The following is a 72,089-nucleotide window of genomic DNA, read 5'->3' as shown; positions in this document are numbered from 1 at the left end:
ATGGAAATTTTCTATCACGGTTTGAATCCTGCTTTGCAGGCCACTGCCAATGCGGCAGCAGCCGGTGGTTTGCTTGACAAAACTTATGATGAGACGAAAAATATCCTGGACCGCATCTCCAAGAATCATGAAAACTGAAGGGAGAGTGATCAGAGATTAAGACTCAAAGATTCTGATGCAAATAACGGTGTTATTGTTTCATTACAAAACCAAATGACCGCAATGATTAATTTGATTCCAGGAATGGCAATCAGCAGCCCAACACCGCAAGGTGAGAAAATCAACGCAATAAGTCAAAACACCGCAAGGTGTATGACTTGCGGTGATGGGCATGCGATGGAGGATTGCCCGCAAAATCCACAGTCTGTATATTTTGTAAAGAATAACCTCTTTTCAAACACCTATAACCCTGGGTGGAAAAAGCACCCCAATTTTGCTTGGAAGAATCAACAACAAAGTTTTCAATCTATGGCGCAAAAAGAAGGGCCACCAGGATTCTTTCAACGCAGCAACGATCAATAGAGCAACCAAGCAAGCAGCTCACAATAACCACCGCAATCTTCTTCTCTAGAAAGCCTATTAAAGCAATATATAGAGAAAAACGAGATAGTGCTTCAAAGTTAGGCTACGTCCATCCGCAATCTTGAATTGCAAATGGGCCAGATTGCGAATGAGCTCAAAAGTAGACCGCAAGGGGCACTGCCAAGTTCAACCGAGCTTCCACGAAACCCAGGGGGATCAAGAAAGGAGCAATGTCAGGTTGCGACATTGCGCAGTGGAAGGATTGTGGAAGAAGTAAAGAAGGAGCAGAACAAATCAGCTTCCATCGCAACTGAGCCTGAGATTACGGCAACGCAAGAAGAAGAAAAAGAAAATGAAGCAGTGGAACCTGAGGTTGCGTCAACCTCAAAGTCAAATGAAACAAGAACTGTGAAAGTCCAGTTACCACCTTTCCTAAGAGGTTAAGAAAGAAGAAAAACGAAGAGGTACAGTACCAACGCTTCCTGTTTATGTTAAAACAATTACATGTTAGTATTCCTTTCAGTGAAACGATTGAGGAAATGCCTGCCTATGCCAAGTTTCTGAAGGACGTGGTAACTAAGAAAAGAGGCACTGGAAATTTTGCCACGGTGGCATTAACGCAAAGTTACAAATCTATTATTCCACCGAAGATGAGCGATCCTGGGAGCTTTACTATTCCTTGCTCCATAGGAAGACTCTATATTGGGCAACCCTGTGTGACTTAGGGGCCAACATAAATTTGATGTCGCTGTCAATTTTTAGACAATTAAATATGGGGCAACTTGTGCCCACATTCGTGACTCTCTAATTGGCTGACAGATCTCTGGTTCATCTGGAAGGTAAGGTGAAGAACGTACTGATCACGATTGATAAATTCATTTTGCCAGCTGACTTCATCATCCTAGATTATGAGGCCGACAAGGATGTACCCATCATTTTGGGGCGACCTTTCCTATCAATGGATCATGCTCAAATTGATATACACAAGGGAGAAATCACTTTGGGCATAAACGGACAGAAGCTCAAATTTAACATAATTTGTGCCATGAAATTCTCGGATGAGGAAGTCCTGTAAGATTCTGAAGATGACCTAAATTTGATTGAAGAAGAAAATTCTGATGAAGAGTGTGAGGAAGAGGATGCCAATGCATCCGTAGCTGCCTGCAATACGATCGTAGCAAAAACAAACAAAGAAGAAGGATCGATCGCAACGCAAGAAGATGAGCCGAAGGAAGAAAGAAAAATAACGCAACCTTCTCTCATGGAACCACCAATACTTGAATTTAAAACACTACCAACACATTTGAAGTACGCATTTCTGGGGCAGAATGAGAAGCTGCCAGTGATAATTTCCTCTACGCTCAACGAAGATCAAGAGAATGTGTTGATGAGCATTCTCAAGAAACATGTGCGAGCAATCGGCTGGACACTCGCTGACATCAGAGGAATTAGCCCCACATTCTTCTTGAGGACGCCCACAAAGCAACTTTTGAAAATCAACGAAGACTTAACCCTGCGATGAAGGAGGTCATCAAAAAGGAGATTATCAAATGGCTGGATGCGGGCATTATCTATTCCATTGCGGATAGCACGTGGGTCAGCCCCGTGCAATGTGTGCCGAAGAAGGGTGGAATGACGGTAGTCCCAAATGAGAACAATGAATTAATACCACAAAGAACCATCACTGGCTGGTGCATCTGCATGGACTACCGCAAACTGAATGCGGCCACAAAGAAAGATCACTTCTCTTTGCCATTCATCGATCAAATGCTGGACAAATTAGTAGAGAACGAGTTTTATTGCTTCTTGGATGGATATACCGGGTATAATCAAATCATGATAGCTCTTGAAGACCAAGACAAAACCACATTCACCTACCCATATGGGACATTTGCTTTTCGCCACATGTCGTTTGGCCTCTGCAATGCGCCAAGCACGTTCCAAATGTGCATGATGGCGATCTTTTCAGATTATCTCGAGGACTCAGTGGAAATATTTATGGATGACTTCTCCATTTATAGGAACACTTATGAAGTTTGCCTGGCCAATTTGGAGAAAATTCTGAAAAGATGTGAAGAGACGAACCTGGTACTCAACTGAGAAAAATGTCACTTCATGGTGAAAGAGGGAATAGTGTTGGGACACAAGATCTCCCGCAAAGGGTTGGAGGTGGACAAAGCAAAAATTGAAGCAATTGAAAATCTCCCACTTCCAACCAGCGTGAAGGCTATGCAAAGCTTCTTGGGGCACGCTAGATTCTATAGACGATTCGTCAAGGACTTTTCTAAAATAGCACGACCACTGAGTGCGTTGTTAGAGGCGGACAGAAAGTTTGAATTTGACAACAATTGCCTCAACGCATTCCGAATTTTAAAAGATGCGCTGATTACCGCGCCCATCTTGATTGCGTGAGATTGGACACGTCGTTCGAAATCAAGTGCAATGTAAGCGGGTATGTTATGGGAGCCACGTTAGCGCAAAAAAAGAATACTATTTTGCACCCCATCGCATATACGAGTAAAAATTTGAACCCTGCCCAAATTAATTATACCACCACTGAAAAAGAATTCCTGGCTGTGACTTTTACATTGGAAAAATTCCGGGCATATCTATTGGAAACTAAGGTACTCATTCACACTGATCACTCGGTAATCAAATATTTGATGACAAAGAAGGACGCAAATCCAAGGTTGATTAGATGGGTTCTCCTCCTTCAAGAATTTGATATCGAGATAATTGATCGGAAGGGGACAAAGAATCAAGTTGCGGATTACTTGTCCAGACTGGAAAATCTTGAGGTTGACCGCAATGAATCTGAAGTGAGTGCTGTGTTTCTGGATGAGTAGCTGTTTCACATAGAATAATTACCCTAGTATGCGGTTATCGTTAATTATTTGGTTTGTGAACAATTCCTTGAAGATTACACCTATCATCAACGGAAGAAGCTCAAGAATGAATGCAGACACTATTATTGGGATAAGTCGAATCTGTATAAAAGAGGTGCAGACCAAATCATTCGATTATGAATACCAGATGCTGCTCAACAACGCGTATTGTCACAGTGCCACGATTCGCCATATGGAGGACACTTTGGAGGACAACGTACTGCAGCTAAAGTTTTACAAAGTGGATTCTTCTAGCCTTCATTATTTAAGGATGTTGTTGACTACGCAATGAAATGTGATCGGTGTCAACGCACCGGCAACATTTCATGGAAGAACGCAATGCCAATGAATACTATCTTGGAGCTGGAACTATTTGACGTATGGGGGATTGATTTCATGGGACCATTCCCTCCTTCAAACGATAAGAACTATATTTTATTAGCCGTCGACTATGTCTCTAAGTGGGTAGAGGCAATTACATGTGCCGCAAGTGATGCGGCAGTAGTCTCCCAATTCCTGAAGCAAAATATTTTCACTCGTTTTGGCACTCCCGTGCCATCATAAGTGATGAAGGATCACACTTTGTCAATCACAATATCAAGGAGCTGATACGCAAGTACAATATTCTCCACAAAGTGGCCACCGCATACCATCCGCAAACGAATGGCCAAGCTGAAGTGTCCAATCATGAAATTAAATTGATACTTGAAAAGGTAGTCAAACGTTCACGGAAGGATTGGGCAATGAAGCATGATGATGCGTTATGAGCATACCAGACCGCATTTAAAACACCTATAGGTATGTCCCCCTGTGCGTTGGTATTCGGCAAGGCATGTCACTTGCCTTTGAGCTGGAATATAAAGCATTGTGGGCGATCAAGAAACTGAATTTCAATTTGAAGAAAGCAGGGGAAGCTCGGAAAATGTAACTGATCAAGCTAGAAGAATGGAGGAACAATGCATATGAAAATGCGAAGATTTATAAAGAGCGCGCTAAGCGCTGGCATGACTAACGCATATGTGGTAAGAACCTCCAAGTTGGGTAGAAAGTCTTGCTTTTCAATTCACATCTGCGACTCTTCCTGAGAAAGCTAAAGTCACGTTGGTCCGAACCGTCCATAATTCGACAAGTACTTTCGCATGGCGTGGTGGAATTATCAAATGAAAAACGAACCAACATATTCAAAGTCAATTGGCAGCGAGTAAAGGCATACCAGGAGAAGACTAGCATCACCAAGTCGACTCCATGTGTGAAACCCAGAATTCATTTCCCCTTTTTGCATAAATTAAAAGGAATTAACTAAGGGTTAAATCCTAGGATAAGAGTAGGAAGGTCCTTAAGTGATAAAAATAATTTAAGTACTTTGGAAATGAACCCTAATTAGTGAAGATATGGCTAAGTATAACCCTATTGTGAAATTGACTAAGTGTTGGACTAGGCATTGCCATGCATTGGCCATAAAATTGTGAGAGATTACTTGGACAAAGGGAGAAGTTGAAGTAAGGTCAAGAGTGACGCATGCGCTGTTCTTGGAGGTTCGACCAATGCATAGGCTCGACGGGTGTGTTGCATACGTTGGACGCGGTGGAATGCGTCCATACGGCTCAAGGAAGACAGCTGAAAGTGATGCGTTGGAAGGCTAGAGTGGCACGAGGCCAGGCAGTACAAAAAGTATGCAAGGGTGCAAAGGGTATGCGAGGGCGCGAGGGTATGCGAGGGCGTGGGGCAAGGCATGTGTTGGAGGGTGGCATGTGCAGATGCAAAGGTCATGTTGGCAGCGATGGATACGTTGGACCAGGCGAGCGCCCCATGCGTCAATTCCATGCAAGCGACCCATGCATCGATGCCGAGCGACCTATGCGTCGATGCCATGCGAGCGACCCATGCATCGATGCCGAGCGACCTATGCGGCGATGCCATTCGAGTGACCCATGCATCGATGCTGAGCGACCTATGCATCGATGCTAAGCCATCGTCCCATGCGTTGGTGCCGTGCGACCATGCTATGCATTGGACGTAGACGATGGCATGCATGGGGGATACGTTGGATGTGACAACTTTGCTAAGGTATAGGCCTGTCTCTTATACACATCTAGATGTGTATAAGAGACAGATGCTATGCATTGGACGTAGACGATGGCATGCATGGGGGATACGTTGGATGTGACAACTTTGCTAAGGTATAGGCCATACGATACGAAGAGTTAGGTTGAACGCATGGTGATTGGCTTTTGCGATGGTTAAGGCTTACGGTGACTAAGTGAGTTAAAAACAAGGTGGAGCCAAGGGTTGCTATGCGTTGATTGTATACTATGCGTTGATGACCTACTATGCATTGATGGAACACTATGCATTGATATCTGAGGCTAGCAGTATGCATTGAAAAAGGGGTGTTGTTCATCACCCTAGTTGAACGCATATTGAGTAGGATGGACAAATATGAAGGATGAGCGCATATGGAGGATGCCATCAGACATGTGGCTTTCTATGAAGGAGTCTTAAACCTTAAGGAATTGAGGTGGGTGCACGAGGAGACGTGCAAAATTAAGCCCCATGCATTGGCTATGTAGGAGAAGGACACCTAAAGTTGCATTGATGGTGTGAGGTGAAGACACCTCAAGCAGGAGGTGGAGAAGGCTGGAAGTTGGCAAACGCTAAGAAAAACACTTGGATGAGGAGGTGTCGGACAAAGAGGAGTGTTAAACGCCTATAAAAGGAGAAAACGCCCCATTTCGACCTGCACATCAATTTAATACTTAAAGATCACAAAGAGATGGAAAAATAAGAGGAGGGAAAGCAAGTTTTGGGTCGGAGGTACAAGCAAAGATGCAAAGGAGGCAGAACTGTGCGGACAAACGCAAAAGCTAAATTCAAACAGGAAGTTCTTCCAAACTACTCGTGAAAATCAAGTGATTCTTGAACCAAAAGCTTCTAAATTAAGGTCTGCCTCAACGAAATTCTAAATCTAAGATGGTCAAAATTAAGGAAAATCGAGGGGTGCCCACCAGTGAGGAGACAGTCGAGCCAGGAGGAATAAATTTGGGACTTGAAATTTTTGCCAGGGAATTTGAAGGCGAAACTTTAAGGTATTATAGTTAAGACATTTTCACACATTTTTTAAGAAGGAAATATCTTGAGATAAGGCCCGAAAGCACTAGTAATCTAATCTTAAAAATGAAATAGGGTGCAACAATAGAACAAGGGAAACCGGGTGAACTGCGAAGAAAGTTCTCAACAACTCTCTGTGAGTTGTTTCTTCCTTTGTTCTTTTTAGCATATTGTGAATTAATATGCTGTAGGTTATGCTATGAGATATGTATGATGTTGGGATAGTCAGGGGGTCTAAGGACCTAGAACCTGAGCCCAGAGTGAATCCTTACAGGATGGTCAGGGGACCGAAGAGTCTAGTGCCTGAGCCTGTGAGATAGAGAATCCTTGAAATGGGATGGTCAGAGGGCCGACGGGCCAAGTTTCTGAGCCTATGATAGGAAGAGCTATGTGCACATGGGCTGATATTGTAGTATGATATGTTAAACATCTACCGTGTGTGTAGGTGGATTTTGTGAAAGCTTCATGTTACGATGGAGGTTCGCTTGAGAACCTCATGATTGTATTTGTGGAAGATTTGTATTTGTGTTACCACTCACTGAGCTTTGTAAAAGCTCATGGTTTGTCTCTATGTTTATTTTGCAGATAGTTGACAAGTCCAGGTTGTGGTGTTGGTTAAGGTCTACCACAAGTTTAGAAATAGTTGTAAATGAGATTGGTTGTCGAGATAGGGACGTAAGTTTTGGAAAATCTCAAGCCTTCAACTCTTTTCTCCACTACTCGGTGTTTTCACTATCTTTTCAATTTTGAATTATCCTTACTTTACAATCCTTTCAACTTTCACTATTATTTCTAAAAAAAAAAAATTGCGATAACGATTTTTATTTTGTTTAAAATAATTTGACACTCTCTTTGTTTTTCTTAAAACGATCGAGGCACTAGATTGCGGAAATGTTACGCGAAGCAACACTTATCTTATTCCATCACCGCAACCCAATGAAGAATGATCGCCGCAAAAATGGATGCGTCAATACAATGCGGGTGACAGCGCTAAATTTGGGGGTGCACTCTTCCTTAACTTTACTTCAAATTTTGCACTATCACATGGCATATTACTTTTCAAAGTTTTATCACCGCATCCTCCTTGATTACCACAATCATATCACAAGTAGATACCTTTAGTAGTTTACCGCATGTTGTTCTTTGCCAAATATGATTTCAATGATGATAAATATATCTCTATTTCTTTCATATACACTAGAGTCAACTTAAATCATAAGATAGTCACCTCATGAAATATTTCTAGAAGTTAGGGGTTTGCTAGCTTTCTTTCAAACTTCTTTTACAACACGTTCTATGACCATCACATGACTTATTCTAATTCTTTTGGCAATGAGGACATTTTCGTATTTTAAATTTGGGGGTGAGGTATTTATTTTCGACCTTGCTACAAAAAAAATTGAGAATAACAACTCCACTGTCAATGCAATGGGAAACCCATGTTGATAGAAGTTAAGTTGTGAAAGGCACTTACCCATAGTTGGATGTCCGCATGACGCATGTGGGGGCAAGCCAAAACGAAAGTAAGTCACCAGGATCAATGCATAAATCAATGACCACAACTCCACTACCGAATCGGTATGAGTTTAGTCGGAGAAAAAGTGCATTGCCCATAGTTGGATGTCCGCATGACACATGTAGGGGCAAGCCAAAACGAAGGCAAGGCACTCGAATCAGTGCAAGGTCACAAAAAAAAAACAATGAAGAAATTTTTTGTGCAAGGTTAAAATCATTTGACACTCCGGAAGAAAATTTTCTTTTAAAATAAATCATGCGATGTTCCGGAATTCAGTAAAGTTCTTTTGAAACTTAAGCTTGCAATCCCTAAGTCTTAGAAGTATTTTAAGAAGAGACTTGAATAAGACTTAAGAAAATTTTGGCATATAGGATTTGAACGAAGTGTCCTTGAGAAATCCAGGGAAAGAACTTTGCGGTTAACTTGCTAAAAGAATCTTTAGCTTATGCTTGAGGACAAGCATTGTTTAAATTTGGGGGTGTGATAACGGGCAAAAATGCACGTTATCATAGTGCTAAATTCTTAAACAATGTTGGATTGTGTTGATGAGATATGTTAAATTGCGTCCATCAAGCATAAATTCTATAATATTGCAGTCGCATGCGTCCAATGCATTAGAGCAGTTGATCTTTATATTTTTGTGCAGAATATGCATTAACGCAATGCAAAGATTGCGATCATAGGAATACATTGGTCGAGCACAACTTCACCACAAGACTTTGCATTGATCGTGCTCGCAAACATTCGCCCGAGAAGAATCACCGCAACTTAGTCAGTGCAACATGGTGGGCGTAGCCAGGTGAAAGGACAATTAAGATCGATGGGATAGAAAGCTAACGGCAGTCAGATCCAAATTAAGTTGACAGCCGATAACGGTCACAAAGTACATCCAGCTTTATCGGTGACAATTATCTAGCGCATCAGTTAGGAATTAAAGTTGTCCCATCTGTACAACCGGGAGAGAGAAGCCGACTTTCACCTTTGATGCCCTATAAATACCAACTGCATTCTTCAGAGAAGGGGTTAAGCAGTTGATTACTTCATCACTATTACAAGTTCATGCCTCTATTCGTAGTTTTTCTTTTCCATTTTACAGTAGAGCAAGAGAAGAGTGGTGACGCCAGAGATCATCCAAGGCAGTTTGAGAGAGAACCTTGGGGCGTAAGAGTAGAGAACGGGCCGACTCTCGTGAGAACGAGAATATTTTTAGAGCACGAGTAGAAACAGTATAAACGCCTGGCAGCAAGAAATTGCTTCAGGCCCTTTACTATAATTTCATTGTTATTTTGTACTCATCTCATATCTATTCAATAGAAATTCTATTTCTACATCTGCTCACTCTCTTAATATGCATGAATAGCTAAACTAGTTGAATGTGTTGAGAAGAACTAAGTTAACATGACCTAGGAAGTTCATTGCTTGCGATTGTCTTGTTTTATGTTATGCAAAATACCCTTTAGAGTTACTTGAGAGAAAATCTGAAGAAAGAACCTAATGTCTCGAGAGAGCTAGGTTAGAATATGAACTCGAAAGAGCAAGATTAGGCTTGCATAAACAAGAGATAGGGACTTAGAGATAAGCTCTGTTTGTAAACTTGCATCGCATGCATCCTAGGAATGGGAATGATATTATGTGGTCACATATTTGTGTGAACATCATGTTGTCATCGCATAAATAGAGATACAGGTTTATGTGTAAACTCTGTAAACTTATCACATATTTATCGCATGCGTTCTAGTCTTAGAAGCCGTAACAATCACGCCGAGAGGTGGTTTACTATTGTATGCATGTTGCATGATTGCAAAACATGGACGCATTCTAGGGAGTGTTAGTCGAAACTTTTCTCAACCCGTTCGCCGCATATTCATCGTATTTCCCGTCTACCAACTCTTTTCAAACTCTGCCGCATTCGTTATTTTTTTTCATCAACGCAAACAACAAATCCAACGATTTATTTGACTGGTTACCGCAGGTTTTCATAAAAATCACCAATGCAACTATTTTCACAAGCCCATGTGTTCGACCCTGGACTAACCAGGAAACTCAGGGGAATTTACACTTGAATTTCGCTGGGGAAACTTGAGTGCATAACGCAACCCATCAACGCATATCATCCATAATTCCATTCAATAAAAATAACGCATCAAGATGCGATCCAAGATATTCTTAGCCTCGTCATATGTTTTGTCAAGCAGACCACCAACGCCTGCCGTATTGGCAGCGGTCTGTGAAGCGGGATTTAAACCATGATAAAATATTTCCATCTGAAGGCAGTCTGGCAAACCATTGTGTGGACAATCCCGAACCAACCTCTTAAACCCTACTCGCCCAGGCATCGCTGAACGATTCGTCCATGTCTTGTTCAAAATTTTTTATGAGTTTCCTTCGTCTAGCTTCTCAGTAGGTGGGAAAATATTTCTTCATAAATTTCTCTACGACCTTGTCACACCCCACCCCAGATCACCCTCTTAGCCTAAAGAAAGGCGTGACTGTAGCAGTTATCAACCCTTAGGCTGACACTTACTACCAAAAAACTCTTACAGAATAACTCTGATACCAAATAAAATTATATGCAATGAGATGGCTGTAGGCCCACAATTTATTAACTTAGAAACTTAATATGTTTAAAGTATTTTCAACATTAGATTTACAAGTCCAAAACCCACAAACCCTAGTCCCTATATGAACAATGAGTAACATGTGTACAATATTAACAGTAACCATCTAGCAAACGGTTACAAGTCTTTTGGTCCTTTAGTGGCAGAGCAGATACTGAGCTGTATTCAGAGGATTTGACCGCTACCTGTGGGGGGGAAAAACAAAAACATTTGAAAACGGGGTGAGCTTACGCCCAGTGAGTGACCGAGAAAACATAGTAAATTCTCATGCATAATTTCAGAAAATAGTTTTATCTGAAATATAAACTTTTGCAGCATAAATATTTTCCAAGCGTAATGTATATAAAACTGTTTTAAACATAAAACAGTAAAATCATTTCTCAAATCAAAGTATTGTATATCTGGTAAAATAATCCCAACACCAACTACTAGTCCAGAGAGAACCCTTTTGCTCAATCTCTGATTTTATTCACCTATGGCCACACTAAGTACCTTCACACATTAGGTACTACTGCTCAGATACCTTCTCCTTGTACTTCAGTATTGAGCTACTAGGATACCTTCTCCAACGTACTTCAGTATCCCGTTGGCTTGGTACCTTCTCAAACGTACTTCAGTACCAATAGATACCTTCTCCTTGTACTCCAGTATCTAGTTGTTTGGATGCCTTCTCCTTGTACTTCGGCATCTCATTTTACCAAAACTATTTATAAACAACTTTTCTCTTTAAAGCATGACAGTAAACACATATACAACATAGCTTTAAAGATGGTAACGCATGTTGGATAAAATCAATACATATACATATGTAAATAGTTTTTCGACAATATGCATGCGTTCAAATCACAATTCAAACTTGCTTGGAAACCACTTTATAAAACTAGTAGGCATGAGAATTATTTTCGCAAACATGCTTTCTGTAAAACATTTGCAATCAAAACAGTTTAAAAACCTTTTAGTTCGAAAACATTTTAGCCACTCACCTCGAACTCTTAGGAACTTTTCACTCTAGTAGCTCTTCGGGTCCCTTTTTCACCCCTAGAATCCAGATTCAAATTACAATTTAGATTACTTATAGTTCTGAAACTTATTTGGAAATACTTCCTTCTACAAACTGATTTTAAAATGTCTTAGGAATCTTACCATAAACTTTCAGCTCATAATTCCTTGTGGTTTGGCCGAAATCTCAAAATCTTCAAGACTGACCCAGACTGATCCGATAGTCTGACCCTTCTGCCTTCTTCTCAACCTCCAGCCCAGTTCCTTTGAGCCTTTTCCTCTGGCAGCCCTACTCTGAAAACTAGATTCTAGAGCTTTCAGATGGCTTTGAAATCACTCCAAACGCACGAGTATATTGGAAGATCTCCTCGTCCAAAGTTGACACAACTTCATATTTATAGGCGTTCAAATTGCTCGTGGGATTGACAACACCTACTTGGCTGCATGGCCAAATGTTTAATCCTTCCTTTATCAACGTAAGCTGACTTCATCTTGGTTCCATGTGTTCTTCCCAAACGCATCCAACACAATTTCTTAGGGTTTAATAATTTCTCTTAATCGGACACTTAGATTTTAATTGACGTTTGAGAAGCTTGCTCGGCCGTTCAATGCATAAGTGAGGCGTGGGCGTGACGGTCGAATCGGACAAAGCAAGGCTTACACATAGGCGTTCTTGCTCTTTCCGCTCTCGGCAGTGTCGCTCATTCCACTCTCGGCAGTGTCGCTCTCTCCCATTTTCTCACTGGTCTCGCTCTCTCAAGCAATCTTGTTGGTCAGCTCTCTCCAATCTCGCTCTCTCCCTCTCGCTTTCTCCAGCTTTAACTTTTTTCTCCACTCTCGCTCTCTTCAGCTTTCTCGCTGATCTCGCTCTCTCCAGCTTTCTCGCTGGTCTCGATCTCAATGATCTCGCTCTCTCCATCTTTCTCTCCAAGTTTTCTCTCCAATATTTAGCTACTGTGAAAAATGTTCCCCGTATATATTTTTTTTACCTGTTTACTCACCACTTAATGATATTTTTACACGGATCTTCTAGGATAATTCCAAAATAATATTTTCTATATTTTTCCTTAATTCCTTACTCCGTACTTCACCTAATTTTTCTTACTTAGCCGTATTCTTCCCCGAATTTTCCAAACTTAATCTTCATATTATTCCACATTAATTCCATGTACTTAATTTCTATATTATTCTCACTTAATAATTTTCTCCAACTTTTCCAATATTATTTTCTCCTTTCAAATCTCCATTCCTTCTTTCACCAATCACACTAACTATTTTCAACAACCTATTTATTATACAAATTTCATTGCAATTTTACCAATTAAAGCTCAACTTAAATTATTCAAGGAAAATCTACTTAACACTTAGAAACTTCCTTTCCCTTAACTTAGGATTTAACTTTCACTTAGTTAATTCCTTTTATCACTTGCTTAAGTAAGGAAAATAGAAATCCGGGTTTCACAGACCTGTTCCCAAGAAGTGATCTCTCCCGGCTCGAGGGAATACGCCCATTTTCTTGCTTGATCACAAAGAGAAAATGGAAACAAAGTTAGTCGAACTTCTTCGGCAGAGATGTTCGGGAACAAAAAAGTATTGCAGATTTATATAAAGCAACGGAGGTGGGCGTGCGGGTCCTCGCTACGCCGGCCTCCGAATTGTCCTACAGTCTGGATCATCTACAGCATCACCGATTTCATTTCGAATCTGCTTCCATCGAGGGCAGGCCTCATGATTCCTGGAGAGAAATCATAGACGTTTTGCGATGCATAGTCCCTAATGGGTCTATAGCGATCATTTGCCAGCAGGATTGGATTCGCCATGACGTTATTTTCGTTTGGTGCTCCATTTCCAGGCTGCTCCGCCATCTCTTCTTTATCTGACTGTTGTTGTTGGCGGTCTCTCAATCTCCATCTAAACGTCCTCTCAATCTCTGGGTCATAATTCGCCAGAGATTGAGAGTCTGCAAAGAAATCAGAAAAATTACCGTTAGCACACTATTTTGCCGAAGTCCCCGGCAACGACGCCAAAAACTTGATGCGTTATCCTATGATGTGGAATTATGGATGAAATGCGGTAATGGAATTGTGTTGAACAATTAAGTTTTCTCAGTGGAATCCAAGTATAAACCCCACTGAGTTTCCTGGTAAGTCCAGGGTCGAACTCAAGAACTTGGAAAACAATATGCGGTGGTAATTTTTAGGAAAACTTTGTGGTAACCGGTGTCTCAAATAGTTGTTTGGTTTTGTTGATTGTGGTAATGGAAAATAAACAATTGCGGCAGATTCGAGAAAAGTTTGATTGTGTGATAGACGCACTGAGTACGCGGATGAATGGGTTGAGAAGGTCTTTAGCTATCATTACTTAGGAATGCGTCAGACTATGCGATCATGCTACACTCATGCACAGCAAGTCATTTTCCAATGCAAATGCGATGCTCCTAAGTCTAGGACACATGTGTTGAATGAAAAAGTGTCCATAGAGCTTATTCCTAAGTCTCTACTCTTTTCCTATGCAATGATGCAAGATGCACAAAGGCAAGGTGATCGCACACAATCATATCCTATCTCTAAGATGTATGCGATGCGTTAATAACAAATAGTGCTTATTCCTAAGCTCTTATCTCTTGATTATGTGTTCTAATCTGACTCTCTCGAGCCTAGATTCTAACCTGACTTTCCCAAGCCTAGATCCTGTCCTTAGACTACCCTCCCGAGTATCTCTAATGGACGAATGAAGCATACATAACACAAGATAATAGTATGGAGTGAAGATCCAGTTATGCTAGCTAAGTGCTTCTTAACCCATTCAACAGATTTAGCTACTCATGCGTAAATAATAGCGAGTGAACAGATATAGAGAAGTTAGTTCCATTTTTATAAATGAGTTTGAATACAAAATAAAAATGGAAGATAAAGGTAGAGAGCCTGGTAGCAATCCCTTGCTGACCGAGGCTTTTACACTGGCAATCTATTTGGTTCAAAAGATATTCTTGCTTCCGCAGGAGCTGACCCTCTCTCTAATCTTGAAGCTTCTGGTGCTCTCCCAAGCTTACCAGAACGATCTGTCGACACAACTTCATTCTCTCAAGTCCGCCTTAAAATAAAATAAAATCTAAGAACAAGGCTAAACTATCTAAGGAAAAATTCTCTAACTCTCAGAACTGCTGAACTGGTGAACCCCTTTTTTGAAGGATACCTTCGGTATTTATAGAACTTCCAAGGTGAAAGGCGGCTTCTCTCTCATAATTGCACAGATGGGACGACTTTAATTTCCGACTAATTCGCCAAATATTTGTCACCGAAAAGCTGAATGTACTTGTTATCGTTAGCGGCTGTCAACTTAATTCGGATTCGACTGTCATCAGCTTTCTGTCCCATCGTGATTACTTATGCCTTTCACCCTGATGCGCCCACCATGTTGCACCGACCAAGTTGCGGCAATCCTTCTTGAGCAAATATTTGCGAATACAATCACCGCAAAGCCTTGCGGTAATGCTGCGCTCGACCAACAGTTTCCTGTGATCGTTCTTTCCACCTTGCGTCAACGCATATTCTACATAAAAATAAAAAAATCAACTGTTTCTATACGATGAACGCATGTGACCGCAATATTATAAATTTGATGCTTTTTGGACGCAATCTAACATATTTTTATCAACGTAAGCCAGCATTGTTTAAGAACTTAGCACTATGATAACGTGCATTTCTGCCCGTTATCAATCATATAGTTCAAATTTAACTTGTCTTTGAAAAATAATTGTCTAACTCCTCATACGCAGGTTTTTATTGAACCTTATTATGACATTTTTCTGTGCATAGAATTATATAGAAATCCCTATTCAACCCTCTTCAATGTCTTCATCTCCACAACTCATAAATTCTCAAGGTATGCTTATAAAATTCCAATTATCCCTTTACAAATCTAGAAAAAGATCTGTATGCAAATTTTCTTTTCTATCTGTTAGAGTTATTCCTCAAATAATTATAGAGTTGAAGGCATCATTTCTACTTATATCTTCATTTTTCCCCTTCTAATTTAAAGTGGATTCCAAATTTTAAAATAGAAACCCAAAACTCTTCTCTGATAGAGGTTTCATCCCCGATCTTACTCTTTGCACTTTGTCTGCTCAGATGTACAAAGAAGCAAAGACATCACACCTTTAAATATGAATATAAAGATGCATATGTGAATAGATTCCTAATTTTTTTTTTTCTTTTACAAATTATTTAACCAAACAAGCATTTAGAAGTGGAAGACGTACATTGACTGAGGTTTGAGAATATAGGCCTCCAAGGACAATATATAACATAATGGACCTTTAGAGGTATACAACCTTTTCTTTAGGAATTCTTTTAGTGGTGATTCATAAAGATAGATTGTCATATACTAGTTATAGCTTTTGATAAGCCATAACTATTTGAGCATGTAAATCAAAAATAGAAGAGAAAGGTACAGCAATGTTGTTGCAAAATGCGTCAAATCGTAGTGGATCAATTCAATAAAATAAAATAAAAATATATATTAAGAAGAGGAAACACATGAATTATAGTGGTTCAACATCAAGCTTACATCCACTTTTGAAGGCTCCAGGGGAAAATCATTTTCATTCATAATGGAGATTACAAGATAAGCTTTCTAAAACTCTTTATCTCTCTCTGTCAAAACAAATTAATAATACAATTTCCTTCTTCTTTTATATGTATTACAAGAATTTTAGAGAGTAAAATATTAGTTGAAGCTTAATTGAATAATCAATTTAGGTTCTTCTTTTATATGTATTACAAGAATTTTATTGGGGTTTCTATATATTTTTTAAGGTGCTTTGCTTATGTTAAGGTCTCTTTCTCAACTTCATTGTCATTCTGACTTTTTTCTTTGCTTATGTTGACATTTGAGTAGTAATTTAGTTGAAGTAGGAGTTTGTAAATGTTGTGAACTCTCGATCATTAATTGTCTAATGGAATATTTCGTTTGATTTGTTTAGGATAGTAATAATATAAGGACTCATCATGATGAGAGGGACAATAACGAGGGGATTTCTCATGATGATATAACGATGGTAACAATATAGAGGTTCATCAAACCAGTACAGAAGATCCCCTTCATACCCACAAAGAAACCCACCATGGAGAAGATCTCCTTCAGACCATTGCAAATGAACATTCAAAGAATAGCCAGTTGGGATGATTAGTGAGCAGTACAAAACTCAAGAACCGACTCCAATATCTGAATTGGTGGACACCATCGTTAATGATCCAACTGTCAATGAATAGCCAGTTCATCAGACCGCTAATGAAATACATGAACTCCCCACTCAAGCATTCAATCTTAAGGGCATTTTGATTCGGATTCAACCAAGGTTGTGGGGACTTCAACTCAAAAGAGTGTCCTTGAAGTCAAGGTAAGACTATTGCATGAATTAGTTGTCTTAACATTGTAATGTCACTGATTTATAATTTAAATGTAGGATAAAAACAATCGTGAGCATCGGTAAAGGAAAAAAACCAACCAAGTTCACACTTGAGGATGTGAAAAAAAGGAAAAGGGGAGATTCTCTTTCAGGTAATCCTCAACCCCCTCATTTAAGTGATCCTCAACCACCTGATTCACCTTTAAAATCTTCTTAGCCCCAATCTCAAGAAGCTCAACCACCTTGGTCCACTGGTATTATCAATCCCCCTTGGTCCCTATACCTAACTTCCCCATAAGGACCGTTAGTTCTTATGACCCATGTTTCTGAGTCCCAGATGTTCTGTGAAATGCATTAAAAAAAATGAAAAAGCCATCCTAAAACCAAAAATGAGGAGCGGACGGTAGTATATACCTTTTGGACCAAGGATTTCTTCAAAACACTTGAGTAGAACACATGGGTGCTTGGAGAGGTGAGTACTTCTATTAATTCATTAACCATAATCGATCGTTTAGAAAATTCTAATCAATCGTTTAGAAAATTCTAATCGATTGTTTAGAAGTTTCTAAACGATTGTTTAAATTTTTGTAAACTATTGCATAGAAGGTCCAAACAATCATGTAGACATTACCAAACGATCAGATAGAAAAGTCTTGGCGATCACGTAGAAAGCTCCCAGCAATCACTAAGATAATTCTACACGATCGTTTAAGAAATTATACACGATCTCTAAGATAATTCTACACTATCATTAAGAATTTACAATATTTATAATTATATTTTTCTTTGTTGGACAAGACTATGGATTTCCTATTGAAGCACATGCATCAGAAGTTGCACTCAAAACTTTACATGTACAAGTATCGATTCACGGTGATTGATTCAGGTTTCACGATACAGAAATTTCATATATTTGTTTAATCTACTCTTCACTCAACCATGTATTTACATCTTGCCTTTCCCAAGATGTTTTGATGGAGCCAAAGGTAATTGCTTCTAAGATCCGGTCAGAAGGTCTTGAAATGGAGGATGGAAAAGTGGCAAGCTAGTTGGATCATGAAGTACACATGAGGTTTTGGGCGGACTCTCACATCTTTACTGACTACGTGCTTGGAGAATATAAAAATACAAGCTAGCATGGATGGATGTTGACTTCGTATTTGGGCCAATCAAAATCAAACAACACTGTCTTATGCTTGCCATCGATCTGGAAAGGTGCATAATCTTTGAATTTGACTCCATGTTGAACTACATCGGTAGTGACATAGTTGATGGTTATCTTTAGCTCGTGGCCAAAGCAATACCTTCGATGTTTATTTCTATTTGATTTGACATTCAATATAAGAGGTTCAAGTACGGGCAATGGGAAGTGAAGAGATTGAAGGTGACCCTCCAAAAGTGCAGTCTCTAGACTGTGACATTTTTTGTGCTAAATTTATAGAATACTGTGTAACTGGTGTTGATAGAGCTGGCTTAACACAAGTTAATATGGCATTGTATAGGAAATAATAAGTTGCCCAGTTGTGGGAAAATAAATATTTAAGGTAATAGAATTCAAATTGCATTGTACATTTAACTAAGCAAACAAATAACTAAGCAATCGTCCAAAACTAACTAAACGATCGCATATATCTAATGGTTATTTCTACAATCACACATAATAACTACAAATATACAAAAAGACAAAGTAATCACATATAAATAATAAAATGATCACGTAGAAATAACTAAGTTATCGCATAGATCGAAGTAAACGATCGCACATAATAACTAAGTGATTGCTCTTCATTTATAACAAATCGATCGCATACAAATTACATATCATTGAGCCTAGATGGGTCAGTGTCAGGTGTTATTAATGCTTGTCTGTACGTTTTCTTGTTATGTCCTCTCTGACCACATCCTGTACACCTATGTATTTAACATGACTCATTTACAGTAGAAGGTATCCTAATGGTTTGACATCGATCGACACTTGCTACCTTTTGTGGTGGTAGAATTTCAAGGTCTTCAAAATCTGATCTTCAACTTCATTCTTGTCTATGTCTAACTGGGAAGATTGGTTCTACGTAAGCAGGAAGCACACACTCAACTGTAAACCATTTTTCACATAATGTTTGAACATAAATATTTCTAAAGGTCGCTGCAGACATTGCATGGGAGCACGGATGCAATTAAACTCTATACAAATACATGTCCGTGAATGTAGATCAACCAACCCCCTCAAATATCCATCGTCCATATTAATTGTATGCATGTCCACCGAGGAAACATGATATATTCTAGACATCAATTTCGATTCCTTAAGACTACTCGTTGCATAACCAGTTACAATGTTTGTGCATGCCATTGCATGTGTACGTCAAATATAGAACCAACCTTGTAGCCACTCGTGGATATGCTCTAATAAATGCAACCTAAAATGCACATAGTTACAATGCTCGAATAGATACAACCTAAAATGCACATAGTTTTTTTCTTCCTCGGTCACATTTGATTGGAAGACCCATAAATACATTGGATTTTATTTATCTTTTTTTCTATATTAAAGTTCACTCTTTTTTTATTCTTTATTTTTTGTCTCTATTATAAATATTATGATAATAGATGTTCATTAGATGCTCAACATTACACATTATTAGTATCCATGTAATCCACCTCTTATTTGTCAAATTGCCTATAAATAGTGGCATTTGGTAGGTTATAGAAGATACACATTGGACAAAGTTCGTGAAAAATAGAGAAATGAGAGAATTTAGAGAAATTTTTTATTTTTTATTTTGTTAATTTATTTTATTTTGTTTATTTATATTTTTTGTTTAATTTATTTTAATATTTTTTATATTATATTTATTTTAATATTATAATTTATTGATATTCTGTTCTCATTAACTCTTCAAGCTATGTTTTTATCTTCTTATATTGGACTTTCTCTAGATAACTCCTTCTCAGTCAATAATTGAAGGATTAATTAGTTCAATTTGTTTAAATTAATTAATTTGAACAATTTTTATAAATTTGATTTGAAGATTGAAGATATTTTAGATAATTTGATTCATTCGCTTTCAATAAAACTTTCGGTCAATTTCGAATTATTCAAACAGTAAAGTTATTTTTTCTTTTTTAATCTAAAGAGAAACAATTTTTGAGAGAAAATATATTGAATAAATAAAAGACTATTGGAGAATTTACCGAACATAATGGTTTATGAAATTTACTTTTAAACATTATGTTATTCTACATAAAAGAAAATAGACCATAAATTTATGGTGGCATTAACAACAAAGAAAGTAGAATTTAAACTTGGAAAAGAAATTTTATTCCATGAGACTGAAACTAAAGGGCTAACACAGTAAAATATTAGGGTAGAAGAAAAAAAAAAAGACCGTAATAAGGTTTAGACTTCAAACCCTAAACTTGAGGACGGAATTTAACAAGTTGTTGAGGCATATATCTACTCCAAAACCAATATTGTCTCCAAACACAAGACATATCTTCAATAGGGATATCTTTTGTCTCCAATAAGAAGAAATAGACAAATAGGGTCATCAGAACCACGAAAAAAGCAAAGAAAAAAAACAATCCAAATTTTATATGACAAAGCAAGGTGAAGAAGATCTGGGCAATCAGAAAAGTAAAGAACATATTAACTGAGACTGTTACACTTTGAGCAGCCGATCGAATCTCGAGTGGAAAAATTTCACTTGGGACCAACCATCCCAAAGGCCCCCAAGACCATGCAAAGGCTTGAACATAAATACAAATGAACAATACCACGATAGTGGCATACCATTTAGGTAGAAAAGCAACCTCACCAGAAACTCCAAATTTTCAAGCAATAAACACAGCAACCAAAACCTACAAATGCCATTTTTTATCATAATCAAAACAGTCCAAAGATAAAATATATTATTGGCTAAATTTTGTTTTAGAAAACCAAATAAAAATATGCAGATAAAATAACTTTCATTATTTTAATAATTAAATAAAACTAATAAAACTAAAGAAAAAAAATTTAATAACCTGAAAAATGAACATAAGGATTCCACCAAGCAAGAAAAAGATCCTTCTCTCCACTTATCAGTGCCATAGATAGAGACAAAAGTTGTAAGAGTATTAATACCACCAGTAATGACAGATGAAAGAAGAGAAGCATTGTCTCCAAAACCAATAGTCTTGAACAACACAGGAGCATAGAACATGGCCACATTGATACCGGTCAATTGTTGGGAAAATGGAATTAGAATCGACATTACTAGTGGTGGTCTATTTTGTCTCTCTCTCAAATTTTTCCAAGCATGTTTCACTGCTTTAGCAGCCATACTTGCTGCCACGATATTTTGAAATTCTGCCTCTACGTCCTTTTCAAACACACCGCGAATGCGTTGGAGCATGGCTCTTGCCTTCTCAACTTCACCTCTTTCTAACATTGAGTTTGGAGTATCCGGAAGGAATAAAGCTAAGATAGTGATAAATAATGCAGGCACGGCTGCACCACCCAAACTTACCCTCCACCCCCATCCACCATGAATATAAGCAGTACCATAGTTGACAAAATTAGCCACTAAAATACCAATTGTAATGGAAAGTTGAAAAACAACATTAAGAGAACCTCGATATTTAGATGGAGCCATCTCTGAAACATAAAGTGGAATAGATTGAAGTGAAAACCCAACACCAATGCCTAAACAAATACGTCCAACGATGAGTATGGCGATATTTTGAGCAACAACATTAACGACAACACCAACTAAGAATACAAGGCCACCAAGAAGCATGGACTTCTTACGACCAAAAGTTTTGGTGATCCAAGAGGCTACAAAAGATGCCAAAAGAGCAGCCAAATAAAGAGAAGAAGTAAACATGGTGAGAGTAAGACTGTCAAACTTGCAATATTGATTGGTAGAAGTGTCTAGAGCTTCTTTCTGATAAACAGATGGGAAAAATCTTTGCAAAAACGGAGCCATGGAGGTGACACCACCTAATCAACAAAAACAAAAATGGAATGAGCGAAGACTATAAGGAGAAAGAAAAATAAGAGAATAATAAAAAGGATACGAGGATAAATAATTAATAAGAGAATAATAAAAAGGATACGAGGATAAATAATTACCAGAAATACCGATGTCGTAACCAAAGATGAGTCCACCAATGGCAGCAACAATACAAGTTATTAGCACATAATAAGTAAGCTCTCCGGGATAGTTCTTTATCCCACCGCCCTCATTACGGTTGAGCTCAAACCCGCTATCGGCAAGCTTGGTTGCTGAGTTTAGAGAGCAAAAAATTGGAAAATAGAAGTACTTGAAAGGAAATATGGTCGAAGAAAAGAAAGTGATTTTGACGAATGAAAAAAAGTGATGAATATGAGAATATATACACAAACATTTTCCTACATTGTTAGGAATCCGTCTCCTAACCCAAAATCAAAATCCTTGTGTAGGTGGAAGATTAGATTAGGGAAAATTATATGATTAAGATTAAAAGTATGTTTCCTATTCTTGGTCTAAATATCACAAAGACAGAAATCTAATTGAAAAAATAATAAATAAAAATAAAAAAATCGAGATTATTATTATCATTATTATCGTTACTATTATTACTACTATTATAGAAAAGAGTGCATTTGAGGATATAAATCGTATATTAGCACTGGCCCATGTTTTAAGTAATTTTTATTTTGGGTTTATCTTTTAATATATTAAAATTTTCGGGAAAAAAAAGGGTATTTAATTTTGTTAACAAAAAGTTGATTAAGGATTAAATTGTTGTTTTCTTGTGATAGGATATATATTAGACATGGAGATATATTACTCAGATAGATTTAAATTTTTTATAAGCAAAAACCAACCAATTCAACATTATTATCAATTGCTTTCTATTGAAATGGTAATTAGTTTATCAATATGTTAATCTTCAAAAACCAAAATATATATTTATATTTTAATCAAATTTACATATAAACCTGTTAAGTTGTAATAAGTTCACCACCTCAAATTTATTTTGTTCATATCGCAGTTTATTTTCTTCTTATATTTAAAATTCTGAAAAATAATTATTTTCTTAGATTTTTTTTTTGTCTATTTTTCTTACGGTTCAAATTAGGGGGTTCACGGTTCGATTCGGTTCGGTTTGGGACTCAAACTGAACCGAACCGCAAATTTTAAAAAGTGTATTTTTTGAAACCGAACTGAACCACATGTTCGGTTTCACAGTTTTTTTTATACTTTTTCATATTTTCTAAATTATAAGTGGTTTGGTTCAGTTTGGTTCGATTTCACGATTTATTTTTTATATTTTTCATACTTCCTAAATTATATATACTATATACTATATATTATATATGGTCATATTGCTTCTTTCAAATATCTATTTATTTCAAAAAGCTTTCGGTTCGATTTCAAATCGGTTTTCAAATTTGAAACTGAACTGAACCGCATTAATTCAATTTGAAAATATATCAAATCGAACCAAACCACATTAATTCGGTTTCATTTCTGTTTAGCATTTGGTTCGATTTTAGTAGTTTTAATGATCACCCCTAGTTTATACACCCCAATTTTAACAATTAAAGTTTATGAGTTCGAGGGTTTATTTAATTTCATTGGTTTCGTTTTTCTAAGAATTAAATTAATAAAAAGAATAGTAGGAAAGAAAGAGAAAAAAAAAATTGTTCCATAGGATTTATTTTATTTCATTGGTTTCGAAATTAGGGGTCAAAGGTGTTCTTCGTTGCAGTTAGCCATCGAAGTTAGTTGCATAGGTGGTCAATAGAGTTGACCATTGGATGTAGTCATCGAAGGTGGTCATAACTAAAATCAGACATTGAGGGTGGTCTTCGTTGGAGTTGGTCGCATAGGTGGTTGTCAGAGTTGGTTGCCAAAGGTAGTTGTTGAAGCTTGTTGCCAAGGGTGGTCATCACAAGCGTTAAAAATGGTCTTTACTGGAGTTGGCTGTTAAAGTGTTTGCCAGAGGTGATCATGAAAGTTGGTTATCAGAGTTGGTCACTGATGAGTAGAGTTATTAGAAATATTGGAGAAAGAGTTTCTTTATTTTATTTTAATCACTAGGGTGTAGATTATTTTACGTGAGCAAAAAGGGTTAGAATAACCCCTGCTCCCCATCATTTTAACACACGCCGCTAAGCCTACTTAGCTCATTCCAAGTTTGAGACCTAAACACTCGGTCGTTTGGTTGGAGAGTTTTTTAGATGAGAATTGACATTAGCATCCAAAACTCATGTTACATAAATTTTAACACTAAGCCTTTCTAAGACACACTTATTTCCCACATATAAAGGTTTTTTTTTTCGTATCTAAAATGATGGATTTTCTTTTTTTCCCTCTTTTTCTATTTTTTATTTTATATATAATTTTATTATTGATATAGTTAATTAATTAATGTTAGTTTAATAAACCTAATATAATTATTTGTTTTAATAAATCAATAATAACTTATTAAAATATTTACTTAAATTGACATATAAACACCAAATTGATTGAAAAGAGAGAAGAGATAAAAAAAAGTTAAAAACATTCAAAAATATAGTTGCAATCTAGATATGAAAATTTTTTTAGCACACTTATGAATATTAGTTATCGATTACGTTAATAAGTTAAAAATTAACACATGTTCCAAATATTGATTGAACTATTATGACCTACCCTACTCTGGTAAATTATTTAATTTTTATGAGAGAGAATTAAAAGCTAATTTCCATAAAAAAAATTTAAAAAATAATCCATGATTTTTCTATATAAAAAATGCTCTTCTAATGCCAAACGAATTTCTTTTGGTTATGAAAAATAGTTATACAGCTGCATTTTCCAATAAGTAAAAAATGTTTATTACTTAATTTTTATGATTAAATTTAGATTTGATTTCCAATTAAACATCTAACAAAAAATATTCCTTTTCTAAATTTCTTCAAATCCCAAATATACATATTTAATTACAATTGAATAAAAATAAAGAGAATTTAGTTTTCCAACTCTAAAAAAACAAATAAGAAAATAAAATAATAGTATTCTAATATCCAAATCTAACATGAAATCGATTTTTTTTTTTATTTAGTATAATAAAGGTAGGGAGATTCAAATCACATACATATTAGTGGCTAACACATTCGTATGTCAATTGAGTTTGACATGACAAAATCAAATTTTAAGGGAGTGTTTGGCTCACCAATATGATTTGAGTTTAGTTGGTATAATACAAGTCGACATTCTATCTGTTACCTACCGCGTATATTCACAAAATATTCCATTACTTTTTTTTATTTTATCATTAATCAAATCAATCACCATCTAATTAACGGGTCTAATTAAAAACCCTCAATTCCTCTTTGTCGCATATTTAAATTCATTAATTTAGAATTTAAACGTTTACTTTCGATTAAAATATCTTCATGGTTAGTGAAATTGCAAAACTGATGGAAATTACATGAACTGTGTGGACAATATGATTTTAATGGAAAATTGTCAGAAATAGCATGTTCAAGTTTTCATCTTACAAAAATTAGCACCATTTTTTAAAATTCTTTCAAAAAAATTTTCTAGGTCCATTCGAGCAAGATTGTCACTAAGACTTAGTTAAATAATTAACTTTTTCTAACTTATCAATTGTTTTGGTCATTTTGGCCTTTCTCCCTACATTAAACACAAAGATTCTACTGATTTTCTCAAATATTATGTAATCTACCCAAATCTTATATCAAATCCTATATATTTTCAAATTCTCTCCAAATTCAGTTATTTTTGCCAAATATTATATTCAATTCTTATGTAATTTTTCAAAAGTTTACAATTATATGAATTTCAAGATTTCCAAATAAATATAACAATTAGATTTTTTTTTAAGAAGGATGATTGCATTTTGATTTTTAAATTTTGGAAAAGATTAAATTTTGCTAAAAAAAAAAAGGTAAGATAGGGAAAATATATAAAATCTTAGTATTAATCTGCCCAATAATTCACCGATCTCAATGCTAATCTTCCCAAGATTAATACAGAGTTTTTAAATATTGTCCATATCTTACCTTTTTCTTTCCTTTTTTTTTTTTTTGAAAAAATTAATCTTTACCAAAATGTAAAAATCAAAATCAAACCATTGAGATCCATCTAAAAAATCCATTTGCATAATTGGTAAACTGATATGAAAATTAGAAATTGGTTTAAAGAATTAAAAAATTATATAAAAATTTTGATATAATATTTGGTAAAGATAATTAAATTAGGAGAAAAATTGAAAATATATAAGATTTTATATAAGATTAGATTATATAATATTTGAAAAAATTAACAAAATCTCAGTATGTGTACATAGAAAGGCCCAAAAAGGCTAAAACAATCAATAAGTTAGAAACGGTTAATTTTTTAAATAAATATAGGAGGTTGATCTCATCCAAGATGAACTGAGAAAAATTGTTTGAATGAATTTTCAAAAAGATGCTAATTTTGTAATATGAAAAATTCACTGTGCTATTTCTAGTTTCAACCTCGATTTTAATTCATCTTAATGGTTTATTAGTTCAATTGTTCATAAATTACTAATTTGTTTTAGTCTCATGTGGGCTTGTGCTGTCATGAAAGTTCCTAACATCGATATAAATTTGTTTCATCACAATTCAAATTTGAAACATAATGGATAAATTAATGGGTTGGCAAATAACAATCAAATCTAAAATAATAAAAAAATGTAGAATAAAGATAAACATATTAGAGATATGGTACAAAATTAGCGCCAAATATATAGCCGTTATCAGTGATAGTTATATAGGTAAAGTACTAAAAAGCCCTTACGCAACCCATTATTTCATGCTTCTTTTTTCGATTTTCTCAAATTAAAAACTATCATTGATAGCATCTATCAACGATAGCAACTAATAGCAGCTATCAATGATAGCCACTGATAGCTACTATTAGTTGTTATCATTGATAGCTGCTATTAGTGGTAGTTTTTAATTTGAGAAATATTAATATAATCTTAAAATAGTAACACTTGAAATATCACCTTTCAAGTTACTATCAGTTTTCAATGGCTATCATTGATAAACTTTAATTAATTGGAATCAAAGTTGAAATATTCACTAGAAGAAATTCGGCCAAACCGACATTAAAGGGCTTTAATGTCGGTTTCCTTTAATATCGGTTTTAAACCGACATTAAAGGCTTTCAATAACACTAATATTGCAACCTTCAATGTCGGTTGCAACCGACATTAAAGACCATAAAAGGTCATATCTGATATGATGGGCCTTTTATCCTTAGCACTAGAGACCTGCATTGTGGTAGCCGTTATAATAACTCCACTATTTTGAACCTTTCTAACATCATCGCGATTCTTTGTGTGATAGTAGTAACTATTGACCACATAACCAGAATATTTTGACACAGTTGGACAAGGTCCATTAGCTATCCATCTCAAAGAAGGCGATATGGAATTTTTGGGTACTTCGAGAGCTAGTACAACCTATAATACATTTCATAATATTTTAGTAGTTAACATTTAATTATACATCAAATAGTAGGTCTTTAGAGATTACCCGTGTGGACAACCACCGACTGAATGTATGATTATGCTCTTCTTGAAGCCACTTTCTACTTTTATTTTTACTAGAATTGAGCTTAGACAAAATATCCATATGTTGCCTATTATAAATGACAAAGTTAGTAGATTATTGAATAATCAAGTAACCTAAAACAAGAATAAGATGAAGATCTACATACTCGACGTAAGGAAGCACATCATTTACATTTTGAAGGACATAAAGATGAGCTTGATCCAACTCATCCTTACTCGATCTGATAAAAGAAGCAGTTGACAATGCTCTATTAATGTTTGAATTCGCTTTCTTTGTTGATGAGTTTAGCCCAATAGAATTAACACCAGATACGAATTCAGAACAAAACTCTATAGTCTCTTCAACGATATAATTTTCTCCAACACATCCTTCTAGTCGATTTCTATTTCATATATAAGTTTTTAACACTTTCATGTATCGTTCAAAAGGATACATCCACCTCAAATAAACAGGTCCACAAAACTCAACTTCTATTACGAGATGCACTACAAGGTGTACCATTATTGTGAAGAATGATGGAGGAAAATACTTCTCTAAGAGGCATAGAGTGACAACGATATCCTCTTGCATACCCTTTAACTGAGATGAATCGATCGCCTTACAACATATAGCATTAAAGAAGAAGCATTGGCGAGTAATTGCAAGTCTTACATGTTTGGGTAAAATATCACGAATAGCTACTGATAATAATTATTTCATAAGAACGTGATGGTCATGCGACTTAAGTTCGTAAAGTTTCAAATCTGTGAGCGACACTAAACTTTGAATGTTCGATGAATAGCCTTTAGGTACTTTAATTTCTGATAATACCTTACAAAAGCTCAATTTCTTAGCTCGTGTTGATATATAACATGCGGGAGGTAAAAAGACTTTTTTCTCTCCTACTTGAGGGGCTAACTCTGATCTAATGTTCAATTCCACCAAATCTAATCGAGTCTTTATTCCATCTTTTTTTTTTACCAGGAATATCAAGAAATGTGCCAATAAGATTTGCACATACATTCTTTTCAATGTGCATCATGTCTAAACAATGTCGCTCGTCAAGATACTTCCAATATTCTAACTCGAAAAGAATAAATTTTTTCTTCCAGTAAGTTGAAATGTTATCTCCACTGTTCTTTTCTTTGATACTTTTCTTACCAAATGAATATTGATACTTGTTTCTGCAAGAATTTCTTCCCCACTCAATGGTTCTGGACCAAATTCTAATTCTTATGTGCCATTAAAAGCTTTCTTTTGTTTCCTATATGGATGATGGCGGGGTAGAAACTTGCGATGCCCGAGATATGTCATCCTCTTCCCTTTTGGTAAATAAGTGGATGAAGTATTCTCTCAACAAATTGGACATACATGATATCCTTTAACCGTACAACCACACAAGTTACCATATGCAGGAAAATCATTAATGGTCCATAATAAAATGGCTTTAAGAATGAAACGTTGTTCTTCATATGCATCGTAACATTCTACCCCATCTTTCCAAAGTTTTTTCAAGTCATCTACTAACAGAGCTAAATAAACATCTATGTCATTTCCCAGTTGTTTAGGACCAGATATTAGTGCAGTCAACATAAAAAATTTTCGCTTCATGCACAACCATGGAGGTAGATTGTACGTCACTAACATCACTGGCCAACAACTATATCTACTACTCAGATCTCCATGTGGATTTACCCCATCTGTCGAAAGAGCAAGACGAAGATTTCTAAGTTTTGACCCAAACTCTGGCCACAAAAATTGTCTGTTTTTTTCCACGATAGGGCATCTTTGAGATGTTTTAATAGACCATCTGTTTCTTTTTTTTTTTAGCATAGGTCAATAAACTTGCTGTCTCTTTACTTCGAAACATTCTTTCAAATCTTGGAATTGCGGGGAAATACCACATGACTTTTGCTGGGATCTTAGCCTTTTTGTTTAAATTTTTTTGAAGCTTCCATTTTGACGTACCACAATGGGGCATACATTTGCACGAGAGAGTTCTTTTCTAAACAAGAAATAATCATTTCTACATGCAAGAATCTTCTCGTACTTCATTCCAAGAGTACCCAACATATTTTTTGCTTCATAAGTAGAAGTTGGAATTTCATTAGGACTAGGTAATATGTCATGAATTAATTCCAACAACTCAATGAAACTCTTATCGTTCCATCCAAATTTAGCTTTTAAATTATATAACTTTACCAATGTAGATATTTTGGAAAAAATTTTACAATTTGGGTACAATGATTTCTTAGCATCATCTAATAATTCTTCAAAATTATCGGATTTTTCACTAAAATAGTTTTGTATGCAGCCTCAAACATTCCAATTATGTCATCAAATCAACATCATCCTCATAAGATCCGTCTCTTTCACTAGTAGACACATTTTCATTGTTCCTCTTAATCGGTAATGATTCACCATGAAAAATCCATGTCTGATAACTTTGATCTATACCATTAAAAAATAAGTGTTTTCTTATTTTGTTCACATCTAGAGTCTTTGCATTAGCACACTTCAAACATGGACAACTCATGACATTTGGTATATTTGAATGTTATAAACCATTTTTAATAAATACCTCGAGCCCTAAACCATACTCAACTGACATTCTATTCATTTTCATCCATGACTTATCCATGATTGTAAAATATGCAACTTAATCTACAAAAAAAAAAAAAAAAAAAAAAAAAAAAAAACAATAACAAGGAAAAATTTAAAAGCATAAAATTTTGATCGAAAAATATGCAACTTCAACAAATTTAGAACAACTAGACTTTTAAAGATAAGCATCTTTATAAATATTACCTTGTCCTAGTTATTAATGTTGTTATGAAGTCCTTTTTGTGTTAGGTGTACCTTCTCCACTTGTCAACCTTCTTAAATACATCCAATGCAATCTTCCTATCTTCCTTCCAAATCCCCAAGAATTAAAATTTAGTCTTACACGTCAAACTTGAACCTAACAAATGAAAAACTTCACTCAACACCACACAACAACTAGCATTGAGTTCTAAGCTAAAGCCAATGGGAGGTAAGAACTCTAAACAGTAACATATGGAGATGACAAGCATGAATCATTAACACGTTACGTATAAATTAGATCGACGGAAGAGAAAAAAGGCCTACTGCACGAAGCTACAAAAGATTAAAGAAAATAATGTTCCTTACTAAAGTGCAGGATAATCAGTGCCTTAATTTCTTATTTTCTTATATAGGAACCATATTGCTCAACTTGAATAACAACAAGATAGAGGATCAAAAGATGGATTGATCAGATATTAAGAGTTATTAAACCATTTGTAAATTATAAGTAAATGTAAACACATGAAAGTTTCCAGAATATATAGTGGATGAGTAATAGAACAAAGCAACATAAACATGGATAACACATTGGTGTTCTTGGTTGAATGAGTAACAGAACAATGGATGAGCAACAGAATAATGCACCATCTAATGAAGTCTGAGGTTGATGGCTAAACAGCAATATAAATTTGACAGAAATTTCTTTCAGCTAAACCTAAACAGCAGTATAAATCTGCTCTGAAGAAGATAAAACCCAAAATTTCTCAAATGGATATAACAAGACAATGTCAATACCTGTGATGCGAACACTCGAAAGAGTCCCTGTGATGTGCAGAAAATTATGGGATGCACTATCAAATGACAGAGGAAGACAACCCACCTGAAGGCAAACAAAATGTTTCAATATTACCTGCGATTGGAGAAGCTTGGATGACAAGCTCGTTTCCGATGACCACCCGATGACCGTCTGATGAAGACAACCCCACCTGAAGGAAAACAGTCGACTAGCAGCTACTGAGAGAGGAGAGAGTTTGTTTGGGTAGGCAAACGGCCGATCGAGGGCGTTGTAGTACGTTTGGTAAAGTGAGAGAGCTGAGAGATGAAATTTTAGGGCAGCGCACGCAAGAGGGAAATCAAAATTTTGATAAATTTTAAAAATAAAAAATAAAATAATGGGAGGCCTTCAATGTCGGTTTAAAACCGACATTGTAGATCCGTTTTTTTTCAACCGACATAATACATCCAATAATATTATTTTCAACCGACATTGAAGCCAGAATTTCTTCTAGTGATTAACACCTAAGGCTATCAGTGGATATCAATGATAGACTTGTTTAAGTAGTTCAACTTTTGAAAGGAACTATCATCTTTCAAAAATAAATATTTAAAACTGGAAGTGAAAAAAGTCTATCAATAAGAGGCCTATAAGTTACTATCTTTGGTATTTACCTAAGTCATATCATCAATATCATCATTTTATTGATATATACCTAAGTCATATCACTAATTTATAGATACTACCGATAGCTATGACTATCATTGATAGCTTCAATCACTGGTTGTCACCGATAACTTTTAGCAGTGGCTATCAATGATAGACTTTTGTATCATTGATATCATCGATAAATAGATATCACATATGTTCTATCACTGATATCACTTACATCGTAGTTATTGGTGATAGCTTCTATCATTGATAACATGTTATTAGAGATAACTTTTGTTATTCCTTTTTACTATCAAATAACATGTTATCAATATCATTGATAGCTTATATCACTAATAACATGCTAGTAGTGATAACTTCTAGACATTCCACTTACACTTTAGTTCGAGATTAAACTTTATTAATTAAATTCACTAATTTGGCTATCAATGATAGACTTCTATAAGTGTATATTAATTGTGAAAAAAAATCATCAAAGATTAACTATCAATGATAGAAAATATTAGTGTCTGTCACTGATAGACTTTCACTAGTGACTATGAATTTTGAAAGATTAATACTCAAAGCTATCAGTGGCTACTATTGATAAACTTTTATCATGATTATCAATAATAGACTTTCATCACTAATAGACTTCTAACGCTAATATCTACCTAAATTCGATATCACTAATATATGAATATGACTGACATCTATCTAAGTTCTATCACTAATATCACTAATAATTGTTATTATCAATACACAAATATTACGGTACACAGATACACAAATATTTTAATTTGTGCCCTTTATTTTAGGTCAAATATGACACTTTTCAAGTTTATTTCTTATAGATATCATACTCTTAAAGTCCTATAAAAAGAAAAAGAAACTATTGGCCTATTTGATATCGTTCATATTTCTCATTTTTTGAGAAATAAACTTGTTTAATAATTATTCTCATTTCTTATTTCAAATTTTTAAGAAATGTTTCTAGTATAAATTTGTGGACTAGAAAAAGTATTTTCTTTTAAATCTGTTTTTATTTGCTATTTATATTTAGTGTTTCATTATAATAATCAAATTTGATGATTGACTTGTTGGTGTTAAGTCACTTATGAATTGGATACTTTCAAGTCTTGGACACGAAACTCAGACTCATAATTCTTATAAAAAAAAAAGGGACGAAGCAAAAATCAGATAAAGTAAAGAAAATTAAAAAAAAAAAAAAGAGAGAGAGAGAGAGAGAGAGAAGAAGAAAAAAATAGAAAAAAAAAAAAGGGGAAGAAGCAAAATCGAAGGAAAGGGAAAAAAGTGTATAACAAGGCAAGACAAGAGAGGATGAAATTGAAAATTAGAAAAAATTCAAAGATTAACTAGTCAACACTTGTATATTTACAAATATTTTAAAGAGGTAATATATTTTTAGATTTTCTCTCTTATTTTACTATCTATTACAAATATCCTAAATTAATAACCATGTTACTTCTTCATCGAAGAAACAAAAAAAATTTTAGATTCTCAAAGCTCTATTTTGATATGTTTCAATATTTCCTTTGCAAATTGAGAGACCTTTAATTTTTCATCTTCTTTGGAAAGCTCTCTTGTAAAAGAAATCCTCTATGACATTTTAAAAATAAAGTTCGGTGAAAAAACAAAAATAAAATGATTGGTAAAGAGATGATGGTCTGAATAAATTTTTTAAAGTTCCATTTATTCATTGAAATGGTGTGCATGAATTCAAAATTTTAATTATTAATACTGTAAAAACAAAAGAGACGAAAGTTTATTTACATTATCATCTTTGCCGAAAAGGTCTAAAATTATATCAAATTAAAAAGAAGTAAAAGAATTATTGAAAAAAATCCTAAAGATAGAAATACAGTTGTTTTTAATTTTCCATCAGTTTGTTTCTTTCTTCTCCCGCCATATCCCTTTATAAAATGTTTTAAAAATACATCGAAAAGAAATAAGATGAAAATCCAAAAGGTACAAACTATTAAAGCTGAAGGTATAATATAATAGATGTTGTAAAACTAAGAAGCACAACGGAGTACAAATATCGAAGAATTATAATGTTAAAATAAACAAATAAAATAAAATAACAAAAATAAAATATAGAAAAATTATAGAAAGAAAAACGTGGAAATTATGAAATTTGCTGAAATCTCTCCTTTTTAAATTTCTCTCCAAAATTTTCATTAATTTTCATCAATACGTGCTTTTCTACAATCTACCAAATGTCACTATTTATGGTCAATTTGACAATTAAAATGTGGCATTATATGGACACCAAGAGTATGTAATTGTAGAACATATATACAACATGTATAAAGATATATGGAGGCAGTGGGAGAATATCATTTAGTTTTTTGGACACTAATCATGGACATCTATCTAACACCTATATTATAATATTTATAATACTTCCTCTTAGATATCCATTATATATGAAATACGTCTCGTTAAAAGCTTACTAAGAAAAAATCCAATGGGAAAAATCCTAGTAAAGGAAAAAGAATACATATCTCATATAATCTAATACTCCTAAAATAATACAATGCATTTTCTCCCCCTTGTGGAAACATAGCTTGAGATCTCCGAGTCGCCGCATTCCAATGTTGTGCACGAATTTTTCAAAAGTTGCGATAGGTAATGCCTTTGTAAACAAGTCTGTCATGTTATCCTTTGAACAAATTTATTATACAGTAATGTCGTCATTTTCTTCAAAATCATGAGTGTAGAAAAGCTTTGGTGAAATATGGTTCGTTCTTGAAGGAATCGAATTCCTCGCGGGAGTGTGTGAACGTTGTACAATTTGAATTGAATTTATCTATAGTGAAGAAATTGGGGGGGGAATGCTTTAATAAACATACAAGAAGCCTAAGCATGCTTTTCTATAGAGAAATTAGAGAAGAGAAAACTTATCCTTGATGAACAAGAATTCTTCATAAAATTTTCCTTCGAGATCATGAACAAACCTTCTATAAAATCATTGGAACTCTTCCTCCAAGATGGACACCACTAAGTAGTAACCTTGTTATTTTATGGAACAAGGAAGGGACGTCTAGCTCCTTCCATTGCTTTTGGCAGGGGAAATTTTATAGGGGAGAGGTGTTGGTATTGAGAGAGAACTTTCTAAAATTTCTCAGAGAAATCTTCTTTCACTGTATTTTCCAAAGAAACAGATTAAAGAGAAGAGTGAGGAATAACTCTCTCATGTTCTGCCACATTACTCCCCTGTCATGGGGGTTATAGTTATATTATTCAATTATTAATAATATAATATGTATATTATGTTCTTCGTTAACTAATTAATAAACCACATAATATGCATTATAATCATATTATAATACAACTCTCTCTTATAACCTATAGTTTTAATATGAATCATATTCACATTAAATAATATTTGAATCTCATTCAAATATTTATCTCTCGCATATTATAAAGTTTTAATTAAAAATGATATGTATAATTTACTATATAATATAATGTATCAATATATATTATACATTATGTTAATCATATTAATATAATTAATGACTTAAATTTTCATAAATAATTTGAATGATTCAAATATTCGAAAAACAATTATTCCTTGTTTTTATCCTTAGTGAGTTAATAATGGGACCTTATGGACCTACAGGTTATAAGCTCCAACGATATGAGATTAATCAATTAAACTTTTTAATTAAATTAATCAACATTCATTAATTGTCAGTCACTCCATTAAAGATTGACCGTTGCACTCTTCACACTTCGAATATATTTCTGTATTCACGGATAAAACCAATCAACAGTAAGTTGACTCTTCACAAATTGCTCATAACTATTATTGAGTCAAATTATCGTTTTACCCTTGTAGTTACTGTAGGATTTAGTGTCCTAAATTCGTCGATCTTGTAGTTTGTAATTTGTAAATAAAATTTGTTTATTTAATAAAATAAGAAATATTTTATTTGACATTTAGATGACATTAACTCGATTCAATAAACGAAGATCTATGGTTGTTTACTATAACTTGAACAGTATGTGGTAGACATACGAGTGGATCATGTTCAAATAATAACCTAAAGGGTTTACAGTATATGGTTAAGGTTGGGTGCCTTATCCTGGTGACACTGAGCATACGACCCACTTTGTAACTATTACATGAGTTGTTTGCGTTACAGACGATATGATCCATATTGTTAATGTGGAAATATGTCAGTGGAGATATCCTATATAAGGAGTTTATATAAGATCGGATTGCTCCCTTAATAGTTAATTCCGACTCTTGAACAATGAGGTCTCACTCTCTCATTGGACCAATAGGGGTTAGTTTATAGTTGGATTATAAACTATTTGTTCATTATCAATGGCATTTAAGTAGTTAGATGTAGCTATAGGGGTAAAGCGATAATTTTGACCCAACTGTAGTTACGAGCAATTTGTGAGGGACCAATTACTATTGGCTGGTTATATTTAATGAACACATAAATAGATCTACAGCGAAAAGATTGCAGTTTTCAGTCTTTAGTGGAGTGACCGACGGATATTGAATTGATTAATTTAATTAAAGAGTTTAATTAATTAATCTCGTATCTTTGGAACTTGTAATTTGTAGGTCCATAAGGTCCCCTAGCTAGCTCAATAAGAGTTAATGAGAATCAATTAATTTTGAATTAATTTGAATTGTTCAAATTAATTAAAGGAATTAATTATAAGAGATACAGTTAATATAATGTATCTGTATACATTATAATATAAAGTTAATTAGAGAAATAAATATTTGAGTGTGACTCAAATATTAATTATATTAATGAAATTCATATAAATACTATGGATAAAATTAATATGAATATGATTCATATTAATACTATAAGTTATATGAAAGATATAAACGATAGGTTATATTATATATGTGATATAATATAAACTATAGGTTATATATTATATATGATATAATACATAATTTATTTTAATTATATTATGTTTAATATAGTTAAAAGTAACATAACTCCCAGGGGAGTTCTTTATGTAATGTGAGGGGAGTTATCTGATAACTTCCCCTCACTCTCTCATATTCAGAAAGATCTAGAAGAGTGATCTCAATTTCATTACGTGAAATAAATTTTGAAAAAATCCACTTTACATTCCTGCTTCCTCCCCAAAACAATTCTCTCAAGAACTCTCATACCCTTCATCAAAATTATCAAAGCAAGCCCACACCTCTGCCATTGATCCTAACCTAGAGAATAGCATGGAAGACTTCCTTGGTGGTGTCTCTATTTTCCTATTGTGTTCGTGGTTGCCGTTTCGAGAGGAGTAGAATTGTTTGTGTTGGTCGGGAGAGAAAATTTGTGAAGACAGGTTTCTTCAAGGGTAAATTTTCTCCTACCCTTTTCCTCTCTACATGAATTTTGTAGAAAGTGTGCTTTAGGCTTTGAATGTTTATCCTATCGTTGTTCTGTTTCTTCTCTATATTATTTCAAGTTTTCAAAAACTAATTCACTGACACAAGCGATCAATCACTTACGCTGTCCAAATTTGATTCCTTCAATTGGTATCAGAGCCAAATCGTGTCTCTGATTTTTTTTAACTTCAATTTAGAGAATTAGGGGTAAATTTCATTGCATTGCAGATAGTTGCAAAAACTGGATGTTTTAAAAAAAATGACTGTGAAACCCGGATTTTCATTTTCCTTACTTAAGCAGGTGATTAAGAAAATTAACTAAGTGAAAGTTAAATCCTATGTTGAAGTGAAGGAAATTTCTAAGTGTTGAATAGATTTTCCTTGAGTAGTTTTGAGTTAAGCTTTAATTGGTGAAATTTGACTAAGTGTAAGGTTAAAAGGACCCATGCGTTAAGTGTTAGGAGACATTAACTTGAGAAGGCAACCATGCGTTTGTAAGGTTGGATGCATGATTGGCCGAAGTATTGGCAAGAGGCATTGCCAAGAGTTTCTCATGCGTTGGCCTTGTGTTGGTGTGGTGCCATGCGTTGATCATTAGACTTTGAGAGGTTATTTGGGAGGTTAGAAAACGCATGTGGTAGCTTTAGGTTGTGCAGACATGGGCGCAAGGAACTGAAGGCACGCGCACGCATTAATCGGGTATGCGCCAGCCTTAAGTTGTGTATCCAAGGGCGCTAGACGTTGGATGCGTTGGATGCGATGGACGCGATGGATAGAGGCATGCGGCGATGGAGGCAGGGGTGATGGATGCGTTGGACACGTGGTATGCATCGATGCGGCTGGAGATTAGATCAACGCATTGAGTGTGATGGATGCAATGGTATGCGTCCATACGGCTGAAGGCATGCAGCTGAAAGAGATGTATTGGAAGGTTGCGGTGGCGCGAGGGCAGGTGGTGCAAAAGGTATGCAGTGAAGCGAGGGTATGCGATGACAAGGTGGGAGGCATGCGCTGGTGGGTGGCATACAGTGATAGAGGCAGACGCGATGGATGCGTTGGACTATACGGCCGATGGTTTGCGGCTAAAGGTATGCGTTGATGACATGCAACCATGTGACCGTCCTATGTGTTGATGCTATGCGACCGTGCTACGCGTTGATGCCATGCGACCGTGCTATGCATTGGAAGTATGTGATGGCATGCACGATGGATCCGTTGGACGCGGCGGCTTTGCTAAGGCATAGGCCATGCGATGGGAAGAGCTAGGATGGACGCATAGTGGTTTTCTCTCGCAATTGTTAAGGCTTGTGGTGACAAAGTGAGTTGGGCTGCATTGTAGAAGATGCGATGGTGTTGAGTTGAAAACCAAGTGGAGCCAAGGTTACTATGCGTTGATGGTATACTATGCGTTGATGGCATATTATGCGTTGATGGTATACTATGTATTGATATCCGAGGCTAGCAGTATGCGTTGGAAGGGGTGTTGGTCATCATCCTAGTCGAACGCATATTGAGTTGGATGGACGTATATGAAGGATGAGCGCATATGGAGAATGAACGCATATGCAAAGTCGTCATCCTAACATGTGGCTTGTTGGGAAGAAATCTTAAGCCGTAAGCAAATGAGGTGGATGCATAAGAAGACATGCAAATTTGAGGGCTATGCATTGGTAAAAGGGGAGCAAGACACCTTGGGTTGCACTGATGCAAGACTGCGTTGATGGTGTAAGGAAGAGACACTTGGACATGTAGCTAAGTAGGAGGTGTCGGCCTTAAAGAAATCTTGGACGCATATAAATAGGGCCAAGGAATTCAGATGAGAACTCAAATTCTCTTCAAAGAACATAAAGAAAAGTGTATTGGGAGGAGACTATGCATTGATAGTGAAACCATGCATTTGTCAAGAGGTTCCAATAGGGGAGTTGTTGTCGGACGAAAAGGTCAGGAAGTAGCATCAATTTGGGACGAGGAGTTCTCCCAAAATACTTATGCGTTTGGAGTGATTTCAAAGTCATTGAAAGCTAAGAGAGTCTAGTTTTTAGGGTAGGGTTGCCGGAGAAGAAGCTCCAAGGAATCGGGCTGGAAAGTGAGAACAAGACAGAGGGGTAGAGCTATAGGGTAGGCTGGGCCAGTCTTGATGTTTTGATGTTTTCGGCCAAACCGCGAAGAGTTATGAGCTAATATTTTGAGGTAAGCTTTCTGAGACATTTTAGAGAATATTTGTAGAAGGAAGTAACTCGAGATAATGCCTATAACTATGAGTAGTCTGAGATTTAAGTTGAATCTAGAATTTAGGGTTCAAAAGAGGAGCCCGGGAAGATCAAGGAACTTCTAGAAAGAAAGGTTCCTAAACGACCAAGGTGAGTGGTACTTTCCTTTAAGTATTAAAGCATATCTTTTAGAGTAAATTTTATATGCTTATGTTATGAATGGGTATTTAGCATGAGAATGAGATTATGTGATTGGGATGGTCAGGGGGTCAATAGACCTAGTTCTTGAGCCTGTAAGCAAAACCTCACAGGATGGTCAGGAGATTGAGAGGTCTAGTTCCTGAGCTTGTGGGAGGATCCTCGTATGGGATGGTCAGAGGGCCGACGGGCCTAGCTTCTAAGCCCATGAGTGGGGAGCTATGTGCACATAGGAGACAAAGGAAACGTAAAGAGTAAGCGTTGTAATTAGTAACAGTTATCTATCTACCATGTCTGTAGGTAGACAGCATACTCATTCTAAGTAGTTATCAGTTTAGCTATCTACCGTGTGTGTAGATAGAGTTGAGACCAGACTCGTTCAATGCGGAGGTTTGAATGTAACCTCGTATTTATGATATGCTTGTTATTTATGAGTTGAAATAGACTCTAGAAGTTGCTTACCACTCACCGAGCTTTGTGAAGCTCATTCTGTTATTTCATGTATTTCTTCCCAGGTAACAAAAGGTGAGAAGTTCCAGGGTGCTGCTAAGGTGAAGGTCTACCACATGCCACAGTTACACTTTCGGAGGGTTTTACAGTTGTTATTGTAAACTTTGTTGTTAAGTCTTGGAGTTGTATAAACTTTACTTTGTTGTAATAAAGTGGGCCTACTTAATCTGTTGTTGTTTGTCTCCTTGACTTAATCAGTTGGTTGTTGAATTTGTTAATTGGTATTAGAGTTATTTCTGCAAGAGTTATCAGGCAGTAAGTGTCAACCAAAGGGTTGATAACTGCTACAGTCATGCCCTTTCTCAGGTTCAGAGGGTAGTCTGGGATGGAGTGTGACAATGACACTTAGGTGTTTTTGGGTGTTTTTACAAATTGTTTAAAATTGTAAGGGTCCGGTGTTTTTGGGCACTTATTTATGTTATCAAGTCTTTAATTTCGTGTCTTGGAGTTTTGGCAAGAGTTGTTGAAAGAGGCAAGCAAATTTGCAGCACTTCTGGTGAAAATCGAATTAGGGTAGTAGCTCTGGCCTAGAATGTTGTGACGCTCTTGCAGAAGCACAGTGATGCTTGAGAATTTCACGTAGAGCATCCCGACGCTCGTCACAGAGCGCATTGGCTTTTCTTGAAATCCTGTCGAGTGTCGCTGCACTCCAGAAGAAAAATCCAGAGCGCAACAACGCTCCATCTCAGCACCACTATGCTCCTGGAAGTCCATACGTGCGTGCCTGCGTCTTGGAGTTTGTGGGTTTATGGCCAACGTGGTGCCTGGAGCAGTTTTTAGCTTTTCTTTTTCTTATTTTATGTTTATATTTGTTTTAATTTATTAAATTACTATAATTGTTATATTGATTTAATTAATTCTTAGAAGTGCTGATTTTTTGTCCAATTTTACATGTGATGTATGATTAATTTTTTTTTTAATATATATTGCATAAATCTATGCCATGTAGTTTAAAATGTCACCATACGATAAATATTTTATTATGCATCATATTTATTATAATTGTTATAACATATAGTGGCATGATATAATACGCATGATCATGCATCATATTGAATAAATTGTTATATCATATGATTGCATGCACAATTAACATGTCCATGCATCATACTATAGTATAAAAGTTATATTACATAGTTTCGTATGATGGAAATGTTCATTTTCATTAGCTTATAATATAAGTGTTATGTTATTTAATGAAAATGAAATTGCATTGATCATGACATTACTTAGTAAATATAAGTGTTATATTTCATGAATGTCATTAGATGTATGACTATACATTTTAATTATTTCATTATTTTATAAAAGTTACAAGTTTGATGAATTAGAATTAAAATCTATAATCAAGAGTTGCATGCAAAAATAGGTTTCAATTACTTTTAAATGGTTTAAAATTAATTCACTTAGATCTATGTTAAATTATTTCTAGTATGATTAAATATAGGTTAATCTTTTTTTTCTTTTAATAAGACTAATTTGATTAAAAAAATATTAAATTTATAAAATAACTGTCTATAAGAGACCTTTGTCTAAAGAATGTTCTATCTAGGTTGGGGCATTTAAGCTGACAAAAACGGAACATACCTACCTTGGAACCGACTTGGAAGGTGAATTAGATAAATATTTTATAAGCATGCAATAAATAATTCGATTTTATAAGTCGGCGTAATTGGCCACTCTCACTCATACAGATCAAAGGATTTTCCTAATCGACGAGAGCTTACAACTCACTCAGGATTAAGGTCAAGTCACCTATGGTCATCCTAGTAAAATGTTAGACTCTATAAGCAATGTGTTATACAGAGAAACTAATCATTCTGTGGTCCGGTTTTATATAAACTCGTTAAACAGGATACCCACACTCACATTTCTCCATATGAACAATATTGATCCTATCGTCTATAAGACTTACAATTCATGTTACAGTTGAAGGAACTCTTATTCAAGAGTACCTACGAGCGGAAGCGGATCTTTACAATTCATTGTGACAGAATTTCCACATATACATTCAAACATACTAAAATGCATTCATAATGCTAAAGAGATCGAAAGATCATACCAGTTGAAGACTTCTTCTTCACAGCAAATCTTGCTTTTTTGAGACGGTAAGCTATTGCTCAGCAAAATCCAATCGTCTACCTCGAACAGTCACCATACGAACAAAAGGAAACGGAGATGACACTACCACTCAAAGCCCTCAATATTCTTGGAGTGAGAATCCAAAGGGTGGGCTTTGTTCGGATTTGGTAGAGGGAAAGAGGAAGAGAGATCATATACAACGATCAAGCAAGTGGGAGATGGGATCGTCTATCGTATAGACAAAATGCTTGATCGTTTAGATGAAGTATACGATCATGTAGGAAAAAGGTAAGCGATCATCTAAATGATCGTGTAGGAGAAGGTAAGCGATCATCTAAACCATCGTATAAAAAAACCGTCTATAAGATCATTTAGTAAATATCAGGCGCTAAACGATCACTTAGGAAAAGGTAAACGATTGTTTAGTAAATAGCGTGCACAGGTGTAATCGTTAAGCGATCATTTAGCACTATCATATAGGTAAGCGATCGTGCAGGCACTATCATATAGGCACAAATTTTCTAAGCGATGACACACTTCAACACAATGACCGCACATATCCCATACTTAACACACTGTGAGCTATTTATGCGTCTCAAAATGATCTTTCATCTTACTCATCCGTTATTAAAACAGAAAAGACGTCATCCCATTACCCTTTTAACCGTCCAATGAATGTGATCACATCATATTCATAACTTATGAATTAATATCATATATTAATCATATTTTTTTCCTCCACTAGATATAAATCATATTTATATCCAATTTCCTCCAAATTAATGTATCTCATATATAAAGTTGATTATATCATATATAATTAACTAGTTTAATTATATTATATATAATCGAACTCTCTCTTGTCAATTTGAACATTTCAAACTGACCCAAAAACTCTCTCAACTTGTATCCAAGCTACCAAGGGGACCTTATGGACCTATGGCTTAAAGCTCCAACGATACATGAATAGCTGACTAAACTATTTAATCACGATATCCACCATTCTTTAACTGCTAGGCATTCTACTAAAGACCGATAATTGAACTCTTCTTGCCATAGATATATTTCTGTGTCCATTAGATAACCAATCATCAGTACGATGACCATTTACAGATGCTCGTAATTACAGCAGGTCAACTTACCGTTTTGCCCCTGTAGTTACATCTTCCTCCTTAAGTACCACTAATCCCTCTAATGAACAATACAACATAGTCATACTATATGTGAACACCTCTCGAGCCATAAGAAGGGTGTGGCGCCACATCGTTCAAGCCCCAGGATCAGCCTTTAAGAGATCAATCTATCTACTTATCCCTGCTTCAAGGAAGGAGTGAACTCCACCTTGTGAAGTTGAGTTCCCAGCTCCCAAACCAGACGAATCCCCGAAGTGGTAGGTTTGAGTTGGCGCTCTGACCACTCGCACTCATGCAAATCAAAGGACTACCCTCAATGGCAGGAGTTCCCAAATCACTCAAGATTAAGGCCATGTTATCTATGGTCATCCTAATGAAGTGAAGTCTCAATCATGAACAGAGTTATATGACGAGGCGTTAACACTTCGAGGTCAGGTCTTATACAAACTTTTTATATAGGACGCCCCCGCTCGCATGTCCGCTACACAAATGATCAGGATCAGACTATCTATGACAAGTTACAACACTAGTAATAATTCCACAAAGTGGGTCGTGTCCGTAGTGTTACCAAGATAAGATTTCCCTCCTATATCCATATACTACAGACTATTTTTATTGTCACTTAAGACATGATCTACTAAGTTACATAAAGACAACCAGGGATATTAAGTTTATTAGTTTATGGTAAAATAAAAAGATCTAAATGTGTAAAGTTAAGAAGTGAAGTAAATATCATATATATTATACATCACAAGCGTTCTTACAAAGTTGTTTACAAACTACAGGACACGAGACTTTAGGGCACATACCCCAACAATAGTTACAAAGTGGGTCGTATCTGCAATGTCACAAGGGTAAGATGCCCAACGTTAACTATGTACTGCATACCTTCTAGGTTTTTACTTAAACATGATCCATTAGTATGTCTATCACATACTATTTAAGTTACATTAAACAACCTCAAATCTTAGTTTATCGAATTGAGTTAATGTTATCTAAATGTCAAATAAAATACTTCTTATTTTATTAAATAAATAATTTATATTTACAAATTATAAACTACAAGATCCATAAGATTTAGGTCACAAAATCCAACAATTCTATCTCCTTTAATATATTCTCCTTTGACTTAGGCTATACATGATATGTTATCTTCATATAATATTGTTAGAAGACTTTTTCTAGAAAACAAGTTACATGTTCCACGAATGTGCTAAGTCATTGATTTTAGCCACACATATTCTCGACTAGCCACGTAAATTGCAAGAATTTCAGCATGATTTGAGGAAGTAGTTATTATAGTTTGTTTCACTAATAGCCATGATATAGCAGTTTCTCTACATGTGAACGGATAATCTGTTTGAGATCTAGCTTTGTGTGGATCAAATAAATACCCAGAATCTACATAACCAACTAGATCAAAATTTTATTTATTTCAATAAAATAAACTCATATCAATCATTCCTCAAATGGAGTATGTGCTTAATTTCATTCCAATTATTTTTTGTTGGATGAGAACTATATCCAGTTGATAAATTTACTGAAAAATGTAATATTTAGTCTTGTATTATTAGCAAGATATATAAGTGCACCAATATTATACTTCGGGGCCAAGAAGTTCTTCATTATTATCTCGATGTCGAAATATATCTTTTTTTACGTTCAGTGAACGAACTTCCATTGGAATGTTTAATGGATGTGCTTTGTCCATACAAAACCTTTTTTAAAATTTTCTCAATATAAGTTGATTAATGGACAAATATCTCATTTGTTAAATGCTTAATTTCCAAGCCAAGGCAAAAAAAAAAAAAAAAATTGAGATCTTTCATCTCAAATTGTTTATTAAGATTTGCCTTTTAAGGCTTTTCAGGAATTCCAATTATATTTAAGTCATCAACATATACAATTATAATAGCAAATGCTTAATGTGATTTCTTTATAGGAACAGATGAGCATATTGAATTATTTTGATATCCTTCTTTCAACAGATATCCACTCGAGCATTTGTACCACATTCATCCTAATTGTTTCAATCCATGTAGTGACCCTTGTAACTTTACTGAATATAATTTTTGAGAACTTGATTCATATGTTTCAGGTATCTTAAATCCTTCGGGGATTCTCATATAAATGTCATTATCAAGAAATTCATATAAATATATTCTAACTTTACCCATAAGATACATATCTAGATTTTTATACATAGTCGGACCAATTAAATATCTTAGTGTAATTGCATCGTCCACCAATAGAGAATATGTCTTCTCATAACCAATGTCAGGTCTTTGTAAAAAACTTTGTGCAACTAGTCTTGCTTTATATCTTGTGACCTTATTTTTTTTTATTTCTTTTTCTTACTAATACCCATTTATATTCCACAAGTTTGACACCTCTGATGTTCAAACTACTAGTCCAGAAACCTAACATTTTGAAAGTAAGTTTAATTCTACCTCAATTACTTCTTTCCACAGAAGTCAATCTTTTCTATGCTGGCATTCAACAAATTTTTGTTCAGAATCCTCATTTTCAGGTATAATATCAAGAGGAACATTATACAAAAAATGTTGTCAATAACTACATTAGTTTGGTTCCATTTTTTCCTTGTCATGACATAGTTTATTGAAATTTCATTATTATCTTTAGGTATTTTACCTTTTTCATCAGTCATGTCAAGGATTTCTTCATGAGTATTTATATCCTCAACCAAGTCTTTTGTACTATTAACTAATTTTCTTTTTCAAGGATTTTTATCTTTGGAACTTAATGTCTATTATGCTTCTGGTGTGTCCCAGACTCATTAGTGATAACTTGCTGCGCTGGGATATCAATTTTTTATGAAGCATTTGCAGTTGGTATATATGACTTTAGTCACGTTCTTAGCATCTATAAATGCATCTGGTAACTCATTTTCTATATTTTGCAAATAAATTATTTTCTAAACTTCAAGTTCATATTGATTTGTACAAGGATGAGACAATAATGATGCATTCCATGTAATTTCTTTTTCCAACTTCTTAATTCTTCCACCTAATGTTGAAAAGATTGTTTCATTAATATGACAATCAGCAAATCGTATAGTAAATAAATCATCTGCTAGGGGGTTTAACATATTTAATAATTGATAGGGAATCAAATCCAGCATATATTCCTAACCAGCATATATTTGAGGACCCATTTTAGTTCGTTGTGATAGAGCAATTGGAATATATACTGCACATCCAAAAGTTCTTAGATGGAAAATATTTGGCCCATGACCATAAGCTAATTGTAATGGCAAGTACCTATGATAAGCGATTAGCCTAATGTGTACAAGTGACGCAAGATGTAAATTAGCATGACCCCATACAGATGTACAAAGCTTAACTCTCATAAGCAATAGTCTAGCAATTAACTACGGATGTTTTATAAATGATTTTTTTAAACCATTTTTTGTATGAGCATGAGCTACAGGATATTCAACACTTATTCCAATTGATATGCAATAACTATCAAAAGTTTGGGATATAAATTCACCAATATTATCAGGACTAATGGTCTTAATTGTATAATCAAGAAATTGTACTCTTAACTAATTATCTGAGCAAGTAATTGCAAACGCAAGGTTTCAGCTTGATAATAAGCATATGTGTGATCATCTACTAGATGCATCTCTTTATATCATAAAATATCTAAATGGTCCACTTGGTGGGTTAATAGGTTCACATATATCACCATGAATGCGTCCTAAAAATATAGATGATTCAATTACTTGCATATGAGTATAATTAATCCAAAAGATAAAGAAAACAACTTTTCTAGTATACGTTTTTCATATAAGACAATAGATATAATATAAAGATACTTCATATTATCTTATTAGCAATCTCAATATGATAACCATTGCAACGTATATCTTTAAAACTCAGTAGATTTCTCTTTGATTAACTAAAGAACAATGCATTGCCAATTGTAAATTTTATACCTTTAGGCAAAATAATATTTGCTTTTTCAAATCCTTCAATTAGGTTTGCATAACCTAATATTGTATTAGCTTTTGCTTCCAACATTATCAATTTAGAAAAAAAATTATTTTCTACTTGTAAGTATTGCGTACCTAGTTGCACTATCTGCCATACATATACCTTCATTGCTCATTTGTTAGTCACTCAACATTTGAAAATTGTCCATGCTTCTTCATCAAATAAAATAATTATAATAAGAGAAACAATACTTGGAATACAAAAGTTCAACCTGGAAAAAAAAAAACATAAAAGATAGATTAAAAAAAGTTAATCTTGGATATTCTCGAAATCGTAAGGAACACTTGTTATGCTATCAATTGAGCCAATTTTCTCTTCAGAAGATTCAAAAAAGTCTATCACATCCAAATTTTTCATATTGGGTGGATCAAATATATCATTATCCTAATAGGCAAAATTTTCTTCCGCATTTTTCCTATTCTTTCGAGGAAGCTTGATAAAGATGAAATAAGTGTTTTGATGTGCGAATATGCGTGCTTAATGTCCAGGCATACCACATCGAAAGCATTTCTGTTCAATATTTCTTGAACTCTTATCTTGTGGAGCTTTCCCTTTATAATCATCATTTCGTGTGGTTCTCTTTGAAATTTGAATTATTATAACGACCACCATGAAAAGAATAATTATTTCTTCCTCTACCACGATCATGACCTCGGCCACGACCACAACCTTGACCATGATTATTTAAATTTACAACATTCACTTCAAGGAATGGTGTTATTCCATTTGGTTGACATTCATGATTTTTTATCCAAAATTATTCAAAATTCACAACATTCATAGTTGGCTTTTTGACCTTTAATATCAAATTAATTAATTTTAATTAATTAATATTTGGATGATGATAAACCCACTTTTATTTATTAACAATTTGAGTGTTTTGAAATTTTCATTTTCTAGAGCTTAGAACAGCGGTTCCAATGCAATTTAGATAGGACCAAAACAAACTTATCGGAAAAATCACAAGTTGATGACGTGGCAGAATTTTTCTCATCAAAGTGGACCAATTAAAAGGAGTCAGTTGGAGCATGGGAGGAATGACACATGGTGGGCTTTTTTTTGGATTGGTTTTTAAAAAAAATGTATTTATGTTTGCATCTAATTACTAGTTTTGGACACATGGTGGACATTGCTTTTTTGTTAGGTTTTAAAATAAATGATTTTAAAATATACATATTATTATATCATTTTTTGTTTGTGTCTTAACGGGTTTTTTAGTTTAAAATTTTCACAATTGATTTTTTTTTCAATATCCAATATCCCAAATTAAATGTGGTTTTCAACAATCTTTCCTCTCTATTTAAACCCGTCTTCTTTTTCAAATTATAACAACAATTTTTATTATTTTCAATCTTCCATAACTCATTAAGTCAATATTATTGCTCTTTCTCCAAGCTTCAATTTTCTTCTTTTCATCTTCTTCTTGAGAGAGATATTTTATTTTGTAAGGATTGATTCATTGAGTGCTAAATTTGTAAATCCACTTTTTAGTGAGTTTGCCAAGTGTGTTATTTATTTTTCCAAACTATTGTAAAGATTGTTCTTGATCCCAGAAAAAGAGTTGTTGTAACGTTTTGATCCTTAATCGTGGAAATGATCAGGTTTGTTCTAGTGCCCGAAAAAAGAATATTATATGGTTCGACTCTAAGTCGTGAAAAGAGTCAAGCTTGTAATAACATATCCAAGAGGAGCTTAGGAAGTGGATATAAGCCGGTTGTGCCGAACCACTATAAAATTCTCGTTGTCAATTTCTCTATCCTCTCCTATTTAATTTTACAATTAATTTTTATTGTATGAAATTGATTGCCCATATTGGATTATTTTGATTGGTTGTTCTTGAATTTCTATATCCATTATCAATCTTGTTATTAGAATTAAATTAGGTGCTTTAAAGTAGTATTATTAACTTTTTGATTATTTTGTGTTGAATTTATTTGCATGAATTTATTGTTTAAATTACTTATTAGCAAAAACTTCGTTAATTTATTTATTTGGGCCCACATTGGTAAAAAGTTCTCATTAAGTTAAATAAACCCAATTCACCTCCCTCCCCCTCTATGATTGCCATATCGATCCTATTCACTTCAGGGACCATACTATTCTAGTTGGTCAAGATTCATGATTTTTCATCAATAACTTGTTATTTTGTTCAACCACGAGAAAGACAGGAGATTAGTTCATAATAACTTTTAAAACATTTTTCTTGATATTGTTGCTATAAGAGCATATTCAAGATATGAAATGTAGAAAATTTCTTCTCTAACATATCTACATCAGTAATCTTTTCTCCTCATATTGACAATTTTGAACTGATTTTATATTGAACATTATATTTATATTGAAATTTTAATATACAGGCGTACATTGTATTTATATTGAAAATTATCAAAAAAAAAATTGTATTTATATTGAAAATTTAATATACATACATACACACACACATATATATTTTCAAAACAATTTAATTTACTAACTATAACAAAGAGGAAAAAAATGACATATCTTTAGGACCACCTTTAGCGAGAGGAAATAACAGGAGGTCGTGCTAATAACGTGTTGTAAAATTAAGAAGCACAACGAGCATAAATACTGAGAACTTATAATATTAAAATAAAATAATAGAAGTAAAATTTAGAAAAAAAAATATAGAAAGAAAATCATGGAAATTACTAAATTTGTGAAAATTTCTCCTTTTTAAATTTCTCTCCAAAATTCTCATTAATTTTCACCCATATGTACTTTTCTTCAATCCAATGAATGTCACTATTTATAGGCAATTTGATAACTAAGGTGTGACGATACATGATCATTAAGAGTGTGTAATCGTAGGACATATGGATAACATGTATAAAGATTATGGGGTAAATGGGAAAATGTCATTTGGTTTTTTGGACACTAAGCATGTGTTGAGAATGGTGTCCTAAATATCCTTGTAACCTCGTAGTTTGTGAACTCTATATAAACACATTGCTATTAATAAAATAAATGAATCCAATATATTAAGATCCGAGGTTATTTCATGTAATTTAAACAAGTATGTAGAGATATACAAGTAGACTTGTTTAAATAATAACTTAAATGGTATGTAGTAGATGGATAAGGTTGGGTACCTTATCCTAGTGACACTACAGATACGGCCTGCTTTGTAGGTGTTACAAGTGTTGTAAAGTGCTATAAATGATCTTATCCTGATCATTCATTTGGAGACATGCAAGCGGTGGTATTTTATACAAAGAGTTTGTTTAAGACCAGACCAGAAATAATTAGTCTCTTTATATAACGTCGTTAATAATAGAGACTTATATTTAACTAGGATGACCATAGGTGACATGACCTGAATCCTGAGTGAGTTATGAACTTCTGCTCATGAAGGCGATCCTTTGATTTATATGGGTGAGAGTGACCAGATTGTCAACTCAACAAGCCTACCACTTTGGAGATTCGTCTGACTGGGGAGTTGCGAACTCAGCCACACAAGACGGAATTCACTCCTTCCTCGATGCAGGGGTAAATAGATAAATTGCTCCCTTAAGGGCTGATTTCGGGTCTTGACATAGTGGTCACACCCTCTCCTGGCCCAAAAGGACTTGGTCATAGTGGGACTATGACTTATTATTCATTAGAGAAATCAGTGGTACTTAAGGAGTTAGATGTAACTACAGGGGCAAAACGATATTTTGGCTAAGCTGTACTTACGAGCAATTTATGAAGGGTCATCACACTGTTGATTGGTTATATCCAATGTACACATAAATTTATCTATAGTGCGAAGAGTGCAACTGTCGGTCTTTAATGGAGTGACCAGCAGTTAACGGATGTTGAGTAATTTAATTAAAGAGTTTAATTAATTATCCGAGTACCGTTGGATCTTCAATCTACAGGCCCATAAGGTCCCCACTGTAGCTCAACAGGGATTTAATCTTTGGATTAATTTGAAGTGTTCAAACTAATTGAGGGAATTAATTATAATGTATTTGATACATTATGAGAGGAATTTGAATATGATTCAAATAACAATTATATGAATGAGATTCATGTAATTAAATATAAATATGATTTATATTGAGAGGAATAAAATATTTGGATATGATCCAAATATCATTTATATGAATGAGATTCATATAAGTGGATTTAATATAAATGTGATTTATATTAAATGTCATGTATAGTTAAGAGAGAATAAAATCTATAGTTTATGTTGTATTTGATGCAATAGAAAACTATAGGCTTTATGTATATTTTGATATAACATATAGTGTATATATATAATAAAGTAGTTATTATATATTCTTTATGTTATATTTTGATATAACATATAGTGTATATATAATAAAGTAGTTATTATATATTCTATTTTTATTAATTTATTTGAAATTAAAAAAAGGGAAGGAGTTATAACTCCCTCACATTTTTCTCTCAATAATTAACAAGTGATAAAAGAAGTTGAGAGATCATCTTCATCCAAGAATTGATTACAGAAGAATTCACAATCTAAGAGAAAGGTTCTCTGTAAAAGAAATCTTCTCTCCCATCCTCTCCATAACTCCTGCTTGAGTCTTTGAATCCCAAAAGAGAATACAGAGGGTTCTCGACTAATAGTGTCCGTGTGTGAAGAAGGAGATCTACAAAGAAGGAGTTGTGTTTGTGGCTCTACGAGAGATTACTTGAAGAAAGGTTCTTCAAAGGTGAGGTTTCTTGAAACCTATTTTCCTTCGTAAAAGCATGCTATAATCTATATTTTAAATGCATATCTTTTGTATGTTTACTGTAAATTTTGTATTCAATAATTAATGAAATCTGGACGATCCGCTTTCGCTCAAGGATCTCATCATCTCAAATTTCCTTCAATTTGTATCGGAGTCAGGTTGTTGGTTTCTAATTCCAAATTCCATTCTTGTATTGAATTCGTTTATAGTAATGGTGGGTTTTATAATCTGCATTGCATTTATGTGATAAATATTTGTAGATGAATTGTTGGTGGATGTTTCGGGATAGAATTCTCAATTTTAAGACTTTCTTTAAATTTTATAAAGTTGTATTGTAAGTGTCCCTATGTTTTTTGGCATAATTTGCAATCGAATTTGTATTTGTTTAAGTTTTTGAGTCGCTCGTTAGGCTTCAAAGAAGAAGGGTTGCAGTGCATTTCAATGGAGAAGACGAAACAGAGGTAGCCGAATCATGTAGCTAGAGCTAAACGATCAGATAGTTTTTATTATGCGATCGTGTAGAGTTTGCTTGCTAAACGATTGCATAGTTAATCCTACGCGATTGTGTAGAGTTTACAACATGATCGTGTTGCGTTGGCTGCATGATCGCGTAGGCACTCGCTTGGTAGACAATCGTGCAGTATTGGATACTCGATGCATCCTTGCGTGCTACACGATCATGTAGATTATCATGCTCATCGCATAGTCATTAGCTACACGATCACATAGTATATGATATTCGACACATGGATGTTTACTACACGATCGCGTAGACTTTCATGCTCATCGCATAGTTATAAGCTACACGATCACATATAAACAATCATTTATACTCGATGCCTTGCTGCTCTACAATTAGGCGTTTGCTACATGATCAGCTGCATAGGTTCTTTGTAAAGTGATTCAAGACCCAGTTCACTTGTTCCAAACCAGTGGACTCAATTTGTAATAGTTAGCCTTTTAATTTATGTTTTTGAGATGTTCTATCCTGGTTCATCAACTTTAATATCGATATACATGTGATATATGTTTATATTATATGTCATAATGTTTGTCATATAGCTTTAAAACCCACCATAGGTTTTGCATTTATTTTCATACATCATTTTATATTATAAGTGTTATAATATACTAGTATGCATAATTTATATTACATAAAGCATGCTCATGCATCATATAATATAAAAGTTATAGTATATGTATGCATGCATTATAGCATATCCATGCATCATTTATATTATCAATATTATAATATAAGGTTGAATGGTCGTATGGAATGTATGCTACGCATGGTTCATTACTTAGTTATCTAAATGTTATATATTAGTAATGAATGAACATTGCATGATACATGACATTTCTTTAGGTAATCTTATAAACGTTATAATTTTATAAAGTATGTCAATGCTTGCAATGTCAGTTTTAATTTGTTTCATTTAATTTATAAGAGTTATAAATAAATGAAATTAGAAATTAAAATCAATAACCAAGAGTTGCATGCAAACTTAGGTAAAATAATTTTTTAAATAGTCTTAAAATATGATTGAGATAGACCTAAGTTAACAAATTTCTAATGAGATTAGAAATTAGATTAATTTTTAAATCGGTTTAATAGGATTAAATTGATTTTAATAAAAGATTAAATTTGTAACAGATATATCTATAAGGGACCTTTTGTCTAACGCGGGTTCTAGCTAGACTAGGGTATTTAAGCTGATAGAAATGGAATACCCCTACCTAGAAAAGTGAATTAGATAGATTTGCTACAAGCATGCAATTGTTGATTAATATTTGTTAAAATGTTTAATGAATGTTAATCAAATTGTTTAACTTTCCAAAGTAAGTGTTACTTTTCGGCAAACTTAAACAATCACTTAGTAAAATAATTGGTCATATTTTTCCTACGTAAATTAAACCCTAGGTTGTTAAAATACTCAATGGGAGGAAAAGATGTATATGATATGTCATTTTTCACTTATGTTTCTCCCTTAATATTCACACAGTGAGACTTATGATTGATCTTAAGGTGCCAAGGAGAATCCCCCTCCCCCCCCTCGGATGGTGTTTGCACTTGATGGTGAATAGAAAGAGTATTTATAGTAAGCTGGAGAGGGATGTGTGTCAACATGTCCTACGGTCTCTTTCATTAGTTTGCACCGTGAAGACCTTCTTACACAGCCTCGAGGTGTCCTGGGAGCATCCCCCTTTGGATGGTTTGTGTAGTTGGTTAATATCAAGGCGAACTCTAGAGGATAGGGTCGCTTTAGTTTTTGTCCCAATCAGTTTTTTCCTTCGGTTGGCTCATTAGAGCGAAACTTTAGATCTAAAATGGAGGATCACACTTATGGGAAATTATTAAGCAAGATAATGATTTCTTGACCAAATAAATGATGATTGATCATTATAGAAATAAGAGTTATTTTGGTGTAATGATTAGTTGAGAGTGTCTCAATCCAGTGAAGGAGAAACTGACTACCCTTTGGTGGCTTTTGTCCTAAATCACTGAAATGTCATTGCAAAATTAGATGTTAAATGGAGTTCATTTAAATTTTGCTAAAACTGATTGGATTTTTTTTTAGATTTATGCTAAAATCTAATGTAGATCAATATGTTTGTTTTTTTAGAACATATGTCAAATAGTGATTTTCCGTTAGTTGCCTTTTCAAGTTTAACCGGTTTTAATTACATGATGTAGAAAGAATCCATTAAAAAAAATTGTGGTAAACGACCTCAAAGTTGTCATAAATGAGGATTGTTCTCAAGTCCCAACCCCTGATGTCATGAAATGTTCGTAATGCATATGAGGTGTGGATGAAGGCTAATTCGAGGGCTCGAGTTCACATTTTGGCAAGCATACCTAATGCGTTAGCCAAAAGGTTTAAGAACATAGTCATTGCACATGAGATCATGGAATCAATGCAAGAGTTGCTTGAACGAAAGTTCTCACTATTCAAGCAAAATGGGATTGATGACAATAAAACCAGTAATGTAAGTTCCCAAGATAATCTACAGTCCACATTGAATGTCAAGGGACTAACAAAGAAAGCAATTGTTGCTAACTCTGATGAAGTTCATCGACGAGGATTATCCTCTGAGATGAAACTTGGAGTTTATGATATGGGTTTTGGAGCTGATCGCACTATTCTTTAGAAAAGAAAAAACTCTAAAGGCAATAAATATGATTTATTTGTCTGGAAGACATGCTTAGTAGAGAATGATGATTCTGAATGGATAATTAATTCAAGGGCTACTAACCACGTGTGTTCTTCCCATCAAGGATTTAGTTCCTGGAAACAGTTAGAAGCTAGAGAGATGACTCTTGGAGTCGGTACTGGTGAGGTCATTTCAGTTGTTGCTGTAGGCAGACTTAAGTTATTTTTGGACAAGAAACGATATCTATTACTAGATAATGTATATGTAGTTTCTCATATCAAGAGAAACTTAATTTTTGTTTCCTGTCTGATTGAACAAAATTATTCCATTTCATTCTCTGAGAATAAAGTGTTTATTTTTAAAAATGGAGTGGAGTTAGATTTTGGTTCAATGGAAAATAACTTGTATGTTCTAAGGATGTTTGTCATAAAAGCTGTCCTTAATACTGAAATGTTCAAAATAGCAACAACTATAAAAAGACCGAGAATTTATCCTAAAGAAAATGTCCATCTTTGGCATATAAGGTTAGGTCACATTAATCTCAATAGGATTGAGAAGTTGGTGAAAAGTGGACTTCTAAATGGTTTAGAGGAAAACTCTTTACCAGTATGTGAGTCATGCCTTGAAGGCAAAATGACAAAACGACCTTTTGCTGGAAAAGGTTATAGAGCCAAAGAAACTTTGGAGCTTATACATTCTAACCTCTGTAGTCCGATGAATGTCAGAGCACGACGTGGGTATGAATATTTCATCACTTTCGTAGATGATTATTCTAGATTTGGGTATCTATACCTAATGCAACACAGGTCTAAAGCTCTTGAAAAGTTCGAGTATAAGACTGAAGTTGAAAACTTGTTAGGTAAGAAGATAAAAACACTACGATCTAATCGTGGTAGAGAGTACATGGACTTAAGATTCCAAAATTATATAATAAAACATGGAATCACATCCCAACTCTCAACCCCAAATATACCACAGCAGAATGGTGTATTAGAAAGGAGAAACAGAATCCTGTTGAACATGGTTCGGTCTATGATGGATTATGCTCATCTTCCTGACTCGTTTCGGGGATATGCAGTAGAGACTGCAGTTTATATTTTGAACAACGTTCCCTCAAAGAGTGTTTCTGAAACACCTTTTGAGTTATGGAGAGGTTGTAAAGGTAGTTAACGCCACTTCAGGATTTGGGGATGTCCAGATCATGTGCTAATGGCAAACTCCAAAAAGTTGGAACCTCATTCAAAAGTGTGCCTATTTGTAAGTTACCCCAAGGAAACGAGAAATGGATACATCTATGATCCAAGTGAGAATAAAGTGTTTGTATCGACAAATTCTATCTTCTTGGAAGAATACCACATGAGAGATAAAAAATCACGAAGTAAACTTATTTTAAATGAAATTTCTAATGAGACTGTTGAGACTTCAACAAGAGTTGTTGAACAGGCTGATAGATTAACAAGGGTTATTGATGTCAGCTCATCTAGTCATCCATCTCAAGAGTTGAGATTGCCTCGACGTAGTGAGAGGGTTATGAACCCACCTGTACACTACATAGGTTTAACAGAAGCCCAAAACATCATATCTGATGGTGGTGTTAAGGATCCATTGTCTTATAAGCAAGCAAAGGAAGATATTGACAAGGATGAATGGATTAAAACCATGAATCAAGTAATGGAGTTCATGTACTTTAATTTTGTCTGGAAGCTTGTAGATCAACCTGATGGGGTAAAACCTATAGGTTATAAATGGATGTATAAGAGGAAAAGAGGTATAGTTGGAAAGGTACAAATCTTTAAAGCTAGACTTGTGGCAAAGGATTATACCTAGGTTGAGGGAGTGAACTATGAAGAAACCTTCTCATCTGTTGTCATGTTAAAGTCTATTAGGATTCTCTTGTTCATATCTACATATTATGACTATGTGAGGTATGGAAAATGGACATCAAGATTGCATTTTTTTAATGGTAATCTTGAAGAGACCATCTACATGATTCAACTAGGAGGATTCATTGAATAAGATCAAGAGCAAAAGGTTTGCAAGCTTAATTGGTCCAATGAGCTAAAACAAGCATCTCGATCTTGGAATATAAGATTTGATACTGCGATCAAATCTTATGGCTTTGATCAGAATGTTGATAGGCCTTGTGTTTACAAGAAAATTATCAACAGCTCAGTAGCTTTCCTCGTGTTGTATGTGGATGATATCCTACTCATTGGGAATGTAGGTTTTATGACTGATGTTAAGAAATAGCTAGTCGCCCAGTTCCAAATGATAGATTTAGGAGAGGTGCATTTTATTCTAGGGATCCAAATTATAAGGGATCGTAAGAACAAAAAGTTGGAGTTGTCTCAGGCATCGTATATTGACAAGATGCTTGTCAGATATTCGATGCACAATTCCAAGAAGGGTTTATTACCTTTCAGGCATGGAATTGTTTTGTCTAAGGAATAGTGTCCTAAGACTCCTCAAAAGGTTGAGGAAATGAGATGATTCCCTATGCATCGGCTATTGGTAGCTTTATGTATTCAATGTTATGTACTAGACCTGACATTTGCTATGCAGTAGGGATTGTCAGTCGATATCAATATAATCTAGGATTAGATCACTGGACGGCGGTCAAAACGATCCTCAAGTATCTTAAGAGAACGAGAGACTATATACTCGTGTATGGAGATAAGGATTTGATCCTTACAGGATACACAGACTTGGACTTTCAGACTGATCCGGATTCTTGGAAATACACATCAGGGTCAATGTTACTCTGAATGGAGGAGCTATAGTATGATGACGCATCGAGCAAAGATGCATCGTAGACTCCACTATGGAACCGAATACGTAGCTACTTGTGAACCTGTTAAAGAGGTTGTTTGGCTTAAGAAGTTTCTTACTGATTTGGAAGTTGTTCCAAATATGTCTTTGCTCATCACACTTTATTGTGATAACAGTGGTGCGGTGGCAAATTTTAAGGAACCTAGGAGTCACCAAAGAGGTAAGCACATAGAATGGAAATATCATTTGATTCGGGAGATTGTGCATCAGGGTGATGTGATTATCACGAAGATTTCTTCGGAGCATAACGTTGTTGATCCATTTACGAAGGCTTTCACGGCTAAAGTGTTCGAGGGTCATCTAGAAAGTCTGGGTCTACGGGATATGCGGCACATTGTCTAGGGAAAGTGGGAGATGTTACTGGGGTATAGTGTATGACCTAGTTTATTATATTTTTGTAATTTACTTATATTGTATATTAGTCTCTCAAAGCTTTAGGATAAATGAGAGATTGTTGGAAATGGTGTCCTAAATCTCCTTGTAATCTCCTAGTTTGTAAATTCTGTATAAACATATTGTTGTTAATAAAATAAGTGTTATTTTATAAACATATACTCAATCCAATAAACTAAGATCCGAGGTTATTTCATGTAATTTAAACAAGTATATAGAGACATAAAAGAGGATCTTATTTAAATAATAACTTAAATGGTCTATAGTAGATGGATAAAGTTGGGTACCTTATCCTGGTGACACCACGGATACAGCCCACTTGGTAGATGTTACAAGTGTTGTAAAGTGCTACAAATGATCTGATCTTGATCATTCATGTGGAGGCATGTGAGCGATGGCATCCTATACAAAGAGTTTGTATAAGACCGAACCACGAAATAATTAGCCTCTTTATATAACGATGTTAATAATAAGGACTTACATTTCACTAGGATGACCATAGGTGACATGATCTGAATCCTGAGTGAGTTGTGAACTCCTACTCATAAGGCAGTCCTTTGATTTGTATGGGTGGGAGTGGATAGATTGTTAACTCAACAAGGGATTCGTCTAACTGGGGAGCTGGGAACTCAGCTACACAAGATGGAATTCATTATTTCCCCATTGTAGAAGTAAGTAGATAAATTTCTCCCTTAGGCTGATTCCAGGTCTTAAACATAGTGTCACACCCTCTCCTGGCCCGAGAGGACTTGGTCATAATGGGACTATGACTTATTGTTTCATTAGAAGAATTAGTGATACTTAAGGAGTTAGATGTAACTATAGGGGCAAAATGGTATTTTGGCCCAACTGTACTTACGAGCAATTTGTGAACGGTCATCGCACTGTTGATTGGTTATATCTAATGAACACATAAATTTATCTGTAATGTTAAGAGTACAACTGTCGATCTTTAGTGGAGTGGCCGACAGTTAACGGATGTTGGGTAATTTAATTAAATATTTTAATTAATTATCCGAGTACCGATGGAGCTTTAATCTATAGGTCCATAAGGTCCCCACTGTAGCTCAACAGAGATTTTATTTTTGGATTAATTCAAAGTGTTCAAATTAATTGAGGAATTAATTATATATAATATAATTAATTTAATGTATTTGATACATTATGAGAGGAATTTGAATATGATTCAAATACCAATTATATGAATGAGATTATGTAATTAAATATAAATATGATTTATATTGAGAGGAATAAAATATTTGGATATAATCTAAATGTCATTTATATGAATGAGATTCATATACGTGGAGTTAATATAAATATGATTTATATTAAATGTCATGTATAGTTAAGAGAGAATAAAAGCTATAGTTTATGTTGTATTTCATGCAATATAAAACTATAGACTTTATCTTATATTTGATATAACATATAGTGTGTATATATAATAAAATAGTTATTATATATATTATATTTTTATTAATTTATTTGAAATTAATAAAAGGGAAGAAGTTATAACTCCCTCTCATTATTCTCTCAATAATTAAGATAAAAGAAGTTGAGAGATCATCTTCTTCCAAGAAATGATTACAAAAGAATTCACAACCTAATAGAAACGTTCTCCAATTCACAATCTAAAAGAAAGGTTCTCGAAAAAAGAAATCTTCTCCTACTTGAATCTTTGAATCCCAAAAGAGAATATAGGGGTTCTCGACTGGTAATGTCCATGCGTGAAGGAGATTTGTGAGGAAGGAGTTCTATTCGTGGCTCGTATGAGGGATTACTTGAAAAAATGTTCTTCAAAGGTGAGGTTTCTTAAAACTTATTTTTCTTTGTAAAAGCATGTTGTAATTTATATTTTAAATACATATCTTTTGTATGTTTACTATAAATTATGTATTCAATAATTAATAGAATTTGGACGATCCGCTTCCGCTCAAAGATCTCCTCATGTTGAGCTCCGCATCTATCTACTTCAGACATCTATCTTTCGCTCAAGGATCTCCTCATATTGAGCTCCCTTCAGGCATCTATCTAACACTTAGTAAATATCTATAATAATAGATATTTACTAAAAATGAAAGGCAAATGATTTGATAAAGATTATCTCCTCTAGTACCTTTTATACACACTATAGATAATATAGATATATAAGTATAGGTTTATTAGACTATTGATAAATAAAGGAAACCAGCGTTTTAGTCCTGAATTTTTAGAAATAGGTACATTTGATCCCTAAGTTTTGATTTAGCCAATTTAGTCCGTCAATTTTGCTAAATAAGTTTAAAAGGTGGCTTCGCTATTCCATTAAATAAATATATTATATTAATTTAAAGCATTTTTAAATATATCTTTTCTCTCACCTATCTCTTTCTATCCTCTCTCCTTCCTTCCCTTCATCGTTCTCTCTTGATCTTCTTTTTCTCCTTCTCCGATGACCTTGCATCCGCTGCACTAGCTTCCTCCACCTTGTCCCTAGCAGAGTAGGAAAGTGGGAGTTGTGAAGAGGACGTGGGGTTTCTTGTTGTTGAGAGATTGGGGAGGGTAGATGATATTTCCGGTTAGAAAGATGCAATGGATTTTGGATACCAAGTTGGATAGAAAGGAAGATTTTACACATTTGGGCTTTCTGGGTGAAATCTCGACCAAAGATTCTTTATATTTCTAAAATCTTTCTTTTGTAAAATTTGATTTTTTTTTTTTTTATATATAAAATTTAAAAATCCCAATACACTTGAGATCGATCTAAATCATAATTGGTAAATTTATTTGGAATTTTAAAAATTCATATAATTATGGAAAACAAAAAAGATTTTATGTAAATATCGGTGGTCGTCGAAATAAATCGAAAAGAAAACTAGTTTACTGAATTTTAAAAAGCTTACTAGTTTTGAAAAATGAAACTTAGAACAAGCTATTTTTAACCATTTTCTATTTCAACCTTGTCCACTACTTTTTCTGATAAAAGTTGAATAAAGAACCCAAATAATCCCAACAACTCAATCTACCTATGGCCCCGATCCAACCCATCCACCCACAAATATCTCAACTTTATTGAGAGTCAACATCAATATTAAAAGAAAAGAAGGGAAAAATAAATATATACAAAGAAACTCTGTTAACCTTCCTTTTCATAGCAGCTTTTGCAGATTCTCAAGACTAAAACTAAACTTGTATGTTAATTTTCCAAGATTCTGTGGTTTGTTTTGGGGTTAGTTATCCAAATGGAACTAAACTATAGTTCCTCGCTGTACATTGAGCAAGTGTGAAGAACAAGGAATTTACACAGAATATTTGAATGGCTGCTTCAAAAAATATTAAGCACTCCAAAAAAGACGGAGCAAACAGTTGCATTTACCCCATCTAATGGATCCATTACAAATGAAATGCAAGTTAGCGATGCTTACGACGGTACTGCTGTATTGTTGCAAGGCCACAAAAATCTGCATTACAACACATAAAAAATGACAAATTTTCAGAGTTGCAGATGGTAGAATACAACGCTGATAAAAAAGAATTTTAACAAGTCCTGTTCAACCAAGCTATGCATTCAGCTCCACAAGGCAAGTTTAGAGTTTCCTGATGTAAATAAGCTAGTTTGATAAAAGTACACAATTTTACTTAGGTGCATCCGAACATTAGTTATCTTTGTACATCCCATCAAATGTTTTTGATATCCTTGAGTGTCCAAACCAGCTATGCACACCTCAACTAATCTCATGAAACAACCCGCCTAACCCTACAACATTTGGGTGTCAGGAAACGCGTAGAATATTAAATCCTAAGTAGATAGCCACCATAGATTAAAGCCATGACCTCTTGGCCCTTTATCAAAATCATGCCTTTTACTTACCACTAGGCTAACCCATGATGGTTTATACATCCCACCAAATTGTCTAATCATAATTTACCACATGGCAAATTCTTCTCTCTTTTTTAAAATATATTAATGTATTTTGTATGTGTGATGAGAGTGGAATACATAAAGTTTCGTGCATCGGGATGCACCAAATATTGCTCCAATATAAATAGTTACCCTAGGGAGTCTGAAAGAAAATATCAGAAATAATGGTCTGGGATAACAGGGAGAAAAAGAATTGAGTTAGTGACAGTTGGGAGGATATTTAAGTAGGGAACTACTACCAGATGCTAAGCTAGCTCGTGGTTAAATTTGGCAGGTGAGACACAGAAATCATAGCTCCACGAACTTGACAGATTGCCTTTTACATACCTAATAGTTAATGTCTTTGAGTCATCAGTTTCCTTCAAACTAGCTTAAAACTAAAACTAGTAACTACAACCATTAAAAAAATAGGTAAAGTGATGTAAAAAAAAATTACCAACATTTATTTCTTATTTCTAAAGAGCTCAAAAAAAATTAAAAAGAAAAAAACTAATAACTCTCAAGTAAAAGTAGGTAAAGTGATTAGTAAGCAAATTTATTAAAAATGAAAACGTACCAGTGCCCAAAAGTTATCCTGTTCATTAACTGTCTTCTTGCTAATAAAACTTCCAAAAGTGCATCGAACTTCAAAACCCAGAATGAGTTTCACTCCTTGTCTGCCAGGCCGAAATTCTCGTTTATGCAGGACTCCTTTGATTGGTATACTATCTTTTGGAACATCTTTTTAAACTTTTCATGTTGAAGTACAGCTTCCAAAATTCTGTCATCCAGATCTGTGGATGATACTTTGACTTCATTACTGTTCTGTTCAGAAGAAAAAACTAACTGAGACAGTCGATCTTTCTCCACTTGTCGACTGTATTTCTCTTCTTCCCTTGTCCCAGAGGTAATGAGATGATACACATAAACAACCTTTTTCTGCCCGAGTCTATAGGCTCGGCATATGGCTTGCCTTTCCACAGAAGGATTCCATACAACATCAAGTAAAACTACTCTTGAAGCCCCAACAAGGTTTATACCTTCTGAGCAAGCCTTTGTAGATGCAAGCAATACCCTAACTTCACTTGTTGGATCGTTAAAGGTATTTATTAATGCTTGCCGTTTCTTTATCTCACGTTTTCCATCCATATGAAACAACTCTATCCCTTCGGTCCATTTAAAATGAAACTTAAGATGCTCTTCTATAAAGGACAATGGTTCAATGTATTGGCTGAAAACCAAAACTTTTTCATTCAAAGCTTCACTCAAACGTATAATTTCCAGGAGAAACTGTAGTTTCACTCCTAGTTCAGGATTCAATCTAGACCTCTCTAACATATCCTTGTCAACTTCACAATCTCCTTTATCACATTTCAGTATCAGGGAAGGGTGCACAGAGATCAAGGACTCAACGTATTCCACTTCAAAGGAATGTTTCCTTGCTTGAACTCTCTCGAGAAAACTCTTCTGCAGCTCTGCTGGCCATAATATAACTGTAGATTTCCTCAACCCTGGAAGTTTCTCCTGTAGTATGCTGCCCCTGTACACATGCACAAATGGATTGATCAAGGCTCTGATTTCTTTCAGTTCAGCACTTTCCAGTTCAGAAGTTCTGCCAATGGAACTAATCAAAAGGTCCCACTTTCCTCTTGAGATATTTTTTGGTCGTCCACGCTTTTTATCCATGCAATCATCGACTCCAGAATTATTTTCATCTGCAAATTTTGGCCTCACCAACCTAAGTGTATTATAAAATTCAGTGAAATTATTCTGGAACGGAGTTCCAGAAAGAATGATGCGCCTTTCTGTTTTAATTTTAGACAAAGCCATCCAAATAAGACTATCATCGTTGCGTGGAATGTGCCCTTCATCAAAGACTACAAGATCAGGAAGCTCCAAAAGGACATTTCTTACTTTAGCACACTTAGAATTATTCCGAACTCCAGCTAATCTTTCAAACAATCTGTAACTAACTCCCAAGATGCTTTTCTCCTTTTTCCAGGAAAACACTTTTACAAGCCGTATGGTTTCGACATCTTGTCCTGATGGAGAAGCTTGCATCAAGAACTTAAGGGCTGAAATATTCTCGTGAAAAGAGAAATCTCGCTTATTCAGGTTATGAAAAGGAATGCCCACATTCCACTTCAAAAACTCCTCTTCCCAGGTAAGGAGCATGCTGCTAGGTGCAATAATCATAGGCCGGCATGTTGGATTTAATTCCATATACGTCTGAAGAAAATTAATTGTTAGACGAGTTTTTCCTGTTCCAGGAGCATGTGATACAATGCATCCACTCCCATTGTTTAAGCTGCCTTTTTCTCTTAACTCATCAAGATAGATTCCTCCGGCTATATTTTTCCAAATAAATTCGAAGCCTTCACGCTGGTGTGGGTACATGCTATTCCTTATACCAGGAATGATATCCCACACCGTGCGTCCAAAATGAGATCGTGAATCAGATCCGTCATGGGGGTCGCAATCAAAATCCTGTTGAAGGTTATCATATTTAACACGCTCAAAGGAGCCAGATTCCCTCTTCTGTGACTTTCCATGTGGATTTGTATCCTGAAAGAGATCAATATGCTTAACTCCTGTAATGTGAAGTCGACTCACATACTAACGAGAGAATAGTACATCATCTCACATCAATGAATAAATTTTTTTAAAAGAAACTAAACAGATTATATAGAAAAGGAAAGATGATGCATTGATAGAAATGCAAATTATTCTTCTAATGTAATGAATGAAGCAAACACATCTATGATGTCATTTGACCAGGAAAAATCAGTTCCAACACCTATCAAAATCAAGGAATGAAAAATGGTCGATGCCTACTCATTCACTAGAATTCACAAAGACGATTAATCGAATATGCTATGAAAGAAGAAGTAACTGTTAATTAAGTACAACATACATCTTGTTTCTTGTAACAATATTTTTTTAAGAAAAGATCTGTTGGTTTACTACAGCTCAAAACAATGATCTTTTGATAAACAAACACCAACTAATCTTAAAATAGACAATACAAGTGAAAAGGATTTCGACTCAGCTAATTCATAATAATGTATGCATCATAAATTGCCACGAACAGTCGCAATAGGTGGAACATTCTCGAGTAATAACTTTATCCTAGCAGATTGCTCCTAACGGTTGCTGATGTAGGAACTAAAATTTTCTGCTGAAGATAACAAATAGGCAACCTCTTCTTCTGTTAAAAAATGAATCAGTAAATCGTTTTTAAATATAGCATAGAATTCCTTCCCATTCCCACTGAAAATGAAGGTGTAATCATTTAACCCATCTTAAGAGCCAGTTTAGTAAAATCAAAAATAGAAAGGAAATTATGAAAACTACATTAGGTTTGCTACCCAGCCATTTACTGATTACTCAGAAAAACATAGACTTAAGAGAGAGAGAGACAGAGAGAGACAGAGAGAGCGAGAGAGAGAGGAAAAAGAGGGTTAAGGACTCACAAAAGAACATACGTGATACATAGAAAAAGAACAGACTTTTCTCAGAAGAACTACGTACATAAATAAACAGAGAGGTAAATGACTCACAAAAGAAGGTACAATATCTCTGATTTCCAATTTGACATGTGAACAGCATCTGCATCTAAGTCCAATTTGTTCGTCAAGTATGAGCTGATGATCACCGCGAAGACACAGATCCACTTGCTCAGGCTTTGAAGGAAAGGCATCCTCGTGTTCAACCTGCAAATCAATATGGATCACTAACATCAAACATTTTAATTAATGCATGGTGGATACATATAACCATTTGTACAGAAGTAGAGCAAAAGAGGGAGGAATATCTGTATAGCATAGAACTTCTCGACCTATTTGTGCAACTATATTAATGCATTTTAATGGCCTTTCATACTATATTCACAAATCAGATTTACAGTCGTTCTCTGTTGACTGTTACATTCATTTCCACATAATTTTAAGAAGACGGATCTATCTTGAGCTGAAAAAATATGCAATCTCTAGAAGGCGGCTATAATGGAGAAATCCAGAGAAAAGCAAATAAAGAATTATGCCAACATCCCTCCGAGGAGTGGTCCAAGGTTTTGGTTCGTGAGCAAAAATAAGTATAGCCATAGAAAATTTTAATATCTGGAAACTCATGTCTTATTATAAAGTTCCTATATCTCTAGCTGACTCCAGGGGGAAAATCTAACAAACGGACAATTGATTATCGAAAGAACTCTCAGATCTAAAATAGCTGAAAATTTTAGAACAAATTGACAACTTCAAATAAATCAGACCTTTCCTATCTACATGAATGATGAAAATAGTAACAAATGTAATTTTCGAAAGAAAGCAAAAGATATAACATGGAAACATAAAGTGGCAAAGATACGTGATCTCATGACAGTAAATAATGACACATAACAAGCTTTAATCCATTCCTACAGAATGAACCTACTGTGTTAGAATCCACCAGCCCAATCTCGCTGGATCTGATAGCAAAGTCAAGTTCAGCCCAGAGTTTGTCCAATTCTTTTTCTTCTTCTGACTTCTCTGGAAGACGTGATTCCACCAATCCAAACTTCAAAGGAAGAGGCATATGGGAGACTTGACTTGTAGAAAGATCTAACTCATCTGAAGGCAGTTCTTTGTCTGCAATTATGGAATCAACAAGAATATTGAAAACATCAATACCTTTCGGCACACTGCGGCCTTTTGTTTTAATAATATCATGAAATTCATGGCCATTTTTTGGATGAACCTTCTGAAAATCTTCATTCCTATTGTGTTTATCCGTTTTAGGTGAACTTTTACTATTCCAAAGTCTACTCCCCACACGAAAACTCTCGACCTTGTTTGTATCATCGTCTTTCTTTTCTGATAAGAAACCATCATCACTTTGATTATTGAACTGAGTTTTCTTTTTACTACTACTCCAGGCCCATGGCTTGTAAACTTCATCATCAGTAGTACTATCACTATCGCAAGAATCTCCACTGTCATGCCTTGATGAAGAACCTATTTCTTTCTTGTCACACTGAAAATCTAATCCTTCCTCGTCCACACAGACTGGCTGACTGACAGTTCCAAGATCAGTATTTATTTTCCTAGCTCTAAAACCAAAGCATGAACGAGTTCTTCGTGCAATACAGCTAACTTTTGCACCAACCTTAACATTTTTGTTATGTTCATCCTCCTTAAAATCAACAAATATGTCTAAGCCATATGCTTTCCTCCTTAATCCACCTTCAATCAAATTTACCCTTTTCCTTCTCTCCTTCCTCTCCCTTCTATTTCCAACTTCTGCACAGTAATTTCTATTACTCTTCCCATCTTCTGAACTAGAGGACTCTGAACTTGACTGGTGTGATTCTTCTAATTCGTAATTTCTATCACTGGAGTCATCAAACTCCTCTTCACTTGATGATGCTCTCAATTCAGTGGACTCATCTACGGCGTCATCAGAACAACACGTTGGCTCGGTCTCATATGAGCAACCATTAGAGTTCAAGCAATCACTTTCCCCCATGCTTTTATCCGGAGATATTTCTAAAGCATCTTTCCCCTTCCCAGAAGAAAGCAAGCCGCTACTATTTTCTTCGTTGTCCGAATCAAAACAAACAAAACCCCCATCCTTCGGGGCAGCAGCGGTAGCAGACTTGGAAATTGAACACATGGAATTTACAGAATCAAAACCAAAACCCTCGTCGTCATCATCATCAGACAAAATAACTTCATCCTCTAAATCAATTATATCAATATTCCCTTTCAGAAACCCCTTCTTACTACGTTCTTTAACATTCTTCAATCCCCCCGAACTCTCAGAATCTACAAATGTAACCGAATCCCCACCTTCTCTACCAAATGTTAAAGCATCAATCTCCTCTAAACTATCCCCATCACTATCATCATAAAAACGAACAGGATCCACCTCCATTGTTCGATTAACACTAGAATGTTCAAACACATTGACCCTCTTACCACTCGAAGCCCGACCTCGAACATTATCACTAGCGGAATCCGCCCTGTTCTTCTTCCTCCGCTTCCTCCTCTGCTCCAAATCCTCCATTCCAGCCATAGCTCGTCTTAGCCGCGTCCTCTTCGAAACTGGTAAACTATAGTCCACCATCTTCACACTACGTTCAAATCAAACACAAAAACCAAACAAAGTTCACAGAAACAGAATGTGAATGGAATGAAACACAACAAATGGGTGAGAAATCCGAAGAAAATGATTGGGTATTGTTCATATAGATTAAGCGGGAAGAATGTGGATGAGTATGATAGAGAAAAAGGAAAAAAAAAAGCATAGGAGAGAGAAGGGCGGGAAGAGAAAAGCATGCAGAGGGAAGATGAATCGATGATTTTGGAGTTATAGCAAATTTGCGTTACATTTGTTTACATTCACTGCTAATTAAAGCACGGTTTTCCATGTATACTTTTTTTCTCTCTCCAAATAAATGCATTAATTGGTTTGAGATTTTTTGGCCTTTTTTTATGATTTTAATTTAATTTAATTCTCTTGCCAGTTCAATAAGAAAAGAAATGAAAATTAAGGATTAGTAATTATCAATCATTTTAATTGGTTATGGTATATACAATATACCAAAAAGTGTTTTTTTTTTTCCTTCTTTCCTCTTTTGTTAGCTACGTCTCATTATCTTGCTGGAGAAGCATTCGAGAATTGGGAATCCTATTTCCCTTAAGCTAAGTGGTTTAGTCTATTTGTCTCCGGATGTAATTTTGTAGAGTTTGTCGATTTGATTGTTTAATTTCTCAAAAAAAAAAAAACGATTTTATTCTTTTAAATAATTAACTTTTATAGTATTGTCCAAGGTTCGACATTACCCAATGAGGAGAGCGTTTGACATTGGTCAATAGGGAGACTAAGTTATCGTTTAAAGAACTATGGTAGAACTTCTCATAGAAATACAAAAACATATCGTTTGCCTCATACAATCTAGCCTGGACCTTTGGGTAGGTTTTTCTCTCACTTCTAAGAGGCTAAGGGATTGGATAGTTTCAATCATCCGAGTGGAAGAAGAGTTTAGAAAGAGAGGTGGAGTGGAGATTTGAACATGTATGGTACATACATTCATACAAGCTCAATAACATATAAGCTACTAAGAGTATGTAATATTCAAATTTTTGACTTTAGGTCAAGGTATATATGCATTAACAATTTTCTTTTTCTAGAGATTATATTAACTAGTTGGTTATGCTAATTCACGCGGCTGATTTTATTGGTTTTTTTAGTAAACATGTATTTGTGGTTGAATTATTTTCATGTTTGTCTTTTAATTTACAAGTTTGATCTATGACTTTTAATAACTCTTGTAATTAACTCTTTTAGTCTAATACTTATATTGTTATTTAAGGATTACATAGTGAAATGGTTTTGCATTTGGTGATGTAAGCCTTCGATCAATTAAGTTAACAATATAACTCTGTCTTTTGTTTCAGAACCATCTTTGAAACATAAGTCTTTTAAAATCTCGTATTAGTGACCTAGAATGGGACAATCTAAAGTTTCATTATAGGTCACCACCATACAATCCTAGATCTCGATTCCATTCAAAATTTTAAACCATTTCTACAATATAGTTTTGATTTGAAAATCGATAAGTAAAGTTGCAGACTTTGAAATTCTAATCTCCATTCAAATCAAAATTTTGTACTCGTTTTAATCAAACCTCTAACCTCAATTAATTGGAAAGATTTTTTTTCCTTAAGAATATATTAAAATTTATATGATATATATAAGTAAAGTTATTTTTTTTTTTTTATAGAAACGGCATGATAAATAGTACCATGGTATTTAAATTTCAAATAGAGCAATACTTACATGCAACTTAAGTCCGAATTCCTCTTTATTTATTAAAAAAACAACAACAATTTTTATTTTTTATTTTTAAAATTTTTCCCATGGTAATTTTTCATTGAGTTATTTCAAATTGTAAAAGATAACAAAGAGAAAATGTGACCTAAGTTAGTTAGTTAGAAGAGAGAGAAATAAGAAATAAATAAGAATATCTAAACTGCCATATTTGCAACCAAAATATCCCACTTGTTGAGGGACGAAATCACCCGATATAGAATTTTTTTAAAACGATAATAATAATAAATAAACCGAATATTTCTTTTTATCTTTTTTAAGAAACCGAATATTTCATTTTTAGAGTGTATAAAAATAAATACAAATTTTATCCTGTTTCCAAGCAAGGGCCCATTCGGTTCAGAAAGTTTTATATATATATATATATATATAACGTAACTTTGATGGTGAGATATTCCTTAAGAAAATGAAGGTTATTCGATAATTATTTGATTTTTTTAAATTAAGATTATTATTTTTTACTATAATTTATACCATGGTTAACTTCTTAACCAAATTTTAGAAACGAAAGTTATTTTTTTAAGATTATTTTTTTAGCTTTCAAATTTTGGCTTGGTTTTTTAAAAACAAAATGATTATCAAACGGGACCAAAATAATTTTACAATTTTTAAATATGAGAATAATTGCAAAATTACCTATCATCAAATTTTCAACAGTAAAATTTGAGCTACAAACTTATACAATATTAACATTAGACCTCGAAGTTACAATAGTGGTAGAAATTTGACTCTCAAATGGTAAAAATTAAACCCTCGAACTTATACAATTGTTACAATTTCAACAATTATATAAGTTTGAGAATCTAGTTTTAATATTTTGTATAAAATTTATGCTTAATTTTTACAATTGAAAGTTCAAGGGTATAATTACAACTACTATCATACTTTAGGGGTGGATTTTGCAATCTGCATTGGAAATAAATAAAAGAAGTCAATCCAAACACAATGTTTTTAGTACAATCCAAACACAACTTAGTTTAGTAGATAAGATGCCAATTATCATCTCCATGATACGATGATTTGATTTTGTATTATATTGTTGAATTAAAAAATATTTTGTTTTTGTTAAAATACTATTTTAGTTGGTCTCTGTATTTTGAGAATTGTTCGATTTTGATCTATATACTTACTTTTTCAAAAACATTTTATAATCTATTAAAATTGTCACCGTATATTTTGAAAGTAGATTTACATATTATATCTGTTTATAAAAATTATTATTATTATTTAATCATAATAAAATTTAATCTTATGACAATAAATTTAAGATTCATTAAAAGAAAATATATTTGAAATTATTGGACTAAAATTGGACAAATTACATAGTACATAAATCATCATGCTAATTTAATCCATACTTTAAAAAAATAGAAAAAATGGAAAAGAAGAAAAGAATAATAGCGGGTAATTGAATGCTGCTTACCAAACAAATTCTAACCAAATCTTTTATATTAAAGTCTATTGGAAATAATAATAATAATAATAATAATGAAGATGATATAATAATAATAATAATAATAGAAAAAGAAGTGGATAATTGAATGCTACCAAACAAATTCAGAGAACTTTTTACATTTAATGTATATTCATAAAATGTCTGCAGGTCTACATCATTCACGAAAAATAATTATTGATGCCCGTTCTCTCTATTTATTTTATTTATTTTTTGAGAAAGCTTGAATGTAATTAATCATTATTACAATGAGATAATCACTTAGCTATATTGCATTAGTTAAATTATACAAAATATTTTTAAATTTTGTACTTTATATGAAAAATATTATTGGATTTTTAAAAGTTTCAAAATTATCCATAAACTTTAAAAAGATATTCAAACATATATTTATTATTAATTT

General features: G+C 34.3%; 2 protein-coding genes across 3 annotated transcripts; both read right to left on the bottom strand.

Annotated features, from left to right (window-relative positions):
• Nucleotides 1-20,469: 20,469 nt before the first annotated feature.
• On the bottom strand, nt 20,470-40,880 carry LOC120077222 (sugar transport protein 12-like). Its single transcript, XM_039031124.1, is given in 5 exon segments — nt 20,470-20,916; nt 21,082-21,131; nt 21,134-22,039; nt 22,172-22,324; nt 40,658-40,880. Coding segments are annotated over 5 exon segments (1,779 nt in total).
• Nucleotides 40,881-61,774: 20,894 nt separating this feature from the next.
• On the bottom strand, nt 61,775-68,731 carry LOC120078719 (SNF2 domain-containing protein CLASSY 3-like). 2 transcript variants are annotated; one of them, XM_039033022.1, is made up of 5 exons: nt 66,796-68,731; nt 65,925-66,077; nt 62,942-64,929; nt 62,625-62,712; nt 61,775-61,924 (listed from the first exon to the last, which is right to left on the bottom strand). In XM_039033022.1, the coding sequence occupies exons 1-3, from the start codon at nt 68,464-68,466 to the stop codon at nt 63,031-63,033; spliced, it is 3,723 nt and encodes a 1,240-aa protein (XP_038888950.1). In that variant the 5' UTR covers nt 68,467-68,731; the 3' UTR covers nt 61,775-61,924; nt 62,625-62,712; nt 62,942-63,030. The 2 variants fall into 2 exon arrangements, with proteins under 2 accessions (XP_038888950.1, XP_038888949.1); XM_039033021.1 differs by lacking the exon at nt 62,625-62,712 and having other exon boundaries at nt 66,796-68,730.
• Nucleotides 68,732-72,089: the final 3,358 nt, after the last annotated feature.

Source organism: Benincasa hispida, chromosome 5 (assembly GCF_009727055.1).
Source record: "Benincasa hispida cultivar B227 chromosome 5, ASM972705v1, whole genome shotgun sequence".
Taxonomy (NCBI): Eukaryota; Viridiplantae; Streptophyta; class Magnoliopsida; order Cucurbitales; family Cucurbitaceae; genus Benincasa; species Benincasa hispida.
Note: the sequence above shows the minus strand (reverse complement) of the source record. Positions and strands in the feature narration are given on the sequence as shown.

Bases quoted from the DNA above. Each gene is read 5' to 3' on its own strand.
- LOC120078719 (XM_039033022.1), bottom strand. From the start codon at position 68,466: ATGGTGGACTATAGTTTACCAGTTTCGAAGAGGACGCGGCTAAGACGA. The intron at 66,078-66,795 runs GTAGGTTCATTC...ATTGATTTGCAG, and splicing joins GGCTGGTGGATTCTAACACA to GTTGAACACGAGGATGCCTT. The intron at 64,930-65,924 runs GTGAGTCATTTA...GATCTCTTTCAG, and splicing joins GAGATATTGTACCTTCTTTT to GATACAAATCCACATGGAAA.